Source organism: Phycodurus eques, chromosome 8 (genome assembly GCF_024500275.1).
Source record: "Phycodurus eques isolate BA_2022a chromosome 8, UOR_Pequ_1.1, whole genome shotgun sequence".
In the NCBI taxonomy this organism is placed as follows: Eukaryota; Metazoa; Chordata; class Actinopteri; order Syngnathiformes; family Syngnathidae; genus Phycodurus; species Phycodurus eques.
This window is the reverse complement of record NC_084532.1, coordinates 788,392-860,480: the sequence shown is the minus strand read 5'-3', so window position 1 is coordinate 860,480 and position 72,089 is coordinate 788,392. Positions and strand designations below refer to the sequence as shown.

The 72,089-nt window shown below is 43.7% G+C and overlaps 1 protein-coding gene across 1 annotated transcript; it reads left to right on the top strand.

Annotated features, from left to right (window-relative positions):
- Positions 1-15,452: 15,452 nt before the first annotated feature.
- On the top strand, positions 15,453-35,328 carry prrx1b (paired related homeobox 1b). Its single transcript, XM_061683364.1, has 4 exons — positions 15,453-16,183; positions 20,996-21,171; positions 28,869-29,050; positions 34,450-35,328. The coding sequence occupies exons 1-4, from the start codon at positions 15,937-15,939 to the stop codon at positions 34,580-34,582; spliced, it is 738 nt and encodes a 245-aa protein (XP_061539348.1). The 5' UTR covers positions 15,453-15,936; the 3' UTR covers positions 34,583-35,328.
- Positions 35,329-72,089: the final 36,761 nt, after the last annotated feature.

The following is a 72,089-nucleotide window of genomic DNA, read 5'->3' as shown; positions in this document are numbered from 1 at the left end:
TTTTGTGAATTTTGTTATTTTCATTTTCATTATGCTTATTATAGGCTTATGCCCTTGCAAAATTCTATTAATTAAAGAGCCTTTTTCTGACTATAGAAATATGTCCCTTCCTTTTATTTTAAGAATAATAGGCACAGTGGTAAGCTTTTTAGCAGACATAATAATACTTTACAGACATAGCCTGTGACAATTTTACTCCTATTCTTGAAAGGTTGTTTTGGCTATTACCAACAATAACAACAGGTCCTGACTGTTGTACCAAGACTGTCTAATTTACCTAGGTCAATTCCGAGCGCAAAAGATCATTAGAGAGCAGCTTTAAAGGAGCGTGGTTTGAGTTTCTTCTGCCATCTGCTAAGGTTACTCTGTCGAGGTGAGGCCTAATTTAAGCGGGGCCGACGCTTCTGCTGATTAAGCAAGCTCCCGTCACCTATTGCGGCCTACTGTGTAATACGCGTAGACAACGGGGAGCTTTAACCCTTAAAACGGAGAGCCGGTTAGGACTACCTTAGTGCCTAAGATGCAGGGGAGCCTGGGGTAAACGAGATCTGACACCATTCAAATCACACTTTTTTTTTTTTTTTTTAAACCTTAATACAAACCCCCAACGTATGATGATATTAAGTTAAAGTTATGCTGCTGTTATGTTAATTTAAATACGGCCTTTATGAAAAGTAAAAATAAAACTGAAAACACATGCATGCCTGTTGTTATGCTTTGCTTTTATCTGAACATGTTTCCATTATGTTTATTAAAATTCTATAAACGAAATGACCTGTTTAGTCAGCCACTGGTTGTTGCAGGTGTACATAGTATGCATTGACCGGCAAGGTGCCACCCCACAACAACTTGATAAACTGCATTTTTCCAAGCCGCCCCGCTGTGCAAGACAGCCACAAGGATGCCTGTCTGGGCAAGGGAAAAACTCTTCCTGAATTTTTCATCTTCATAGAGGTTTTTGGAGCTGTGCTTTGTCTGATAAGATAAATGTCTGTTTTGATATTTTAACAACTCTGCAGAAATATTCCCAATGTATGCCTTGAAGTCTGTGTCATTGTGTCAGCTTTACAGATCCAACTGCGAGACTTTGAGAACTGTTCGTCTTGATTTGAGGCCAAACAGTACGGAATGTTGTATTGAACAATAACCAGTTGATTTGCCAAGACTAAAGTTGAAACAATCATTCTATATGCTTGATCTATGAGTCGGAGTACAAAGATGGTGTATATGACTTTTACACCATTTTTACGGCTAAATTGCAGACCAAAATTCAAGTCGATGGGTGTGGTCTTCTCCAGTTTCACCTCCTGGGTATTTAACCTTTGACTCCCGCCTACTCTTGTCTTTCGTTCTCTCTTCCTTCTGGCTAGCATCTCTCCAGCTGCGGGGCGAATCCGCCCCCCTTTTTCTTTGTTCGAACATGCGGTTCGACCAGCGCGAGCCTGGGATGGACACTTGGTTTACCGGCCTCCGTGGGTCACAATCAGAGCAGCTGCTACTAAAAGTACCAGGTATGCTTTGTTTTGACAAATCTTTTTCTGACAAATAAGTAAGGAATCAATCTTGTCTTTGTGGGTTTTTATTACAAGGAAAAGAGAAACATCTTTCCAAAGAGAGGAAAATGTAAAAGTCGTCACAAGTTGTCACCCATTACTGAAGTCCAAGCAAAAAAATCACCTCCGTTATACAAAAGTGAGAGAGACAGATTAAAGGAAATTACACCCCCTCATTCCCACAACATTCTCACACAATTATCTTTGTCCAGCTGCACTCAAACTTATATTTATGGGAATGGATATATGCAGACACTGAGAAAAGCAGCTAGTAGTCACAACATGGCCGGAAACAGCTAGTACTATGCTAAGAGCTATGGAACAATAAAATGTGACGGTTGTATAAAACTAATAGAAGTAATATTTGGTTTATATAAAGCATACATTTTCCAGCAAAGCTCCCCCCTTTTGATTATATCATACAAGTTACTATTAATCACATACAAAAGGAAAATTACTCATTATAACATCCAAAGTACGTAAAGGTTAATACTAAATCATTAAAACAAAAGTGAATCAAACTAAATATTACTAAACACTTCTTCTTATCCTTTCGGCTTGTCCCTTTAGGGGTCGCCACAGCGCGTCATCCTTTTCCATGTAAAAAGGATTCTCCTGCATCCTCCTCTCGAACACCAACTGCCCTCATGTCTTCCCTCACGACATCCATCAACCTTCTCTTTTCTGTGGGGCCAATTATACATCACTCGTGCACTCACTGTAGTTGTCTCGCGACGCTGCACTATTTCCATATCTGTTGTTGACCAATACTGGCCACTCATGCCAGAGTAGCATCTGCCCCATTTGCACACTGATTGAGGAGTATCTGCAACATTTGCCCAGATTATCGCACTACTACTTTAAACCGCATACACTCCTTGAAGTCTCGGCGCCCTTTGCACAATGGTTAGGTTTAGGGTTATGTCTCAAAAGTGTCCTCTGTCAATTGACTGTCTGTTGTCGTACTAGAGCGGCTCCAACTACCGGAGACACTTTTGAGACATAACCCTAAACATACTTGGCAAATAAAGATGATTCTGATTCTGAATAAAGTAATCAATAATAATCAGCCCCGCAAAAAGAGGAAAAAGAAATAGATGTGTGATGTTATTCATTACACTGTTAATAAATTGATTATTTATTTATTGGTGATTATGGGATGCTGCGTGCTTGGTGATTATGGGATGCTGTGTGCTAATGCTGCGTGTGGATGAGGTGGCCTCACCTGCTGTGTCCTGCCTGTCAGGAAGGTCTAAATCCACTGGCAGGTGAGACGCTGAGCTGGAGAAGCTTGGAGGAAAGGAGTTCAGGGATGACGGTGTTGAACGCTGAGCTGAAGAACACGAACAGGATCCTTGCGTCGGTCCCTGCACTGTTGAGGTGTTCTAGGATGAAGTGCAGTCCCATGTTGACTGCATCATCCGCAGACCTGTTCGCTCGGTAGGCAAACTGCAGGGGGTCCAGCAGGGGACCTGTGACGCTCTTGAGGTGGTCCAGTACGAGACGTTCAAAGTAATTAATGACCACAGATGTCAAGGCGACAGGCCTGTAGTATTTAGACCCGAGATTGTAGGTTTCTTGGGGACTGGAATGATGGTGGAGCGTTTGAAACAGGATGGTACTTCGCACAGTTCCAGAGATCTATTGAATTTGAGGCAGGATGGGGACACATGATCTGGGCCTGACTGCCGCTTTGTTAATCTTTTCTTGTTTGAAGATGCGTCTCACATCCTGTTTGCAGATGGTTAACACAGAAGTTGGTGGTGTGATAATGGTCGGTGGTGCGGCTGGGTGGGTGTGGGATGTGAAAGTGTCCTTTTCAAATATGCAGTAGAAGGTATTCAAGTAGGGGCAGGGAGCATTCGTTATGCGTGTGTGTGTGTTGGGGGGGGGGGCATAAATAAAAAGAAAACAAGGGCACCATCCCATGTCAGTGAGTGGAGGGTGCAATAGGATGTGCGTGATTCCATTTCCCCACATACACACACACAAACTATTTCATGGTTTCCTACACTATATACCAAACACAGCAAACTTGGAAGGAATACTCATCTACTAGAAGAGTCAAGGGGTGACTTTGGAATCGCGAAACAGTCCAGCATTGATCCACAAGGTTTTTCATCATTTTGCCCTGCTGTTAGCTAATCATCGACATCCTGCCCCATTTTGATGCTAACTCAACGTCCTTAGTTACCACATTCTCCCGTTTCACTTGAAACGGATCCCGGGGAACGAAGGAACGAAAGATAACGCAAACGTTATCCTCCGACCCCTTAACACATTAAGTTTTTTTTTTGACACCAATATACGCTACAATGTGATATGGTGTTTATTCTAATAAGTTCCATAGGTGCACTATAGGCTTTAATTGCTTGTGCTGGGACAACTAACAATAATATTATATATTATTAAGGTATCAACTCACATGTTCTTACAGGTGTTTAGACACTATTAAAACGTCCCACCGCACCACTCATCAGTAGCACTGCCTTGTTAATTTCCCACATCCTGTCCTGCCCTTTCTATCCTCTCTCATCTTGTCCTATTGGTTAGTTGTTGCATATCCTCACTGGACCCCCCCCCCCCCGATTGGACTTTTGTAACATTACTTGTGGCCAAATATCTAGACTACCTATTGTTCTCTTGTGGGTCACACCCCTTATTCCCCTTGTCCGTTCCGTCCCTCTGTCCATCCCCTAAAACCCTTTTCCATATGGCTGCATTTTCAATTAACATAAGAATAAATAAAGAACACACACCTACACCAATGGGCGGCTTCTCCCATGCAAGGCACTACCAGACCCCCGCTGGGAGCAAATCAGGGTTTAGTGTCTTGCCCAAGGACACTTCGACACGTGAACAGTTGGAGCCAGGATTCGAACCAGCAACCCTTCAGTCACTGGACGAACCCGCTCTTCCAACTGAGCCATAGCCTTAACTCTTGTGGAGCTGTGGCTGTGTTAAGGCGCCTTTCCAAATAGGTCGGAGAGGTTTCGATGTAGGTCGGGGCGTTTCTGGTCCGCTTCGGGCTGCACACGGAGGTTGAATGAATGGCGTGCAAGTTGCTGTCTGGGGTGTGGAAAATAATAAGTGGACGAGTGTATTTTAGCGTGTTACGAGTGAATCGCGGGTTGTGTATATGCAGGATGACATGAGTGTGCGCGGAGAGACGCCAATCACAGCTAGCTGGCTAAATGTTTTCGATGGATTAACTGGATGTGGCTAAAAGTGGTGTATTGGACTTTTGTCAGAAAGGGGGAATTGCGAAAGACAATAGTCAGGGTTACCGAATTACTTTAGTGCAGTGCCGAAGGGATTGTCATTAAAAAGCATGGACGTTTAATATTAGACCCGTGTGATGACGACGACGTTAAAAAGTGGGTAAAGGGCTTTGCGGTGACCTCAGTTAGTAGGAAGAACCTGAGAAATGATTTGTTAATGCATGTTGGATCAGGGATTTTAAATTTATGGCTTAGAGAGCACTTGAAAAGATAGAGGATCGTGAGAAGCACATTAATGCATACAGTGGCTCTTGTCTTGTTTGTGGCTAGAAGAAGAGCTTTGCCGTATGTTGCAAAGTAATGAAAGATGTGTTAACTTCCATGTCAGAGGGAGTCATTTCGTTTTTTACGGACAAATGGTGGTAGACCTTGCAAAAAGGATGCAAATGGCTGTAGTGAACACTTTTTTCTAGAAGAAGCAGGAACATAGGGTGACCTACAAGAGCGGAGGTAGAAGCACACAGGTGGAGGAAAAGTGTGCTGATGCCCATTTTTAAGAACAAGGGTGATGTGCAGAGCTGTGGGAACTATAGAGGAATAAAGTTGATGAGCTACACAATGAAGTTATGGGAAAGAGTAGTGGAGGCTAGACTCAGGACAGAAGTGAGTATTTGCGAGCAACAGTATGGTTTCATGCCTAGAAAGAGTACCACAGATGCATTATTTGCTTTGAGGATGTTGATGGAAAAGTACAGAGAAGGTCAGAAGGAGCTACATTGTGTCTTTGTAGATCTAGAGAAAGCCTATGACAGAGGACCCAGAAAGGAACTGTGGTACTGCATGCGAAAGTATGGAGTGCCAGAGAAGTATGTTAGAATAACATAGGACATGTACGAGGCAGCAGAACAGTGGTGAGGTGTGCTGTTGGTGTGACAGACTAATTTAAGGTGGACGTGGGACTGCATCAGGGATCAGCCCTGAGCACCTTCCTGTTTGCAGTGGTGGTGGATAGGCTGACAGATGAGGTTAGACTGGAATCCCCGTGGACCATGATGTTTGCAGATGACATTGTGATCTGCAGTGAAAGCAGGGAGCAGGTGGAAGAACAGTTAGAAAGATGGAGGCATGCACTGGAAAGCAGATGAAATGAAGATTAGCCGAAGTAAGACAGAATATATGTGCATGAATGAGAGGGGTGGTGGGGGAAGAGTGAGACTCCAGGGAGAAGAGATAGCAAGGGTGGAGGACTTTAAATACTTGGGTTCAACCGTCCAGAGCAATGGTGAGTGTGGTCAGGAAGTGAAGAAACTGGTCCAAGCAGTTTGGAACGGGTGGAGGAAGATGTCAGGTGTGTTACGTGACAGACGAGTCTCTGCTAGGATGAAGGGCAAAGTTAATAAAACAGTGGTGAGGCCAGCCATGATGCACGGATTAGAGACAGTGCCACTGAAGAGACAGATAGCTTGACCTTATTCACAAGAGAAAACCCAGTTTGCCCCATCTCATATTCTGTTGCAGCGGCTGGTCTGTTGCCAGTTTTCGGCTTGGGCATGCTCGGGAAGAGTGACTAAAGCAATACTGTGCAGCCAGGAAGAGGGGCCTGACTGCTAAAATTTGTCATGATTGAATCAGAGAGACTCTTCAGCCTGATGACTGCGTCTATATGACTGATGTTTCTCATGACAGAAAGGGAGCCAATGAAAGGACTTTGCGGTGGAAACTGTGAAAGCTGGAAAGAAAAAAAAGAGGAGCTGAATGATCCCGTCTCAACGTCTACCAATTTGGTTGGAATAATATGCTGAAAGTCTGTTACAGTGGGGGACAAAGTGGACACGACTAGAAGCCATCAAGGATGCTGTTTGGCTGAGGTCGGAGTCGGTCGGTGATCAGTGGCTCGTCGGAACATGGTGGGGACACACTTGAGGTAATTTGGTAATTGGTATTAAGCAGGTCACCTGCCCTTGGACAGAAATAAAGGTTAAATGCTATAAAGTACATATATTTAGGAGTTGTCAGTGTAAGGATGGGGTTCGTAAAGTCACTCGAAAAGATTGTGTGAGAAATTATGGCAAGAAATATCTTTACCACTATGGGAGTATGAGGTCGTGCAGTTCTCAGACGGGCTTCTGCTTCAAAGTTTGTATTAAGGTTCGGTAGGGGTTTGAAGAGAGAGGTCAAAAAGGAGCAGCACCTCCTACTTGAATTCATCTACCATTTGTCAAAGATTCTGCTAGTAGTCTTGTTAGAAAATAGCTCACTAAGCATCCTACTTCGCACATGTAAATATAGATGGTCCAAGAACTGTACCTCTATTGCTGGCTGACTAGGAGAACTAAAATACAGAAGTTGTTGATTTATGTCAAGGTGTGGTATTAGGACCTTTTCGGGGTCAAACCGCTTGACTTTGTTCTGGAGTAATAAAAAGTGGAATATAAAGGGGGGTGGTATGGCAAAGGCCAGGGAGAGATTTACAACAGGATCAATTTATTATTAACAATGGGTAGAGGCCTGGTCTGTAGTGGTAGAGGGTGACTTGATTTTGATGATTTGCCAGATGTAATATTGGGAAATAGGGGATTTAGGCAAACTGTTATTCACGGCATATTAGCAAAAGCTATGAAGGACACATCTAGACTTGTAAAAGTACCTGGGGAAAATGATGCGCAGTGACGTGTGGTTAGTTGGGTGACATTTAATCAAGCCGCTTCTTTTATACTTGGATAGTGATAAAAATGAATAATTATTAGCCAGAGCTATTTTTAAATTGTCAATCTCGCAGGAATATCGCTTTACTGAGGAGGAAGCCCTAGTGTCGCGATTGTAATATTTATTTCAAACCTATCAACTTTCCAATACAAGTTAAGTGGTTGGAGGCGATGAGTTAACAGTTAGCCCAAACAGGAACGAGGGAAGCTGAATATTAATTGCGTTAAAGAAGGCTCACGTGGCTGTACAAGTTTCATAACTCTAAAATTACAGATTTAGATCTGCTAATTAGATAAGAACTAGCAGACATTCCCTCTTGCAATCAACTTCTTAAACACCTAACCTACAATTCCTTTGCAATATGCTGGCAATTCTTTGTCTTTTTGTCTTGAGTTTGTTGTCACATTTCTGTCGGGCCAATTATATATGACTCGTGCACTCGCTGTAGTAGTCTCGCCACGCTGCACTATTTGCATACCTGTTGTTGACCAATACTGGCCACTCATGCCAGAGTAGCATCTGCTCCATTTGCACACTGACTGAGGAGAATCTGCAACATTTGCACAATCAACATTGTCCCAGACTATCGTACTACTCGCTTGAAGTCTCTGCGCCCTTTGCACAATGGTCATTGCACCGGACTATTGTAATATTAGTCATTCGATCTGCTCTAAGTGCTAGAGGACGCTGCATCTTTTTGCACAATTGTCGAGAAAAAAAAAAAAAAGGTAACCGGCATTACCAGATGACGTGCAACCCTTTATTGCTCAGTGACTGTTTTTCTCAATGTCTTTATGTCTCAAAAGTGTTCTCTGTCAATTGACTGTCTGTTGTCGTACTAGAGCGGCTCCAAATAAAACCCGAAGGCGGAGGGAGGGGTAGCCTCCCTCCGCCTTCGGGTTGGGGGACGGGTCCTGACTGTTGTTTGTGCCTATGCACCAAACAGCAGTTCAGAGTATCCACCCTTTTTGGAGTCCTTGGACGGGGTGCCGGAGAGGGCTCCCGCTCGGGACTCCCATCGGTTTGCTGGGGGCCTTCAATGCTCATGGGCAATGACAGTGAGACCTGGGTGTGATGTGAAGGGTGTGATTGGGAAGAACGGCACCCCCCCAGAACCCGAGTGGTGTTCTGTTGTTGAACTTCTGTGCTCATCACGGGTTGTCCATAACGAACACCATGCTCATGTCCACACGTGCAATCGGCACCAGGACACCCGAGGTCGCAGTTCGATGATCGACTTTGTGGTCGTGTCCCCGGACTTGCAGCCGGATGTCTTGGACACTCGGGTGAAGAGAGGGGCAGCGCTGTCACCTGATCACCACCTGGTGGTGAGTGGGCTCCGATGGTGGGGGAAGATGCCAAATGTATTGTGAGGATCTGCTGGGAACGTCTGGCAGAGTCCCCGACTCCCACCTCCGGCAGAACTTCATCCACATCTCGTGGGAGGCGGGGGACATTGAGTCAGAGTGGACCATGTTCCGTGCCTCCATTGACAAGGCGACACCGACCGGAGCTGTGGTAATCGGTGCCTGTTGTGGCAGCAATCCCCGAAGCCGTTGGTGGACACCAGCGGTGAGGGATGCCGTCAAGCTGAAGAACGAGTCCTATCAGGCCTTTTTGGCCTGTGGGACACGTGAGGCAGCTGATTGGTGCTGGCTGGCCAAGCGGAATGCAGCTTTGGTGGTTGCTGAGGCAAAACCTCGGACATGGGAGGAGTTCGGTGAAGTCATGGAAAACGACTTCCGGACGGCTATGCCGAAAGGCGAAGCTCTCAATTTACTGGTCGATCTATGTTCCACAGGGTGTCCGGGCTCTCCTTTAGAGAGAGGGGGAGAAGCTCGGTCATCCAGGAGGGTCTCAGAGTAGAGCCGCTGCTCCTCCGCATTGAGAGGAACCAGATGAGGTGGCTCGGGCATCTGATTCAAAACCTGATGAACATTTCCATATGGATGATTACAGCTGCAGTTACAGACTTTGTTTATTGTCATTTATTATACAGTATATATTTGTCATTTTCTGTTGATTAAAATAACAGCACTCAACACATTCGGTGGCTCAAGAGAGTGCTAGATGATTGTGGGCTTACAATATCTGTTAATGAATGTATTTTCTCAATTGGTCAATATTTAACATTTTCACCATGAACGGAAATTTTATGAGGAATTTGGGTACAAAGTAGCTTGGGGCTCCCTTGGCTTTTTCAAGTCTCCTTTTTTTTTTTTTTTTTTTTTTCCCCCCCCAGGTTTCTGTATACTGCCTTGTGAATTTACAGCACTGCTTCGTTCACATCTGGTTGTCTGACAGAGATGTTGTAAAAGCAGCTTTTTAATTAGTTGGGAGCTTGAAGCGCTGGACGAGAAGTTGCCACACTCTATCCCTGCTCATACCAAGGTCAACGACTGCAATTGACATGATTGGATCGAAGACCTACTTGTGACCTTGCGTGACGAAAAAAAAAAAAAAACCCGAAATAAATTAGTGAAATAGAAAAATCAAAATTCTGTGACTGCTCGGCTAAATGCTTTTCGCTTCACTTTGCTTTTTCATGCGTGTTAGAAGTAGGTTTGTTTCTTTAAAAAAAAGTATTATATCTATCTGGCACCGTCGTTCGAAATGTCGACAAAGACAATGAAACCAGAGAAGTAGGAGAGGCCGCAGAGACCAAAGTCAAGGAACCCGAGTTTGCCTAAAAATAAAAACTAAATACAAATGCTGACAACATATCCAGTGTCCTTTTTATTTTTTATTTTTTATTTTTTTTATTAATTTTTTGTTTTAAATGCTGTTCACGCCAAAAAGATAAACATGGTGAGTGCGGTGGTTCAAAACTATTATGAAGTTTGACTTTTAAATGGGACATTAAATGGATTCGGTGATAATATGAGCACAGCTGCCGCAGAGGTGTGTTGTTCCTAATGATCTGTTGTAAAATGAGAGTCTGGCTGCGGTGTTGTCCCATGTTGTGAGCGGTTTGCTTGGCTGTAATGAATGAGAATTAGTGCTTCTTAAATTAATTTCACGCGGCCGCTTGCTCTATAAATGCCCTCGTTGTTTTTAATCAGACTCACATTTGGTGAGAATGCCACAGACGGTTTACACTTGCGACGAATCGACCAGCAGCAGCTGAAAACCCCGTTTGTTATCTGTTACCTTGATTTGAGAATTATAAGAATTTAAACATCAACGCTTGAGCATTATTTTTCTCTGGTCAGTTGCCACGCATTTTAACAGCGTATATTTGACAACTTACAGTATCTCTTTTTGTTACGGATTTGCAAATGCCATCGGCGAGCAGTGTATTACTTTTTGTCCGAGTTTATACCTCATACTTTGAAAAACCTCCTCAATATTTTTCCGATGATCATTTAGAATCTTTCAGTTTAATTCCCATGGAAATAGAAGTAGTCATTCAATATAGTTTATTTATTTAGTTAGTTAGTTAGTTTGTCCGCTCGTTATGGGCCACATGACAATTGTAGCTCATTTGAAAAAAAGATACAGGTCCATGTGCATATGTTTGCAATTAAATGAAATATGCACAACATTAAATACACACATTTGGACCATGTGCAGATGAATAAAGGTGAAGGGCACAAAGTGATGAATACTGCGGGAGTAAAAGAAAAGCTATGACCTAACTTGGAAATAAGTAAATGGATGTGTTGCTTGCAGAGCGTATTTCCCTACTCTTATTGTCCTAATACAAATAATTAACACACACACACACAAAAAAAAAAAAACGATGAGCAGTTGTGTGTAAAACAAGAGATTTTAGTTGGTTATAGTCTATTAAAACAAACGAACATCAATGGCTAGTATGAACGACCAACATTCCTTCCCCAAGAGGACGAGAATTCCCGGTGTAGTCGCTGCAATCAAGGAGAGATCGGGGGAGTGTGTCAGAAACATGTGGTTCCCTGCACAGGATGTAGAGTCAACAAGAAGGCCATTTACTCCCAATTAGGGAAATAAAATGAGACAGGGGCCAAAGCGCTACTCCAATCAGCACCAGGGGTCACTGGACAGCGGCGGCAGAGAGGCGGCGGCTTGGCTGCTGTTCCGGGACCGTCATCGGCACCGCACTTATATATCAGCTCGGGCGCGAGACTAAAAGTTGCAAAAAGTACGTGGAAATAAATGTTTAAAAACACAGTTCTTCAAGAAAAGGGTTGAACTTAAAAGTGAAATACAACTGAACTGTACTAGCCAGTGATTCTTTTGCATACCACGAGAGGGAGCTCGCATATCACGGACATAGACTGTGCTCAAAATCAGCTGCAGAAGAAAACACAGACCAACAAGAGGCTCACTGCTATTGCCAATAGATCAGTTTTGGTACTAGAGGGCTTTATGGCATACGTATCTTATCAGATATTCTGTAAAGCCATTGATAAATGTATGTGTTCATCCATTTTCCGTACCGTTTATCCTCGCCGGGGACCCTATCCCCGCTATCTTCGGGCCAGAGGCGGGGCACACCCACAACTGGTGGCCAGCCAATCGCAGGGCACTCACGTTCACACCTACGGGCAATTTAGACTCTTCAATGAATCTAGCACGCATGTTTTGGGGATGCGGGAGGAAACCGGAGTGCCCGGAGAAAAGCCACGCAGGCGCGGGGAGAGCTTGCAAACTCCACACACACACACACACGAGGCCGGGATTTGAACCCTGGTCCTCAGAACTGTGAGGCAGATGTGCTAACCAGTCACCCACCATGTCGCCTTATGTGTTCATGTAACTGTAAAGTTCCTCTAATAAGATTAGTCTCATGCAAGGGTACATGCCATGTACCCTTGTCAACGCAGTATACGGTTGCCTATGTCTGTACCTGCTTGATGTTGCTGTATTCAGAATCCGAATCCGAATCATCTTTATTTGCCAAGTGTGTCCAAAAGAAAACCACACAAGGAATTTGAAGGGAGGCTGAATTGGTCATTCAGCTTGATGGATTTGGTGTCTCAACACATTGCCACTGTCTTGATGCATGTCGCCATTGTGTTTGCTTATGGAAGATTCATTTTGCGTTCTATGAAGGTAAAATGGAGGAATGCGTCATCCATTTTGTTTTCGTCGTCTGTTTCTTTTGTGTTTCATTTACTGTCGTACATTTATTCGGTTTTTCTTTTGTCTTACCTTATGTATTCGATTTTGTTGTTGTTGTTGTTCCCTATTTAAGGTTTTCTTGATTTGACCAATACTGCACCCAAAATATTCACCATCACACTCGAACCCTCCTGCTGACTTGACCTCAGGAGGTCACAGCAGGTTTTCATGGGGTGCGTCAGTGAACGGAAGATTCATTTGAAATTCCGACACGCACCGTAGTGAACAATTAGCATTTTTGACATTTACATGGAAACAGCATAAGTCTCGTTTATAAAACTACAAAGACACCTTTGACCCCCATTTTCAAATGCTTTGATTTGGCATCTGCAAATGTGTCATGCCTAATGAAAATAGCCACGTTTTGCCTCGTTCAAGTTTGAAACATTGCTGTGTAAATTCCCCCTTAAACAGTAACCTTAGCTGCTTACATCACTGCTTCTCATGTGAAGATTTGGATCTGAGCTCGGTTTACCACAGTCAAGAAAACGCACTCGTTCCTTCGCATCAAGCAAAACAAAGAACAGGGGCCCCAAAGGAGAATATTTTCAGACACGGGGAGGCCTTTTTTTTTTTTTTCTCCCCCCTCTTTCTTCTTAGACGTTGGCAGCAGAATGGACTTGTAGGCAGGAAAATGGAATCTGGGAGGAAAACTAATGATGAAAAAGTCTACTGCAGCCCCGTGCCTTCATTAAATACACGGAAAGACCGAGACGCGCACATCTGGATTCAATCTGTTTCCCTTTGATGGCATCAAGTGTTCTTTTCCCAGATCAGGGGCAGGAACCTAGGGGATGTCTATATGGCAGCTCAGAGCCCCGAGTCCAATCCTGCCATCTGAGCACATAAACCCCCCCCTACCGGCACCTCACCTCCTATCCGGCGAACTTCCAGTTCAAAACCGACGCTGAGTTTGTGGAGTGTGTTGCTGTGGTTTTCGCATAAACAGAGAGCGCTCACGTTTGTGCGTGTTGCTGGACAGTCTTCACAATGTGGAAAAAAAAATATAGTGACCAGCTTTGAACATAGAAAAGTATTGGTGAGGTCACACGCTCATGGGTCTGGTTTAACAATCACTATTTGAGTTCATCCCAAAGTATTTGATGGGGTTGAGGTCAGGGCTCTGTGGAAGCCGGTTCTTAATAAAGCCGCCTTGATAATAATAATAATAATAATAATAATTGTCTTTGTTTAAGCAGGAAAGGCCATTGAGAACAGTGTCTTATTTACAATGCCAACCTGGGAGCAATTCCGGGTTCCGGTGTCTTGCCCAAGGACACTCCGACCGCATCGGAGCAGAGCGTCGAACCTCCGAACGGTTCCCGCCAAAGGTGTGTTTGGGCACGAATGACTGACTTTTTTTGGGGGGGAATTCTTTGGATACCCTGCGCACACACATTTGGAGAAGGTTCCCCATCCATTTGATTTATGCAGCTCCAACTCAAACTTAGTACTTCTGTGTAGTATGTTAGAATCCGCTATTTGGACCAACGCGGACTAGCGGACTCCACTCAGGGACCGACCATCTCTGAACTGTAAGGCGTACTCAGTACGTGCCAACCGGTTGGCCGCTGCGCCGACTCGAGTTGTTGAGGAAAAAGAACGAAGAGGGTCCGAGCCTCACAATGGGCGGTCCCGGAGTTTTTGGGTGGCCCTAATTCAAATTAAAGACATTTGCATTCAGTTGGGGAATGTCAAAGTAAAAGTATTACTTCCCACTTAACAAAATGTTCATGCATTAGTTGTTAGATTTGTTTTAGAAAGAAGAAGGAGGAAAAAAAAAAAAAAAAAAAAAAAAAAAAAAGCAACAGCAACTACAGTCAATGTGTTGCGTCAAAGAGGGGCATGAATTATTATTATTATTTCTTTTTGTGTTTAATTTTAAGGGGGGAAAAAAACTACACAGTACTAGTAGTAATGGTCCTAATAAAAAAAAAAAAAAAGATTCCATAGTCACAACAGATTAACACCTCTATCTTTTATTGTTACTCTCCTTGCTTTGCACCCCCTCCCCATTTACGAGTCAGCAGCAATGTCTCCAAGGTCCTTTACATTCTTGTGTGTATATTTAAATAGGTAAAGTGATGCACAACACATTTAACAGACTTGGTGTTGCTGATACAGTATAAGATGATTAGAATTGCAAAATAAATGTGGCCCTCGGTCACAACATAGGCGAAGGTTGCAGTCATTACGGGATTGGCGGTTAGTAACACGTGAACTGAAAGTATTTGTTGTTTCACCAGATGAAGACGACGAACAGCAGAGCAGTGCTAATCTCGACCGATCTCGGCGGACATTCCCCGAGTCTGACAAGTTAGAAACAGAGACCGGGACTTTGGGGAGTCGAGTCCGCGGCAAGACCAAGACCTTTCCGAACGCGACCGAGGCAACACCCAGGAATTTCTCAACTGCGTCGTTTCGCATTGAGCGCCGTTATTGTTATGTGAGTCAGACTATGGGTGATTACCCGGCGATGGAGGAGTTATGCCTTTGAGTGACATTCCATTGCACATTTCCACATATTTGAGGTTTCAAGCGTCAGATGCAAGCTTGCATACAGACAATCCGAAGTTACTGTAAAAATAGGGGACTTTACCGTAGCTCGTCTTTGTGATTGTGCCGTGTTCTGAGCATTTACATGTTGCCTTCACCCTCATTAGGCTGTGAGCTTTGCCAGGCCTCGAGGCAATAAGGCCAAGAGTGTTGATGGTACTGATGGTTAGGTTTGTTCCAAAGGGGGAGGTGACTTATTGAAGGGGCCTGTTAAAAGTCAGACACAGGCAATGCCACGTAATTATGGGGCTCCTGTGAGTGCTGAGAGTTACTGGAGTTCCAGAGAGAGAGAGAGAGAGAGAGAGAGAGGGTGGAGGGTGGGGGGGGGGGAAGGGGGGTCCTTCCTTTCCTCGCATTACTGAAGTTGAGCAAACTTTGAGAGGACACACTGCGCTTTGAGCATCTGGTCGTCATCAGGCAGCAGCCCTTCCCATGCTCACGTGCTTCAGCCAAAGTGAAGCGAATGAAGATCCTTTCTCTCTTTCGCCGCTTTTGAAAGTTGCTTTCGGGGTTGCCCGATGAACTAAAATTGCTCTCGTTCCCCAAGCGTCGATCGCCGCTGCATGGATACGCCAAAGGGGTTTGATTGCGGCAGACAAACCAGAAGAAAGCTTTTGCTGACATTTGTTTGAGCCCTCTGTGGCGACTTTGGATATGAACAAATTAACTCTCCTCTCCCAACACAACAGCAGACTTTGTCTTTGACAACTAAGACAGACGCTCTTCAAGCAAGGATCTATTTGTCTTGTTTTTAGCTTCCGGATCTCTCGATTTTACATTTCCCTTTTTACGTCATGACCTCTAGTTATGCGCATGTAATGGATAGGCAAGCCACAATATCAAACCGCCTGGAGAATCCCATCACGTCTAACCTGGACAACTTGCAAGCCAAAAAGAACTTCTCGGTTAGTCACCTGTTGGATCTGGAAGAAGCTGGGGAAATGGTCGGCAACCAGGCAGATGACAGCGTCGGGGAAGCCGGTAGAAGTACGCTGGAGTCCCCGGGACTGACCAGCGGAAGTGACACGAACCAACAGGACAGTAAGTCTGCTTTAGGAGATTAGCTTGTGCAAAGCCTCACAGCCAAAGTCATCTATTGTTCTTATTTCATGACTATAATTGCGCTTGCAGAGCCGCACAAAGTTAGGAAGAACGCGCAGTTCGTCATCTCTGACGGCCTCGCCCTCACTCGCTCATTAATTCTCCGTTCTAGCTTTGATGCCAGTGAAGTATGGTGGACTAAACGTGAGCTAATAAACCTTTACCCCCCCCCCCCACGACCTCACCAGTTCGTCTGCAGCGTATAATGTCAAACTGTTTAGCGCATTTGAATCATGTGCAGCCAATGTACATCAGCAACGTTTTCGGATTCTTTTCGGTGCACGGGGAAAAAAGTTCCTGGATCTCATTTGCGCTTGATTCAAATGTGGTAAACTAACGTATATGATTCTATAATTTTTTTGAGGAGAAGAGGGGGGGGTGAAACGATATCAGTTTACCACGTTTGAATATCGTGCAACCGCCGTACATGATGAAGTACTTTTTTTTTTTTTTTTTTTTTTTTTTTTTTTTTTAGTGTACACTAATGACACAAAGGCGATTTCACACATTCTTATTGTCCGCGTTTTGGTACACTAAAAATATCTCGAATTTGTCTTTTCCCGTCATTGGTGGGCCTATTTAGACTATAGAATAATATCGCCCCATCTATTGAGTGCTCAACGGTCAAGTCGTATTTTCAAATATTCCCTGCGAGGGATGGCCGAGTAACTCCGAAAACCAAAAAACGCTCGCACCAAGGCAGGGGAAATAAACACTCCCTCCTTTCCTCTAAGAGGCCTTTTGAGCGAGTTGACATGACCGTTATAGGCTTTAATGAGTGTTATTGTTATGTTTAAAGGCTCAAAATCAGAGGAGCGCCTGAGAGATAAATGCGAGTGGAAGTGGCCAGGTCACACATCGTTCATTCACGGCTATTTTCGCTCCGTCAAACACTTCTCAGACTATCGGACGCTAATGGTTTGTCATGATTAACGCACGTGTCTTCGCTCGGACAATTACGGAACCATATAACAACACGTCATCGGATCACATTGGGACTTAAAACAGCAGGTGGAATGAATCAGTTGCCCAGTAAACATCCCCCCCCCCCCCCCCCCCACAAAAAAAAAAATGACAAAGCAAAAGCTGTCGAATTCCACTTTTGTTGCATGGGAGTTGAGGAACGATTCATCTGTAGTTTATTTCATGCCGAACATTTCCCTCCCAATTGAAAATATTTCCCAATGTGTTAAAAACATTTTAAAACCGCTTTGGTTAATTTATTGTCTGAACCATTCATTTATTCTTCATCATCATTGTAGTCAATATGCAATCAGCGCAAAACTCTCTATTTATTTTCATTTGAGTTTGTCAAATGATTATTATTATTGCCAGAGGGAGAGCTGCTCATAAGATTTGCGGCAAAGCGTTTCTAAGCTTTCACGCTATTAGCCACGTGACATGCTGTTATCATTCAATTATTAAACACACTTTGCATTTTTTTTATTTTTTTGCATGCCTTAATATCAACACGTTCAATATCTATGTCAGCAGCTAATTTACCAAATCTCTGCGATCTATATGATGATGATGACTATTATGATGATGATTATAGCTTTGCCACGCAGCGTCTGGAATATGTACGGAATTCAGGAATACATTTTGCAAAAATTGCGAAAGCGTTGGTCGGATTGGACTTCTGACCGAGAGCATTTACGTGACAATGCCGACAAAAATCATTTTGGTAATTGACCTCCTCTCACTTACTTGCGTGAGGGGCGGCTGTTTGTTTTTAATGAAGGGTTAGAGGTCAACAAGTTTTTAAACTTCTCAACTTGTCATTGAATCTAATATGACCTGCAGACATGCCAATCACTGCCAACCACTCTGAACATTTCACTTTCTTTCTGTAATGTTCTGAATCCCACAGACGTCGACTTTTTTTTTTTTTTGGGGGGGGGGGGGGGTGATGGATGATTTAGATGCCATGCAAGTAGTGGATGAACGCTCCTCCAAGCGTTTTCAAACTGCTCCTAGAACCCTTACGCGGCGCCCCATATATAGTTTTGCACAAAACGTTGACATACTCGGGCGGGCAAATTACATTTCAGAAAAGCACCGCAATAAAGAAAATGGAATTTTGACATAATATATATCCAATAATGCATATTATTTCGTCATTGTAAAATGATGTTTTCGAAGGAAAAAAAAAAATCATTTCCAGGCTACGAACTTCGATAACGTTTCAAATTGGGCAATGCGACTCGTTGTTTCGCTTTTGGGAAAGTCATTTTTTTCCCGGATTTTGTGGGGAAACAAAGAAATAAAGGTTTACTCAAGTGTTGTCCCTTATTATATTGAACCCCAACTTACACGGAAAAGCAATACAGCAAATTGTTTTGGAACTGTGCTCACTAACGTCTCTGCCATAAATGTCAATCATTTATATTTGAAAGTTTTAGGCCAAACTATGACGTTGTTTTCAACAGTGTATTGTGGATGTGGGCGGCCAAGATGTGCGTGTGTTTTTTTTTTTTTTTTTTTTTTGTAAGCTACGGTACGGGTATACACAGGCACTTTTCAAAAATGTGATTTTCATCATCCGATCATTTGTATTTTAGTTTTAAAAAGTAGACCGCGACTGCAGGTGGAAGTAATCGCTTGTAAAATAAGATGGTGACGCGCAAATAAACAGGCTCGGCGTTGACACGCTTCGGCGTCGGCTCCTTGACAGTCTGACAGCAGATTGTTTGTGCGGCAGAAGGGAAGAATGCGCCGATGTACTTTCTCGACCAATTATTTGTTATTTGTTCACTTTTGAAATTTACATAGAGACCTGCAGCGCATTCGTCTTCATCTGAGAGTAATAACAATCAACACGTGCCAGATGATAAAATCCAAATTGGATTTAGCCATTCTCATAAAAGCAGGAAAATGCCAATGATGAACGATTAACGAAATGATTCATTATGTTACAAATTGGATTGGAGGCTGCGGAGTGGTTAAAATTTGGGCTGCTTTTAAAATCTTCTTGCGTGACGGTTACGATCACATTACACAGGCTGTAGAAATCCCAAAGTAAAAAAAGTACCTTATGGTGCAACATGGTGGTGATATGTATAATCCAAATTGCATATATATATATTTTTTGTTTCCCTGTGCTTATTTATTTAGGTAGATTGATCAGTGCAGTTTAATGGAATAACATTTCAATGAGCGTCTTGCAAGAATTAAGTTGTAAAAATGGAAATAGGTTTTAAAAACAGTCTGCAATATCTTTTTTTGTTTTTTGTTTGTTTTAATCCTAAACCAATTTATTAGCATATAAATTACACAAATGTTGTGTTTGAATTGGTGGAGAACAAAGGAGACTTTGCCACAGTTCGTCGATGTTTTGACGATTCTTGAAGCTTTTATTTTATCGGTTGAAGTTATTGAGTCTGAAAAGTGTCAGGTTTTTCGATACGCCAAGTCAGAGAAGCAGACCGGCATTTCAATCGTCTAATAGGTACGCTTCATGTCGTAGCGATGATGAGAAAAAAATAAAAAATAAAGAGTAGCGTCAATATACACTGTATGAGACGTGTTCATTTGATACGTAATTAATCACATAATTACTCTATCGACACACTTGAGATATTTATTGGTTTTCAGAAGTACTCCATGTCTAATGTGACTGATTTGGATTTTACTTGTAGTTATTAAAAGCAAAGAACAATTTCTTTGGAGGTAGAAACCGCAACCTTTCTTGAGCCAAGGCAACCAATTTTACATGACAAAAATCTCCCGACAAGCATCCGTCCATCCGTTTTCCGTACCGCTTCGCCTCACGAGGGTGCGGCGGGCACGCTGGAGCCGATCCCGGGCCGACGCTGGGCGAGAGGCAGGGGTGCGCCCCGAACTGGTCTCCAGCCGATCGCGGGGCGCATAGAAACAAACAACCATCGGCACTCACGTTCACACCGACGGGGCAATTTGGAGTCTCCGATGAATGCGTGTTTTGGGGATGTGGGAGGAAGCGGGGAGAACACGCAAATTCCACGCAGGCGAGGCCGGATTTGAACCCGGGGTTCTCAGAACTGTGAACTGTAACTGCCTAGTTGGGAATCACTGCGCAGAAAATCAATATTCGACTTGCTACCTAGTGTGGCCTTAATAATTAGAATAAATTCAAATCATCATTAACAGTTTATTCATCAAATCGTTCAAACTTCGCTTACTCTAAATTGAATAGAAGAACATTTGAAAAATAAAAAAATAAAAAAAAAAAAAGGAAGTCCCTGTAAATTGTTATGTCATCGTCATCCTCATCAGAATTGAGGGCATGAACCTCTGTTTGTTGGAACCTCAAAAGCGAAAATACCCGCACATGTAAACAAAAACGCGGCCATAGTTCTTAAATCAGCAAAAAAAAAAAAAAAATAATAATATGCTTGTCGGCCAGCGTTATTAGTTGACTTTTATTCCAGTTTCTAAGTCCGACATTCCCATTCCATGAAACGAACGATGATCATCCCCACCCGTAACCACATTTAATGGGACATACAACCACTTGAGCCATGCGGTACAAATAAATAATAAACGTAGCTTCAATGTTCAGAACCAAATTGGGCGCGTGCTTAGCAGTTAGTACACGCACACTGTATATCCCATTTAAAGTTGTCTTTTCTCCACAGCGCTGTATAGTGGAAACAAAATGTTTTCCGATCACGTTTCTCTTGGCTTTTTTTTTTTTTTTTTTTTGTGTCCATTTGGCACCCGAACAGCGACACACTAACACACGCGTAACTCCTTCGCTTTCTTTTCGCATAGACGAGCAGATGAACACAGAGGAAAAGAAGAAGAGGAAGCAGCGCAGGAATAGAACCACCTTTAACAGCAGCCAGCTCCAGGCGCTCGAGCGAGTGTTCGAAAGGACGCACTACCCTGACGCTTTCGTTCGAGAAGACTTGGCCCGCCGGGTTAACCTTACTGAGGCCAGAGTGCAGGTAAGGAGAGGGACCGCGACCGGTCCAGTTTTACCATCCATAGAAGTGCGATGTATTATTATTATTATTATTATATATAAAGACATTAACAGTTGCATAAAAATCCTGTTCGCTGCGAAATGCGCGTGTTGCCCGCGGATACGAGTGCATAAATGATCCGACCGACTCGTGACATTCTTGGCGTTACGCAATCGCAATTACGGGAAAGACCGTTCCAACACGTTGACCAAATCCGTACATATTCGTTCATCGTTTATTGTTGCTGTGCGCCCTTTGTGTGAACACAAAATGGCTGCCTCATCCTGGCACTTCCACTCCCAGGTCGCTGTATGGCGACAAAATAATGAGGCCCTCTCGTGTGGCGTGACGGGAAAAGACAGCTTGAGTGAAAAAGGACGACAAAAAAGACAAAAAAACACAAATAGATCCATTTGTGTTACTTGTCATTGGAAAGGCATCTTATCCGATAGGATCCAAAAATCATGAAACCTCATTTTGGACACCTAACGGTAAAGACATATGTTGGCATTAAAAGTTTGGAAAGCCTGACCTTAGCATATTTGGTTTCTTCGAAACAATGATGAGCTTTTCAATGACAGCAACTATCAGTCATTCAAATATACATTATCGGAGAAATGTATTTTCAAACGTAAGTCAGTGGGGCGTGTTGTTGCTGTTATTGATCGAAATATAGGAAAAAGATTATTATTATTATTATTTTTTTTAAACAGGCTTTTAGAGAGGGATTTCCTGCAGGAGCTTCTCTGAAACAAAAGTGTAGCCATAAAATTGAAAAGTCATGCGGAAGAGTTCTCTGTGGACTAAAACTACTCAACTACTATTCCATGGCAACAGCTGGGAAACTGTACTTGTTTGGACCACTTACAAAAGCTTTTTGAGGAATCCCCACGGCTCCTAAAATCTCGAGACAAAATAATGACATAATGCCATAAATATTTATCTCACTTCTCAACCGTGAGATTCTAAATCTGTGATACTGAGGACTCTGACTAGGAACTGGAAGGTCTTGCAGGCATAGAAACAAGACAAACAGCAGGGCACCTCGTATCACACTTCATCTGTTAGTTCTTAGTTTATACTAACAGGCTGATTGCCCTAAGAACCCTTGAGTATGTTTGCACTTTGTATGAGTCGGTTCTAAGGAGCTGATAAGAGGTTTTCTGCACAATGCAAACATAAATCTCCAGCGTATTTGCTGACAATCTGCCTGAACGCCCTACGGAAAAGATTGTCGCGACGCTGCGACTTGGCAAAGGAGTGTTAGAAATACTGGATGTGACGAGTAGTGAAGTATTTGAAGGGGTGACAACAAACATAGTAGTAACAGAATCCATTCAAATGTAGCGCATGCATGCCGTTAATTAATATGTGCCGTTGTTGGACCTCCAATTGATTTTGTCGACCGGGAATGAGTCTCGTCACTAGTGTTCATCCCAAGGGCATAAGAGTCGTGGAGTTTACAAACGAATCATTATTATCCCCTGATGCCCGAGCAGCATACTTGGGCTTTCTTTACACCTCGAGCGACGCCGCCGTTAACGGCCGCTTGCTAGCGACACGACCATTGGGACAAAATGAAACTATGACAGAAACCTTGGACTTCTGGTACCAATTTGTCAAGCATCGACAAGAACATCTACTCAGAACGCCGCAATTGTTAGATTCGAGAGGCTCGAGCATTTGGAGGTGTGCTCGCTTTGGACGATTTGGACTTCAAACGTGATGATCTTTCGCATCAACAATATACACAACCTACTGTCGTGGCCTCGTGCTCCGGAGGAGGTGTGTCAAACTCCTCTTTGTTGGTACGTTATCATTTATTATTTGACGATTTGAAATGTTGGTGCAGATTGTAGCAAGAACAATGGAAGTCGTTCTAAATGATTTCTTATTATTTTAGTGTTCTTAGTATTCTATTCTAAGTATTCTTATTATACTTAGTTGTCGTGCCTTCTTGTCCACGTAAATGCCATTAAACATTGGAAAAAAATAATCTTTTTAAAAGTTGCAATTGGGAAAAAAAAAAGGCTGTAGGTTGGCAATTATTTATGATTCATTCTCATCTGATTCAATACTCGAACATATTGAAAAACCCCCGTGTGCTTGTTTCCTACCCTTCAAAACGAGCAAAATTCCTCTTCTTCCAGAAGAAAAAGAGGATATTGTAAGGTTGGAGCTAAAAGGAGCACATCTGTGATTAATGTGGAGCAGATCGTCATGGAGAAATCCTTTGATAATATCGTCTTTGAGCTCATTCCTGAGGTTATGCATCAGCATGCAGTGAGCCCCTGTGAGCACCAGCATCTAATAATGGATATGATTTCACAGTGAGCAACAACATTAGCTGCCCAAGAGTCTTCTCATCATGTGTTTAGAAAGTTAGGAGGGCCTCGTAAGAGATGGCTTACAAATCACACGTTCAAATCTGTTCGTGTGCAGAAGGTGTGTACATACTCCAAAATATCTCTGAGTCCAAGTCGATCATCGAATGAAGAGGATTGTTTTTTTTTTCCCTACCGTTTTGTTTTCGAAACGGTTTGATTTGTATTCAGTAAAGGGGTAGTTAGTTCAACTCCGTACGCACCAAAAACCGGACACGCGGAATGTGTAGTGAGACTCTCGTTGTCGTTGTCATGTGGCATGAAATGGCTCATACGGCGTTTGAGTAAAATTCACAAACTATTTATGATGTATGTGTTGCAGCCATTTATTATAAAAAAAAAAAAATGGTTATTAGTTTATAAAATAATTGAAGTCATCAATCCTTCTGACACGATTGTACATTTTTTTCTGAACGCCGTTTTCCTTGCACACTGGAATAATCAATTATATTGTATGGTTGTGTACCACCAGTGACCGCTGTCTGGCTGAAGTGTGATACTCGCATACCAATTTTTAACATTGGAACCTATTTTTATGTATTTATTTTTTTTCAATGTGACGTGACGCAGAAAAGGTGGCAAGTATGTGCTGATTGCTCTTAAAGTGTGTTGAAACTGCTGGAAAATATCGTGAAACCTTTATTCACAAACGTCTTTTTTTTCTGAGACGACATTTGCAAACTAATGGTGCAAACCAACTGAACCCATGTTTCCCGTGGAAATGATTAGAGTTAGAATTCATCTATTCCAGCTGCAGAACAAAGTTATGGTTACCTTGAATTTATCTAAGTGTAGGTCAAAATAAATATGGTACAACAGAGAAATAAGTGAAAACACACTTTGTGAAGAAATAACGGGCAAATCACTGTGCAATGTCTTAACCATTTCACATGCACTATTAGAACCTCGCTAACACTGTTACCCGTGAGCTATTTTTCGTTTATCCATACCAACAACAATGGATTGCAACACCGTGACTGAAGCTGGAACCCTACCCGGGCACGCTTTCCCCGCTCTCTGCTGCCTCCTTCTTTAGCCAGCTAGCTAGCTGGCCACCTCCAGCGTTAGCTCCTTCTCTCCTCCAAGCAGAGTAGCGTCAATATATACTGTATGAGCTCCACAACAGATTGTAGAATTCGTCAAGCCAAACTGTGTTGGGACATTTACATTTAACATTGACAACATTCTCATGTTTAGCTATTATCGCCTTCTTTATTTCAACACGGCGGCACGGTGAACTGACTGGTTAGCACATCTGCCGCGCAGTTCTGAAGACCCGGGTTCAAATCCGGCCTCACCCGTGATGGAGTTTGCCTGTTCTCCCCGTGCTTGCGTGGGTTTTCTCCGCGTACTCCGGTTTCCTCCCAAATCCCCCAAAACATGCACGGTAGGTTAATTGAATCAGAATCGGAATCATCTTTATTTGCCAAGTATGTCCATAAAACACACAAGGAATTTGTCTCCGGTAATTGGAGCCGCTCGAGTACTGTAGACTACAGAAGACTATAAATTTCCCGTTTGTGTGACTGGGAGTGCGAATGGTTGTTTGTTTCGATGTGCCCTGCGATTGGCTGGCGACCAGTTCAGGGTGTACCCCGCCTCTCGACCGAAGATAGCCGGGATAGGCTCCAGCACGCCCGCGACCCTACTGAGGAGAAGCGGTTTGGAAAATGAATGAATGGATTGATGGATTTATTTCAACACTAATATAGTAGGGCTTCCGAATTATCACTAGCTGAGCCATACTGAGGGCTTATTTAGAGTAAAAAATATAAAATAAAAATAATAAATACAAATAAAAAAAGATACCTGCAATGCGTGACAATGATGATTACGTGGCAAGATAAATAGCACAACCGAACGTTCCATGCCAAGACTGTTTGTGAACCGAAATTAGTGTGTGAACCGAGGCAATATTTATTTCAATTGTTTGTGAATAAAATTGTTTTTTACTACCTCTCTCACTCTCGCACAGTGCAGACGCTTTTTTGCTCGCTCAACTTGCTTCGCTTCTGTTTCAATATTTTCTTGGCTGATAAGCTTGTTTTTCTTCGGAAAAAAATTAGAAGCAGCGACTCCTGGATATTTTTAAACCTGTGGGACGGTACCTTTTTTTTTTTTTTTTTTTTTTTTTTGTAGATACAGTCCGTTGTTGCTATATTCCAATATTTTCGGGTACCCTCTCACCATTATGTGAGCGTGGCCTGCTAATTAGCACAAGCCTGCTATTAGCGACAAGACCAGCACTCAAGATGCCTCCCTTTTCTACTGAGGACTATCACAGGACTGTTGCAGAGGATGTCAATCCTGGAAACAAAAATCCACCATCTTGAAGTGTACGTGGATGTAAATGGACATTCGGGGAACGCAACCACTCTACCGATGTCTCAAAATGGTGAGCAGAAGTGTGCTAACAGGCAGCCACTTATCTCAACAAAGAGGACGGATGTGGACTGTGGAAACGGTAATGGACCATCCAGCAGGTCTCCCTGGAATTTATTGGGAGCAAAGCCCAAAGATATGGGACAACATCTAAAAGGGAGGACACAACACCAGCAGAATACAGAGGAATCCGGCTGGCCTGCGTTGCGGGCTGTTTCAACCCAGAGTGAGCGGCCGTGGACGGTCGCCACAGCGAAGGGCAAGAAAAAAGGACATGAGTAAATGCAAGACATTGACATCAGACTTACAAATATATTTCAGCCATTCATGCTCATCCCCCACCGCCCCTGAATAGTATGAAACAACTGAATCATACAAGAAACAAATCGCACCCCAAACATTAATAGTTGGTGATGGAGCTGTCAAGGATGTGAAACTTTTTGCAGTGAGAAGTAACACCAAGTACTGTGTTTTACCAATGACATAGTGTCAGATATCTCTAAAAAAAAAAAAAAAAAAAATATCCTGGAGATCACGAATCAGCACCCAACTGTGAAATATGTCATTACACACACAGGGGCCCTGGATGTTCTCAAGCAGCAATCAGAGGTACTGAAGCGAGATTTCATTGATGATCCTAACAAAAGTGCAATGTTTGGATGCTTGAGGTTTTTATGAGTGAACCTCTCACACTTGGACAATTTGGAGATTAATGCTTCTCTAGGCTCAGTCAATTAAATAAGTGGCTCAAAGAAGTGTGCACGGCACTATCCCTGAGTTTCATTTACAATTTCGGAACAAGAGATAAGGCAACACAAGGCGCAGACGGATTCATCAGGGTCATCCAAACAATCGGAGGAGCAAATGACAAATGAGATGAGCCAGCACATTGAATCTCCCACACCGCTCTCTGCCCCATTGGAGCAAAGCCCAACGCAAAACGCACCCTCAACTAGCCTAAATTCTCTGCTAGGTGTGACGGATAGGTTGAAGGTGATTGTCAATATTGGAATCCAACGCGCACCATGCCAAGATCTTCCTCCCATCCCCCCTTGCCTGAAACCACCGTCCAGTAAGATGCGAAGGGCCCCTCCTCCGCCCACGAAGAACCTTATCTGCGAATCTGACTGATATCTGCAGAATCTTTTCCTGAAAAGGCCAGATCCCTGTGGAGATCAGGCATTTTTGATCCCTTTAATTACAAGGGACAGAAAGTTGGGCAAAGAAATATTGCACAAAAAAAGTAGAACTACAACATTAGTGAGCATAAGATGTGAATCTATCAAACCATTGTCTACAGTTATCTCTGCGAGACTAGCTCGTTTCATTAATGGCATCATTACAACCTGTAAAATTGAAAAAAAAAATTGAAATGTGGTTCACAGAAAGTAGCTGTAATACCATTTTAAATGTGGCAACACCAGCAAATTTTTATTTTATGAACAAGTGTCGAATAGGGGAAAAAGGAGATGGTATTGCTGTTATTTTTAAGTCATCCATCCATCCATCCATTTTCTGAGCCGCCTATCCTCACAAGGGTCGCGGGAGTGCGGGAGCCAATCCCAGCGATCATCGGGCAGGAGGCGGGGTACAACCCTGAACCGGTTGCCAGTCAATCGCAGGGCACATGTAAACAAACAACCATTCGCACTCACATTCACACCTACGGGCAATTTAGACTCCTCAATTAACCCTAACCACGCATGTTTTTGGGATGTGGGAGGAAACCGGAGTGCCCGGAGAAAAACCACGCAGGCACGGGGAGAGCATGCAAAGTCCACACAGGCGGGTCAGGGATTGAACCCCGGACCTCAGAACTGTGTGGCAGACGCTCTAACCAGTCGTCCACCGTGCCGCCATTATTAAGTCATTATTTCAGTGTCAAGAAATTATGCTGGGATTGTTTTAATCATTTATAGGCCTCCAAGATACAATAGAAAACGTATGGAGGATTTTTCAGAACTGCTGTCAGTTATTTGTACTGACTCCAACTATTTTGTGATAGACTTTAACATTGATGTTGATGAACCTTTGGATAATTTCTGTCATGGTAATAGAGAGAGCTCCAGAACTCCTAACAGCAGATCAATGCAATGAATTCGCTTGTTATTTTAGTGAGAAAAAAACAATCCATCAGGTTAAATATTAGCACAAATCAGCAAAATGATAAAATCATACTACATCTGAAGCCACTTAGGAAAAACTCTATTACCATGTCAGAATTTGATACAGTTGATGAGAAAACAGTTCAGCAGCTGAAACCATGTTTATAAACAGCTTATAAACGCTTGTTGTAAATGTTTATAAGCTGTTTTTTTCCTTTTGTTTTTAAATGCTTCTAATCATGTAAAGCACAATGAGTTACCGGGTGGATGAAATGCGCTATATAAATAAATTTGCTTTGCTTTAACTGGGGAGTTTGTCAACTGAGGTTCCACTGTACAAAGAGTAAAGGATACAGGTAGAAGAAGAAATAGAAGAGGCTCGGCTAACGGTTTGCTTATGCAGTTACTGCATTACGGTTGCAAACTCTTATCGAGGTCATTTTTACTGTAGTAAATAACCAGGGAAGAATGTCAACAAACACTCAACATTGCAACTCAAACTACTTCACTGGATTTTGTTCCTTTTCACATCATTACCGTAGTCTGTGGCTCAGCCGAACTTGGTGTTGACCACACACTTAAAGTTTCGTAAATATTCAACATCGAACATTTATGACCATTTTCCAACCAAATCGGGGAGGAAAAAAAATGATGTATCCACACTAAAGGATAATTGCTCTTTTGCTCAAAAATGCTCAAATTACACGTGATTGTCGGTATTTGTGTATTTTCCATGTCTCAATGTAAATGTAGATGTTCTCTTTGTGTGGTGGATTTTTAAAATACAGTAACATTTTTATCATTGCAGGTTTGGTTTCAAAATAGGCGAGCTAAATTCCGTCGGAATGAGCGTGCTATGCTGGCCAGCAAGAACGCTTCGCTCCTGAAATCCTACTCAGGAGAGGTTACGGCAGTGGAGCAGCCAATTGTCCCACGCCCAGCACCACGCCCAAATGATTATCTTTCCTGGGGTAGCACTGCTCCGTACAGGTTGGTCTCCGATTGATTACTTCCCCCCCCCCCCCTCAACAAAGACGGTTTCATCAATTATCAATAGATTGGGACGACTGTAGTTGTTTTTTTTTTTCTGTATCAAAATCAAAATCATGTAAACGTGCAATCAGTTGAAACATGAAGAAACAATGTTGGTAGCTGAATATACTCCGTTAAGTTCATGTATTAAGCAGAAAAAGTTGAATTTTTTTTTTTTTTTTTTACTCCTTCTAAACTGAGGGCAAAGCTAAAACAACTAACTTTCTATATATATATTCAATATTATGTGATACACAGATTCACATAAGATTGAATATATAATAATATGCTTCATAGGATTTATTTACTTCACAATGTTTTGTTGAGTAACAGCTGTACATAGCAGTCTTATATATTGATTTTCTATATTGCATCTACAGTACAATACAGGTATATCGGTCATTTCCTTTTTTTTCTATGCCTACCAACATTGTGACAACATCCTTCAACTCACCGTCTCCCATCACTCCCACTGAGTCCAAAGGGGCCAGATCATGTGACCCTTCTGATGAGGCGATAATGTGAAAATAAACTGTATTAAATCCACTGTTGACCTCTAAGACCACTCTGCTACACCATGATACACCAGATAATAAATGTTGAATGAGTGCAAAGACTACACAGATTATGTTACATTGGTCATGATTTAGCCCGCGGCCCTAGTGAGGATAAAGCGGTACAGAAAATGGATGCACGGTCATGATTTACAGTGATCGTGAAAGTTGGAATCAAATGTCAAACCCTGTGCTATGACGCCAACACATCAAGCTTTTGGCTGGAAGCAGGGCAGCAAGATTAATGTATTCCATTTACTATTGTTAACCGAGTATTTGTGAGTGCCACAGAAAATGTTGCTCTCAGAGAATATGCCTTGACTTTACTCAAGTTTTTGTCTCGTGCTGTCCTAAATAAAAAGTGCTTGCTCATGAATTTGTGTTTGATGTTGCCGGTTGTTTTTTTTTTTTTTTTTTTTTTGGAAATTGTGACACGCACAAGTGATCCTGGCATGAACTGACACAAAAATGCCACATATTGAATAGTTTTGACTGTGAGAGATATATTCAAACGAAAAACGAAACATAGAAAGTCAAACTACAGCCAGATATGGGTCTTTTTCATATAATTGGATCTATAACGACTTATAATAATAATAATTATTATTATTATTATTATTATTATTATTTTCCTTTCGGCTCGCCCCAATAGGGGTCGCCACAGCGCGTCATCCTTTTCCATGTAAGGCTATCTCCTGCATCCTCCTCTCGAACACCAACTGCCCTCATGTCTTCCCTCACGACATCCATCAACCTTCTCTTTGGTCTTCCTCTAGCTCTCTTGCCTGGCAGCTCCATCCTCATCATCCTTCTTCCAATATACTCACTATTTCTCCTCTGGACGTGTCCAAACCATCGAAGTCTGCTCTCTCTAACTTTGTCTCCAAAACATCGAACCTTGGCTGTCCCTCTGATGAGCTCATTTCTAATTTTATCCAACCTGGTCACTCCGAGAGCGAACCTCAACATCTTCATTTCCGCCACCTCCAGCTCTGCTCCCTGTTGTCTCTTCAGTGCCACTGTCTCTAGTCCGTACATCACGGCTGGCCTCACCATCTTATAAACTTTGACCTCCATCCTAGCAGAGACTCTTCTGTCACATAACACACCTGACACCTTCCTCCACCCGTTCCAACCTACTTGGACCCGTTTCTTCGCTTCCTTACCACACTCACGATTGCCCTGGACTGATGACCACAAGTATTTCAAGTCCTCCACCCTTGCTATCTCTTCTCCCTGTAGCCTCACTCTTCCCCCATCACCCCTCTCATTCATGCACATATATTCTGTTTTACTTCGGCTAATCTTCAATCCTCTCCTTGCCAGTGCATGCCTCCATCTTTCTAACTCTCCACCTATCCATCACTACTGCAAACAGGAAGGGGTCTCAGGGCTGATCCCTGATGCAGTCCCACCTCCACCTTAAATTCGTCTGTCACACCTACAGCACACCTCACCGCTGTTCTGCCGCCCTCGTACATGTCCTGTATTATTCTAACATACTTCTCTGCCACTCCAGACTTCCGCATGCAGTACCACAGTTCCTCTCTGGGTACTCTGTCATAGGCTTTCTCTCGATCTACAAAGACACAATGTAGCTCCTTCTGACCTTCTATGTACCATCAACATCCTCAAGGCAAATAATGCATCTGTAGTACACTTTCTAGGCATGAAACCACACTGTTGCTCGCAAATACTCACTTCTGTCCTGAGTCTAGCCTCCACTACTCTTTCCCATAACTTCATTGTGTGGCTCATCAACTTTATTCCTCTATAGTTTCCACAGCTCTTCACATCACCCTTGTTCGTAAAAATGGGCACCAGCACACTTTTCCTCCATTCCTCAGGCATCTTCTCACCCGCTAGAATTCTGTTGAACAAGCTTGTCAAAAACTCCACAGCCACCTCTCCGAGATGCTTCCATACCTCCACAGGAATGTCATCAGGACCAACTGCCTTTCCATTTGTCATCCTCTTTAATGCCTTTCTAACTTCCCCCTTACTAATCATTGCCACTTCCTGGTCCACCACACTTGCCTCTTCTACTCTCCCTCCTCTCTCATTTTCCTAATGCATCAACTCCTCAAAGTGCTCTTTCCATCTGTACAGCACACTACTGGCACCAGTCAACACATTTCCATCTCTATCCTTAATCACCCTAACTTGCTGCACATCCTTCCCATCTCTATCCCTCTGTCTGGCCAACCTGTATAGATCCTTTTCTCCTTCTTTAGTGTCCAACCTGCCATACATGTCATCATATGCCTCTTGTTTGGCCTTTGCCACCTCTACCTTTGCCCTGTGTCGCATCTCAATGTATTCCTTTCGCCTCTCCTCCTCTGTGTCCCACTTCTTCTTAGCTCTGGCTTTGTCTTCTTAATCTTCCTCCCCACTACCAGAGTCATTTTACATACCACCATCCTATCCTGTCTAGCCACACTCTCCCATACCACTACCTTAGAGTCGGTAACCTCCTTCAGATTACATTGTCTGCGCAAAATGTATATTTACATGTATTGCTGTATTGCTCTTCAAACTCTGCGGACACAAGTGCGTAAATGATCCTATCTGCTCATTCAACCCATTATGCTCCTGTCTTCATACAAGAGTAATAATGGTAAAGACATGCAATCGTTCAGACAGTTTCATTTAGAAACAATTTTGACCTTTTCTCCGGGTTCTCCGGTTTCCTCCCACATCCCAAAAACATGCATGGTAGGTTAATTGAAGACTCTGAATTACAACCCCAATTCCAATGAACTTGGGACGTTGTGTTAAACATAAATAAAAACAGAATACAATGATTTGCAAATCATGTTCAACCTATATTGAATTGAATACACTACAAAGACAAGATATTTAATGTTCAAACTGATCAACTTTATTGTTTTTAGCAAATAATTTGCAACACGTTCCAACAAAGCTGGGACAGGTGGCAAAAAAGACTGAGAAAGTTGAGGAATGCGCATCAAACACCTGTTTGGAACATCCCACAGGTGAACAGGCTCATTGGGAACGGGTGGGTGCCATGATTGGGTATAAAAGGAGCTTCCCTGAATTTCTCAGTCATTCACAAGCAAAGATGGGTTGAGGTTCACCTCTTTTTGAACAAGTGCGCGAGAAAATAGTCGAACAGTTTAAGGACAATATTCCTCAACGTACAATTGCAAGGAATTTAGGGATTTCATCATCTACGGTCCATAATATCATCAAAAGGTTCAGAGAATCTGGAGAAATCACTGCATGTAAGCGGCAAGGCCGAAGTCCAACATTGAATGCCTGTGACCTTCGATCCCTCAAGCGGCACTGCATCAAAAAACGACATCAATGTCTAAAGGATATCACCGCATGGGCTCAGGAACACTTCAGAAAATCAATGTCAGTAAATAAAGTTCGGCGCAACATCCGTAAGTGCAATTTGAAACTCTACTATGCAAAGCAAAAGCCATTTATCTACAACACGCAGAAACGCCGCCGTCTTATCTGGGCCCGAGCTCATCCAAGATGGACTGATGAAAAGTGGAAAAGTGTTCTGTTTGTTTTTGGAAATTGTGGACGTCGTGTCCTCCGGGCCAAAGAGGAAAAGAACCATCCGGACGGTTATGGACGCAAAATTCAAAAGCCAGCATCTGTGATGGTGTGGGGCTGTGTTAGTGCCAATGGCATGGGTAACTTACACATCTGTGAAGGCACCATTGATGCCGAATGGTACATACAGGTTTTGGAGAAAGATATGCTGCCATCCAAGCAACGTCTTTTTCATGGACGCCCCTACTTATTTCAGCAAGAAAATGCCAAACCAAATTCTGCACGTGTTACAACAGCATGGCTTCGTAGTAAAAGAGTGTGGGTACGAGACTGGCCTGCCTGCAGTCCAGACCTGTCTCCCATTGAAAATGTGTGGCGCATTATGAAGCGTAAAATACGATAGACCCCGGACTGTTGAACAGCTGAAGCTGTACATCAAGCAAGAATGGGAAGGGATTCCACCTACAAAGCTTCAACAATTAGTGTCCTCAGTTCCCAAACGGTTATTGAATGTTGCTCAAAGAAAAGGTGATGTAACACAGTGGTAAACATGACCCTGTCTCGGCTTTTTTGGAACGTGTTGCAGCCATAAAATTCAATGTTCATGATTATTTGCTCAAAAACAATCAAGTTTATCAGTTTGAACATTAAATATATTTTCTTTGTAGTGTATTCAATTAAATATAGGTTGAAAATGATTTGCAAATCATTGTATTCTGTTTTTATTTATGTTTAACACAACGTCCCAACTTCATTGGAATTGGGGTTGTCCCTGTAGGTGTGAATGTGAGTGCGAATGATTGTTTGTTTGTAGGTGCCCTGCGATTGGCTGGCTACCAGTTGTGGGCGCACCCCGCCTCTCGGCCAGAGTCAGCTGGGTAGGCTCCAGCACACCCGCAACCCTAGTGAGGATAAGCGGTTCGGAAAATGAATGAATAAATGAAATTCTGTGGGTCATGTTAATGATGAAATTATGTGAAAATGGCTCATAGTAAAATATTGCTCTGCATGAAGTCAAAATGCCACCACAAAAGAAGCCTTTCCTGATCCTTGTAATTTCGGCAAAGAAACATGTTTTTACTACATTGCCCTCAAACTGTCTGTAGGGATTAGGATCTAAGGGTTTTTTTTTTTATTTTTTTTGTCTTTAAGTCATGTGAAGTAAAAATATTGGTTCAGGATTTTTCTGATACAGTTTGTGTTACTTTTCTGAAATTTGTAGCTGGTGGTAACATTTGGCTAAACCTTTTGTTCCATCTCCCTTTTTTCTCTCAGTGCCATGGCCACCTACCCACCAACTTGCTCCAACACTAACACATCCCAGGGAATGAACATGGCTAACAGCATTGCCAACCTGCGGCTTAAAGCTAAGGAGTACAGCTTGAACCAAGTGCCCACAGTCAACTGAAAGGTGACGTACAGCCATATAGATTAGAGGACCCTCAAAACCACTCGACCCCCACAGAGAAAACATCATCTTTGGAATGAGCTACAGCCGACATAACCTGGATCATGAGTTTGTTTGTTTTTTTTTGTTTGTTTTCATTTTCTTTTAGAAATTAGGTGTGATCACATTTTGCCTTGAGATGCAAAATGTAGGACACCAAGTGATACAAAAATGTTTCACTCCAAGACTTTGTCTTGAAAACCATTTTTTTTTTATACGGAAACATCAAGACCAGATGTTGTAATCAAATATCTGTGTAGTTTTGTTATTGTGACTGATACAGAGGCTTCCCCCCACCCCCCTCCCCCTATTTGTTTTGTTCTGTTATCAGAGACGCACAAAAATGAGACTCAAACAATACGTGGAATACCCTTTGTCCACTTTGGCTGCGGTGGACAAACTCGCACACCCAAGTCAATATTATTTTTTTTTCTTTACTTCTTTAAATCGATCAAGACTCCATGTTCAACATGGGGTTTGTGACATCCATGGTTCTGGCTAGATTTGTTTTTATTATATCATTGTTCTATCCATATTATACCAATGACAACCAAATGTTTTCAACTAATTTTGATTTTCATGTAAGTAGTCAAGATACAGGAGAGGCTATTGTATTTCCCAGTAGATCCTCTTGATTTTGTGTCATATCGTTTATTTGTAACAGAAAAACAACATGTATATTAATTAATAAAATGCATTTCAAGCAATACATTACACAGTCTACAATTCCGTAAGTCCAATTGTAGGTGAGATGCAATGAGTGAAGGTGTTATTGGTTTTCAATCATTCTTCACCCAAAGATTCAAATAAGCCTAACAAAATATACGACTGCACGCATACAGTTCAATAAATTGGAACAAATAGGAACTATAGGAACAAAATAGAGGAAGTAAGTATGATTATAGGTGGTATGGTTTCGAGAGCAACGCGATCTTGGAGCCCTTGCAAGACCCATTAGAGTTAGATTTGCAACTTCAATTGTTCCTCAGAGAAAAACCTCAAGCTGCGCTTTGGGTTTTATTTCTAGATTATTACAATAGGAAGACATTTTCCTCTTAAAAATGGCATATTTATGAGCTTCTTTCTTTAACTGCCGCACTGCACGTGCCGTTTCATCTCTCCGGCCTCGAATAATCTCGTTGCGCAACACACACGGCAACACTTGTACGTGTACGGGATATACCGAGTGTAAAATTGGGCTTGCAAAAATCTCTGTCGAAATTGGGGTGGGGGGGGGGGTGTTGCCCAACATATGTTCATCTTACCGTGTACTGTATTAATTGCGCAGACGTTTTTCCTTTGTTTGATCAGGTGAGGCGATTGAGAACAGTTTCTCATTTGCGATGCCGAACCGGAGGCAATTTAGGCTTCAGTGTCTTGATCAAGGACACTTCGACAGCAGTCACTCGGAGACGGGATTCGAACCGCGGACCTTTGGGTCAGTGGACGACCAACTGAGCTACGGCTGCCCACGTTTTATATTTATGATACAGAAAAACTGAGAAGAATCATGTCCATTTCTTAAATATACATCTACTATAGTAAAACATATTTCTTTCTGCAGCTCAGCCAAATTCATTAATAAATCTATTTGACTCTTTTACTTGATTGAGGCATCAAGATGTCGATAATCGACTGTGATATTTTGGCACGGTATCTTTTTACACTTGACTGTGTCCGCCTCCTTCGTCGAGTGTAAAAAGAAAAGTAAAATGTATGTGTGGTTTAAAAAAAAAAAAAAAAAAAAAATGTTTTTCAAATTTGGAATGAAACAAATGTAAGAACTTTTTGACATATCTCAAAACACACAACTGTCTTTCATAGTTAGCATTTTGCTCATTCACTTCCATGAATTATTTTGATTATAGCCTAAGTTGAGTGATTTTTTTTTTAAGGCCTTCCCATGTTGCTTTGAACTGATCAGCGTATTGTCATAATAAAATGGTGGTCGACTGATGTGGCTTGAGCATTTATCCCATCTTGCATGCCACATTAAAAAAAGGATATTCCTGTTTTCTTTTGAGTTGTTTTCTTTTCTTCTCTTAGTTGTTTTCCCGATCACTGATCCCTGACTGTGGTATGTCCAGTGTCAGACCTTGTCCCCCCTCTCCCCTGCCAGGCGCCGGGTCTCACCTTTCACGGCCAGAGCCTGGGCTGACCTGAAGTGATTCCAGATGTGGAAATCTTTTTAACCTAAACCCCATCAAGCGCTCCCCCCTAACCCCCGCACTCTTCACCCTCTCACATCTTCTCCTCCCCCTCTTTACCCCAGGCCCTGGACAGCCACTCCATCAGGTATGACAGCATTCCCTGAGTCTCTCTACGCCTGAGCACATGACATACAATGTAGCGAGCCCACTCTCGGCACCGATTCTGCCCCCACCCACCCACTCCGGTCTTCAACAGCACATCTGGAGCTCATTACAGAGGAGACAGTAAGAGTGAGGGAGGGGTGGAGAGTCTGCATGCAGAATGTGTATGTGCAACAGAGCGGGAAGGAACATTTCTTAACCCTTCTTTATGAAACAGTTACCCTTTTCGATTTTCTTTTCTTTCTACTTAACTTCACCTGCCCCCCCCCCCCTTCGCTTGACATTATTTGCAGTGATCTTTGTCTCGCTTGTCCATGCCACGTGATCCCAAACGCTTGATTCGCGAGTGCGTTTGGGAATCGGGTTCAGCGCGCACAAGAAATCGAACATGGTGGAGCAGGAGGACTGAAATACGGCACAGCTGCTAACAGTGTGCGGTTTGGGTGAACAACCAAAAGAATTCTTTGAGATGTGGAGTTTCCACGCAAAGCCAAGCTCGACTGAGCGGTCGGATGATTTGTGCGAAAATGCATACATGTTAGACACTTTTGGAACGCCGTTTAAATATAAACCCCTGGTAGACTTAAAACGGAATAGAACAAATCTCAATGTATTCATCAATAGTTTATTTTGCTCATAAAGTGAGAACGTTGAAAACTGGCCTCCTTTTGCCAATGTTAACTTTTCCTGAGAACACAAAGAATTTCAACAGTAGGTGAAAAATAAGGGTCCCCCCCCCCCCCCACCACCACCTTTCTTCTCTCTCATTCTCTCCTTTGCACAGCAACTCAGTAAAACAATTGTTGTTTTGAGCTCGTTGTTAATGCTCCAGAAAATCACCAAATCCATTCATTATCCATTTACCCATGTTTTATAGGGATCGTTCAAATAAATGCTCTTTTGTGTCAAGATGCTGATGCGGGATGTTCATCCAATTTACATGCTCTATTTTCCCATGCGCCAGTGACAGCGATTGTTTTTGACTCGTTCTGGAAGTAACATAATTACGGCATTATCAAATGCATCTGGCTTTAACTTCAATGGGGGCTGTGAGCATGCTAGTCCTTGGTAAATTAGCATTTCAATTCTCAGCACCGCGAAGGTCCAGTTAGAGCAGCAACCCAAACAACAATTATGGTGACGAACACGATCTGAGCGCTGAGGAATTGTCTCTCTATAATTACGGTATCGGGTTTATATTCCTTCTTGGCTTATGACCTATTTGAAGTATTTGGTGTTTTTTGTGTTGTGTTTCTGCAACTTGTGCCTTTTGCTGACCTGGGAGAGCGGTAAGAGCAAAGACGTGAAGACTTACCGCAGGCAGTATCATATTTTTACACAAAGAGGGACACTTTCTACTAAAGCTGCCTATTAAAATGCCTGTGAAGCCCCTTTGAGACTCTTTTTGTGATTAAGGGCTGAACAAATAAACTCGACTTGACTTTCATGAATGAGCCAATGTATTAGAGGCAATGGGTACCATCAACCAAAATCATGCGAGTCGCACAATTTATGTGTTGCCCTTCAAACCCTGCAGATACAAGTGCATAAATGGTCCGAACTACTCATTCGACCCATGACCCTTGTTTTTATACATCGGTAATAACGCAATAGTTCCGACGCTTTGACCAATTCATACATATTCATCCATGTCTCCGCAACACGACCAATTAATTTTCCCGTCTGCTACCGAGTGAATGCAAAATGGCTGCTTCCATCGTGGCTCTTCAGCTCACAGATCCCTCTGGTGTATGGCAACAGCATAATGGATTTGTGTGGATTTGAACCCCGGACCCCAGAACTGTGAGACAGATGTGCTAACCAGTCGCCCACCGTGCGGGCCTTTTTATAGATGACAACGGCCAATAATTCAAACACGCATACCAGCAAAACGGATTTTCAAAACGCAATTAAGTGGACTCAATGTCTTTACCGCGATTGATGAAATGGCTCTATAGGAAAATGACACTGACATATAAATTGCGCCACATTTTCACTGCAACTCGTGCAACCGTGAAGTTGTAGTTTTCTGTCAATTGAAATAACCGGCATGGACTTGCCACGGTGTTATCCAATATCAGCTATCTTAACCCCCCCCCCCCCTCCCCCCTGCTGGATGTCACGTGTCTACATAGCCGAGCAGACGGCTTAACCCGAACCAACCCTAACCCGTAGATAGATGGTTAACTTTGAATTTCAATACATTTGGATGTAATCTTCAAGAATTCTTTGTTTTCATTTAATCATTGATTTCATTCTCATACGGAAATGTTTTTAACGATTCTACTGTTGTTGAATTAGTTTTTTTTTTTTTTTTTCTCTTGCTGTAAAAATGATTGATACTTTTTTTATTGTATTCCATCTTGAGTTTTTTTGGGGTTTTTTTTCTCCCCCTCATAATATGTGAAATTTACTCCTTAAACGTCGGGGTGTTGTTTTCCCCCATAATATCACAGCTTTGTCATATTCCTTTCATGTTAAATGATTACTTTATTTGCTTTTGACGTTTTTCAGGTCAAATTTTGACTTTATTTTCCATCCAGTCCATCTTTTCTCTTGTAATAGTACAACTTTAGGTATACAACCTCTGTCTCATTTTTGACCAATATTTCGGTCTACTGCGCACCAAAATTGTGACGTCGATACTGTACTTGCATAAAATACCTCGATACTGGTGCTGAAACGATACCACGGCAAAACATCAGTAAAAGCAGCGGAATGAAAACTGACAAAACAACTTTGAACACTTTTATATTTAGTTTGATTCATTCCAAATACGAGGATAAGCTTGGAAAAGAACGTAATAAAGGACTTCGCCCATTCTTGGTCATGTTCTAAAAAAAAAAAAAAAAAAAAAAAAACATTAGATTGATGCCTGCCTGCGGGACGTCATGAACGTACTGCCATGTGATTTGCGATTCGCCAGCGTTGTCACTCACTTCGGCGAATGAATGACCAATGAGCACCTGACGCTTGGCACCGCCGTGCAGGCGGGGGGAGGGACTTAAGTGAAGAGAGTGATTCGTACAGTGAACTGGTTTACTGAAGAACGGAAGACTTGATTTGTTCATGGAACTTGTCGTTCGCGATCCGTTAGCCACGAGGGATTTGTTCGTTGAACTTCTTGGTTTGTGATCCGCTAAGGAGCGATGTTCCCGTACGAAGAGTGATTCGTTTGCGCAGGGAACGACGTACTACGCAGTGAACGTACTCATGAGTGATTTTAACCGCAAGTCCTCACGTCCTCGCGGGGCTAGCTTTCACTAGCAGCCACAAGCTAACGGCTCATTTTTGAGTCAGTCAAGCACACATATTTAAAATAAATGTAAATTAACAATAGATGTATATACGTACGCATTCATATCATTCCCTCTGTGTCTCTAATGTGAGTATTCAAGCTTTTTATTTCATAATAATACATTAAACTTATGTCGCGCTTCTCAAGACACTCAAAGACGCTTTCCACGAATCAGAAGGCAATAAGAGTAAGGTGAGTGAGGAGGAAGCCCGGCTGGCGGGGGGCTGGCGTCGGCCACGCCAACGGGAGCCTAGCTTGGACGTCAGGGGACGCGGAAGGACGGTCGCTAGCTGAGCTCGCTGCACGCACGCACGCACGCACGCACGTTCACGACTCACAACCGAAGCCGGGTGTTCGCGAGCTTGCTGAGAGAGAGGTAGGTAGGTGATCATTTAGCCAAGGTTTTGATTTGGTTTATTTATTTTAAATAATCGCCCCGCCTTTCCTGGTTTACAATACATTCGCTGAACGTGTTGAGTGACCGTGAAAGAACTGAACGATTCGGTATACGAATCGTTGGAACGAATCTTTTTCAGGAACTGATTCGCATGATTCAGTTCTCTCAAAAAGGACGGCCACGCCCATCACTAAAGTCAAGCGAACGGTCCCACCCACACCATCCGACTAGATTGATGTATTTCTGCAATGGATGCGCATATGTGATATGTGATAGGTCCGCGTGGCACACGGCGCACCGATATAGCATGAGGAAGGATGTCATGTGATTGCGACAATGACAGCGCTCGAAACCTGACCAATCGGAGGGACACCTGCGCGCGCGCACACTTTCGAGGCATGTCTAACGTGCCGGAAGAAGTCTGCTTTTTCTGTCCCGGCCTCTCAGACGATTGGAGTGCTTTCTCGTTTTTTGATATTATTATTATTATTATTATACATTTTTTTTGATACTATAAAAAACTTGTACTGCGCTAATTTTGACATGGGGGCATTCTGACGATACTTGGTGCAACACGATTGGTGGTACTTGGAGAGCCAATTATTTATTGGGGTGGTACGGTAAAGGGTTGAGAACCACTGGATTAAACAATACATAATAAAAAAAGAAATTCCAGCTGTTTGTATTAGCTCACAGATGTTTCATTGTGCTGCTGACCGCTCAGTCGTCTGCCATAACGTTTTCTCTAATGGGTGACATATTGGCCATCATTTTGGGAGAAATATGACACTGCACGCTTGGATCAAACTGGCCAAATGTGGGCACATGTCGGTCTGGCCGTGCAAAGAAGGGCGCGTGTGCGTGCGCGACACGCACGCATGCATGCATGCGTGTGTGTGTGTGTGTGTGTGTGTGTGTGTGTGTGTGTGTGTGTGGGAACGAGAGAATAAAAAGGATAGAATTTATGCCAGTCCTTTTTGATCAGTCCCGAAACGAGGTTTATGGGGAATGTTTCGTTTTCGTCTATGAAGGCATTTGAATTTTTCTGTAATCGTTTTGGTTATACTGGGAGTTGCGTGTGTGTGCAGCTCAGTACAGATGGGGCCTGATCTGAAATGAATATCATTGTCACATCTCGTGCCAGTGCAAATTCCCTGTCCAAAACGAACAGTTTTGAGCCAACCCATGGTGCCATGGAAAATCTGCCTTCAGTTTTCCCCTACTGGTGGCCCTGCACTCCCTCCAATGTTTACTTTCTTTCACATACACTAAAGTTTGGGCTTTTTTTTTCCCTCACAATCATGCCTCTTGGCCCTCCGCAAGGACCCTAAAGTGATTTTTTTTTTTAATTTAAATTCCCTCAATTATCCCTTTCGTGCATGTAGCAGTTGTCCATTGGACTCCCATAAAGTCAACATGGTTGTACAGTATCGTCTTTATTTTACAGTGATACTTAAACTAATACCAGTGGGTTGAGTGTATGTGAGTGAAAATATTTTGGAGACCTATTTCCTTTTAACTATGGTTGTCCAACGCAGATAATTATGGGCTTCTTCTCAGACGATGTACAATGTATGTTAATAATAATAATAATTTATGTCGCACAAAAACTGTCATTCATGAGCCCAAAATGCTCTCACATCAAACAAAGGAGAGTTAAAAAGTCACTCACACAGTAAAGAGACTTTACGATGAACTCTATCTATCTATACTGTGAATATTTATGTGTACACACACACAGCGGCTGAAATAGGTATTTAACGCGTCACCATTTTTCTCACTAAATATATTTCCAAAAGTACCTTTGAGATGAAAATGTCACCAGATGTTGGGAACAACCCAAGTAATCCATACATACAAAGAAAGTAGAACTAATGAGCTCAGAAACTAAGTTATGTGTAATAATGTGAAATGACACAGGCAAAAAGCATTGAAGACGCCAACCGGTATTTATTTAATACTTTGACAAAAGACTTTGTTTTCCAATGGCAGGTTCAAGACGCCTCCTGTATGGAGAAACTAGTCGCATGCATTGCTCTGGTGTGATTTGGTGCGACCCTCACGAGCAACCCTTTATTGCTCAGTGACTGTTTTTGTCAATGTCTTTGTGTGTCCAAAGTGTTCTCTGTCAATTGACTGTCTGTTGTCGTACGAGAGAGGCTCCAAATACCGGAGACAAATTCCTTGTGTGTTTTTTTGGACATACTTGGCAAATAAAGATGATTCTGATTCTGATTCCTTCACACAGGCAGTCTTCAAAGGTTCTTGAAGGTTCCATGGGCTTCTTTTATAGACCTTGACTTTCAGTTCTTTCCATAGATTTTCGATTGGACTCAAGTCAGGTGATTGGCTGGGCCATTGTAGCACCTTTTTTTTTTTTCTTCTTTGAAACCAATTGAGACTTTCCTTGGCAGTACGTTTTGGATCATTATCCTGCTGAAATGTCCACCCTCGTTTCATTTTCATTATCCTTGTAGATGGCAGTAGATTTTGGTCAAGAATGTCTCGTTACAATTTTCCTATTCATCCTTCCTTCAATACGGTGACGTTTACCAGTACCATTTGCTGAAAAGCAGCACACCGTCATGTTCCCAACGCCGACCTTCATTATTGGTATGGGGTTTTTAGGGAGCTGTGCAGTGCCATTTCTCCTCCAAATGTGGTGTGCATTATGGCATCCAAACAGTTCAAGTTTGCTCTCATCAGACCAGAGTATATTCTCCCAGTATTTAACTGGCTTGTCCAAATGTTGTTCAGCAAATGGTAAAGGAGCTTTGACATGCTTTTTTTTTCCGGCAATGGGGTTTTGTGTGGTGAGCATGCATACGGGCCATGGCGGCGGAGTGCATTACTCACTGTTTTCCGCGTGACAACAGTAACTGCTAATTCCAGGTCTTTTTGAAGCTCTCCACAGGCGGTCCTTGGCTCTTGGACAACTATTCTTTGCACTCCTCTGTCACAAATCTTGCGACGAGCACCTGATCAAGGCAAATTTATGGTGGTATAATTGGCTTTCCATGTATGTATTATGAACTCAGCCGTGCTCGCTGGAACATTCAGAAGCTTAGATATGCACCTGTAACCAATGCCATTTTTATTGTTTTGCAACAATTACTTTGCGATGGTCTTGAGACACCTCTTTGGTCTTTCTGTACCCATAATGAGATGTGCCTTGACTCACACCTTGGCAAGGAGACCTTTTTGTAGGCCATCAATTAGGACTGAACCAGCTGATATTCATCTGCACTGACAAGGGCCTGGATTGCTGATTGATAGATTTTAGGTGTTGTCTTGGCTTTCCAAGCCTTTTCACACCTCCAAATCTTCATGTGTTCAATACTTTTTCCCTGTGTCAAGTCACATTATTACACACAATTTAATTTCTGATCTTATTTGTTTTACTTTCTTTGTATATATGGATTACTTGGGTTGTTCCCAACATCTGGTGAAATTTTCATGTCAGCATCACCTTTGGAAATATATTTGGTGAGAAAATGGTGACATGTTAAATACTTATTTCGTATATATATATATATATATTTACCGTAATTTCTCGCGTATAATGCACATTTTTCCCCAAAACAATTGTCAAAATTCAATAGTTTGCATTATACATAGGTATAGGGGGAAATGGAGGTTATGAAAAAGCTGTATACTTTCATTCCAAACGCCACCGCCACCTAGTGGTTATAAAAAAGGTGTAGCCTACACTTTCATTCCAATATGAAAGGGGTACGTATGACTGCATATATGTACATTTGTACTCATAAGTTTACATACCCTGGCAGAATTTGAGAAATATTGTTGTTGTTTTTTTTAATATTAGTGATGACTGAACAGCAACCATCATTAATTTCTTTATGGTTATGTTTTCTTTCATGAAAATGATTTTCTGAAATGCTTGACCGTTTAATTTGAATCTCATTAAAATTAAATTAAATGTATTTCGCCTGGTCCTTCATGTGTTCTTTAAAGAATTTTACCCATCTTACAAATTCTGCCTGGGTAATCAAACATAGGAGCACAACCGAGTGTTTTGTAATTTACTAAATGAAAGTAGAGCTGTGAATTTCAAAATAATTTTTGGGGGATATGGGAGGAAACCGGAGTGCCCGGAGAAAACCCGCGCGGGCACACACGGATCACAATGTCATCTGAAGACAGCATGGTCCGTGGATCGCAACACAGTAAGTGGAAGCAAAAATTGTAATGCCTAATGTGAGTGCGTCCACCCGGCCATATTTACGTACTCCATCTCCAGCCAAACACCACATTCATGGCTGTATGCAGCAAGGAGGTCCAGGCGTAATGTTTCCCTGTGATGTTACCATTATAGTGTGATGTGGTCATAGCAACCCACACACACACAAAAAGAGGGGAAAAAAAACACGTTTTCAGCCTGCAGTAATGTGCACTAGCCACTGTTTAACTGTTTTCAGTCACACACGCTGACTCTGAAATATTTACAGAAAAAAATTGAGAGATAGCAGCCTCACAGAGTACAGTTTTATGTACATTGTGACACAAACATAGTGTTAAAATGCTTAGAACCTTTGATCTGAAGGCAGTAGTGAAAAGTAATGAGTTATCAAGTACCTCTTTACTGTACTTAAGTTTTTAAGTTCTTGAGATTTTTCTGGTATCTGTACTTCAGTATTTATTTTTCTGATTACTTCACATTTACTCCCTACATTTGAACACAGATATTTATACTTTCTACAACTTGCTTTATCGTACTTTTTCAACCCCTGCAGAGGATGACACGATGTGAGAAAGAGATGTAAAGAGAGAGCTAAAGTCAACCACATTTCAGCTCTTGATTGCTTGAGGGATCGAGAACTTGGAGACTAATTAGAATCAGAATCATCTTTTTTTTTGCCAAGTATGCCAAAAATTTGTCCACAGTAGTTGGAGCCACTGTAAGTACGACAACAGACAGTCAATTGACAGAGAATACTTTTGAGGAATATTGAAAAAAAATAAAACAGTCACTGAGCAATAAAAGGTTGCTAGTAATCTGGTAATACCAGTACATTTCTTTTCACTGAGACTTCAAGAAGTGTATGCAAGTTAAAGTGACTCATAGTGCAATAATCTGGGACAATGTTGATTGTGCAAATGTTACAGATGCAACTCAGGCACATATATTCTGGTATTCTAAGTTTACTGTTTAAGAAGTTAATGGCAAGAGGGAAGAAGTTGTTCGAATGTCTGCTAGTTTTAGTTTGCATTGATCGGTAGCGCCGACCTGAGGGAAGGAGCCGGAAGAGCTGGTGACCAGGATGTGGAGGGTCCAGGAGGATTTTGCATGCTCTTGTCTTAGTTCTGGCAGCATGCAAGTCCTCAAGGGTGTGTAGGGGGGTACCGAAATCTTTTCAGCAGTTTTGATTGTCCGTTGCGGTCGGAGTTTGTCCTTTTTTGTACCAGCATCAAACCAGACTGTGATGGAAGAACACAGGACTGACTCAATGACCGCTGTGTAGAACTGCCTCAACAGCTCCTGTGGCAGGCCGTGTTTCCTCAGAAGCCACAGGAAGTACATCATCTGCCGGGCCTTTTTAAGGATCGAGCTGCTGTTGATCTCTCACTTCAAGTCCTGAGACTGTAATTCCCAGGAACTTGAAAGTCTCGACGGTTGACACAAGGCAGTTGGACAGCGTGAGGGGCAGCTGTGGCGAAGGATAGCACCTGAAGTCCATGATCATCTCTACAGTCTTGAGCGTGTTCAGCTCCAGGTTGTGTCGGCCACACAACAGCTCCAGCCGCTCCACTTCCTGTCGATACGCAGATTTGTCACCATCTTTGATGAGGCCGATGACTGTGGTGTCGTCTGCAAACTTCAGGAGTTTGACAGCCGGGTGTGTCAGTAATTTGTGTAGAGAGAGAAGAGCAGCGGAGAGGGGACATAACCTTGGGGCGCCCCGTGCTGGTGGTGGGTGTCGATGAGGTGGCTTCCCCCAGCCTCACCTGCTGTGTCCTGCCCGTCAGGAAGCTCTGGCAGATGGCAGGCGAGACGCTGAGCTGGAGAAGCTTGGAGGAGAGGAGTTCGGGGATGATGGTGTTGAACGCAGAGCTGAAGTCCACGAACAGGATGCTCACGTAGGTCCCCGCACCGTCGAGGTGTTCTAGGATGAAGTGCAGTCCCATGTTGACTGCATCATCCACATACTTGTTTGCTCGGTAGGCAAACTGCAGGGGGTCCAGCAGGGGACCTGTGACGCTTGTGAGGTGGTCCAGCACGAGGCGTTCAAAGTACTTCATGACCACAGATGTCAAGGTGTGGCAGGCCTGTAGTCATTCAGACCTGAGATTGCAGGTTTCTTGGGGACTGAGATGATGGTGGAGCGTTTGAAACAGGAAACTTTGCACAGTTCCAGAGATCTGTGTGAAGACTGGATTGAGCTGGTCCGCGCAGACTTTGAGGCAGGATGGGGACACATGGTCTGGGCCTGCTGCTTTGTTAATATTTTGTTGTTTGAAGATGCGTTTCACATCCTGTTTGCAGATGGTTAACACAGAAGTTGGTGGTGTAATGGTGGTCGGTGGTGTGGCTGGGTGGGTGCGGGGTGTGAAAGTGTCCTTTTCAAATCTGCAGTAGAAGGTATTCAAGTCGTTGGGTAGTGTGCTATTGTTCCCAGCTTGGGGGGGATCGTCGCTTGTAATTTGGCAGCGATTGGAATGCATGCAGATTCCCTTGGACCTCTCTTTTTGTAACCTCAATTACCCTGATCTTGCGGCCCTCTTACCCTCAAAGAATGACTTTCATGTGAACGTCTTTTTCTTGACTTGAATGAGCAAGAAAATACTTGATTCTACGTAATGTTTAAAAATAAAATAAAAATACAATTAGAAAAAAAACCACCATTTGCCACACACCCACACACACAAATGCACACATGCGCACACATTAAATGTTGTGAGAATGGGGGGGGGGATTCCACCCAAACAACTGTTTTCTGCGGGCAGTTTGCTGCTCTCTTCAATGCATCTGAACGACTGTTGTTTTTCCATCCCAAAAAAGTGATACCATTCGTGGTGTCAGCGTGTCTCTAACTTGGAGGGATAAATAGTTGGGTTTCCACACCAACACCCAGGTTAGGGTTGTCCTATCTAGGCTATGGCAAAAGCAATGCACCTATAAAGCCCTTCATCTACACCTTCACAGCCGCCCAATCACAGTTGCCCAAAGTGCTTTTACAGAGGCTCACATTCAGTCATTCACACACTGTTGGGCGGCTGCTGCCATGCAAAGCACTGCTCGGCCCACTGGGAGCCATTTAGGGTTCAGTGTCTTGCCCAAGGACACTTCGACAGCAGAGTGTCAGAGCCAATATTTAAATCACCGACCCGCTCTACCAACTGATCCACCGTTGCCCCAATTCCCATGTGCATGAACTTAAGAAGCCTGCTTGGATGAGAGGCAAAACATCTAAGAACCAGAACAGCCCAGTTGCATCAATTCAATGCCCCGAGACTGTTAAATTGGTGTTAAGAAAGTTCCCAGAATCTTTCAGTTTAACTGCCTGCATGTAGAAATGTACTTAGACTAGACTTAATTTATCATTCGGCATTGTTAATTAAAACAGTGTAAAGAAAATTCGATTCACAAATCTCTGTGTGGACTCATACCCAGTGTTACTTGGTGATGGCATGCAGCAGCTTGCCACATACACCTTTTGGGAGAGGGTGGAGCAACTACACACTCTCAAACATATACTTGTGCTCCCCCCGACTTTCATGAAATTCCGGTGAATAGTCCATTGACAGATTAGTGACTTTTCTACACGCAATGGCAGGAAGATATTTTGTACAGACATGCACACCTCAAACGGCTGGTCTGGATCATTCAGAAACAGATTGCAGTTTTAAGCTGAACCAGCCAGTCTGTACCTTCTCTCCCCAGCGGTGTTTGCCTCGTCTCAAGCCTCTCCTTTCTGCCACATTATTATTATTATTATTTGTATATTATTATACTAGCATTAGAGACAGAGGGGATGTGTACATAAATACTGTACATTTATTATTCATTTGCATTTATTTTAAATATGTGTTTGTTTTCATGTGCTTGACTGACTCAATATTACCCGTTAGCTTGGAGAAACTGATGCTAGTGAACGCCATCCCCATGAGGACAAACGGTTAATATCAATAGTTTCTTGCGTGAACGAATCACTCATCTTACTAGTACAGCGGTGAACTTCCGCCTGAGTCACTCGTAGCAGGACAGTTCACTGCATACGTACTAGTACGTCTCTCCTTGGCGGATCGCGAACGAAGAAGTTCAACGAACCAGTCACTCATGGCTGACAGTACATTTAGTTCACGTTCAGGACCTTGGTCCTCAGAACTGTTAGGCAGATGTGCTAAACATCGTCCACTCTTCCGCCGAGATAATATATGTTGATGAAGAGTATGTGGAAATGTCAAGTTGTTAAATGAGTTTTGTTGCACCGAAATGCAAACAAGAAAACGACACTCAACAAACAAGTTTTGATACAAAAGGGTCATGATCTGTGCCCTGCAGTTCCTCTTTTGGACCCTGGGTGGCACTTTGTGCCCCACCCTCCCCGCAATTACCACCTCCTCGCCTGCACACCTGTTCCCAATCAGCACTCATCACTCCCTGTATTTAAGCCTGCCTGACCCAGGGATCCTGCGCCAGAGTATTCGCACTCGTTTGTGGTACACAGGCCGACTCTTGTATTCCAAACGCTTGTGCGGAAGTTATTATCCGATGACCCGCACCTGTACTCGCCCACTTGTGTTCTCTACCGCTTCCAGTGCTCCTCCCGTGCCTCCCGCTTCGTTGCCCGCTCCAATCACGGCGTCAAGCTCGTTCACCTCCTCACGTTCCCGCTTCTTGCATATTCCGTTCCTACGGACCACTATCACAGCTTGGATACACAAAATCTGAGCCACTTCTAAATAAACCGTTCTCATCTACTCCCCCCGCCTCAGTCTGCCTTTGGGTCCAGTCCAAATAGATATGATTACGTATCGTGACATAAACGTATAATTTAATTGCAAATCTGTATTACAGTGACAATACTAAACAATATCAATTGTATTTGTCAGAGAGAATAATATGTATGTGTAAATTATACGTTATTCAACATTTTTGAATTAATCTTTTCCCGCTTCAGCTTGCCTTGCACTGGATCATCTAACTCGCATGTCGGTCTCCTGTCCTCTCATAACTTTATATGTAGTCTGTTAAGATTATGGAGGCACCATCCGACCCACGACTTACTCAACATTAGCCGTTAGCTTGAATAAATGGCTGCCAGTGAACGCTATCCCCGTGAGGACGTCAGGACAAATGGTTAAAATCACTCATGAGTCTGTTTACTGCGTAGTACGTTGTTCCTTGCGCGAACGAATCACTTATCGTTACTCGTTTGCAGAGAACTTCCACATGAATCACTTATGACAGAACAGTTCACTGTATACGTACGTACTAGTACGTCACTCCTTAGCGGATCACGAACGAAGAAGTTCAACGAACGATTCATTCGTGGCTAACATTACATTCAGTTCACTTTCAATTCATCAGTACATTCAATTGACTTCAGTACATTCAGTTCAATAACACGTTCAGTTCAGTAGTAAAGTCAGCTTGTCCCTCGGCGGCCTGCGCGGTGCGGCCTGATGCTTTCTGCTCACTGATCCTTCACCGAAGTTGAGTAACAACGCTTGCGAATCGCAAATCATATGGCATAAACTGATTCAACTCCAGTACCTTCACTCAAAAGATTTATTCTTTTGAACGAAACGTTCGCGAACGAAACAACACTACAGCCTGATTGCCGGAGGTCCTAATACTGTGGCAAACCACGTTTATATTTTGGGGGCTTACCTTTTTGTGGCACTGTTTTGGGGAAGTTTCCGGGCGATTTTCAAGTTTAAAATTTGCTTTAACTTTAAAACCTTGGACCTCAGTGACCTTGGAGAACTTACATGTGCAAAGAGGGATAAATATTTGTTCAGACTACTCTTAGTAGCATGCAAGAAGACCCTCGACCTAGAAAATGGTCGAAAATAGATACACCTACCATAAATGATCGGATTGATGTTGTGTACTTTTAACCTGTGTGGTAAAATTGATAATTTTGAAGAAACCTATAACTGTTAGACCTTATTTTTGTATCATTATTTGCAACCTGTTCGAGAAAACAAAACTGATAACGACATAGGAACACACAAATGTAAAGGTGAACTCAACATAAAATAATATAATTAAATAATGTTAAATAATGGGGCCTCTCCGACTACCCATTTTTGTTGGTGTTTGTTTGTAATGCCTGTTTGAATATAATAAAAAGTAAATTACAGAAGAAATGCCTTTAAGTGTGGAGCCTTCTTTGCGTATGAAGGAGCGAGCCGGGAGGAGCAAATGGCTACAACTGCCGAGCTCCTGCGGATTGTCCACTCCTCATGGAGAAATAAGATGCACAAAGCATCTTTGGCACTGTTCGCTATTTACTACTACTCGCTGTCTATATTTTTATGTCTATATTTTTACTAGATTGGCTTTTCATAAAATCCAGGGCATACTGTAAGTATTTTCAGTGTGATTCATTAGGTAGCCTATAACAGAAGATTGAAAGTGGAACTGAGCAGATATCCGTGTTTTGTTTCTAAATACATTAAATGTGTTTGAAGCGCTGGAAACATGTCAAGACTGATAATAATACAGTGCTGAATTGGTGAGATATAGCTGAAACATCTTTTTCACAGTTTGAATTTTCCGGATTTTGTGGGCGGGGCTAAAACAAAGCCCACATCACAGAAAGTATACGTCACAGGGCTGGGGCGTATACTATCTAGTGTGAATTCCCTCCCCCACTAGTTTGGCTATGCTGGTCAGTTGTGAGTTACCTGTGCTTAGCTTCTGTAGCAAGGCCCATTTACCACCAGTGTGCAGTTAGCAAGCTTACGATGGCTACACCTCAAAAATGCATCTTTGCTGGATGCCTCAATTTTACGGAACAGCTCGGTGGCGTTAAGCTCCCAGCAATTAAGAGATAAAAAAGCGATGGATTGACTTTTTGAAGACACACACAGATGGCGATCTGAACATCTACAACCCCATCCGACTCTGCAGTGCGCATTTTACGACGGAGAGTTTTGTAAACTTTCACCAAAGACAACATGGCTTTGTGGGTAACTTTTCTTTTTTTTTTTTTTGTCCTGTTCGACTGTTAGGAAAATCTGTATCCCTTTTATGACAGTTTTACTGTGTCACAGTGGAGTTTTTAAGCTTCTATTATAATTGAGGTTTATTGAGAATCAGGCTTGATCAGTCGAACAGAACAAAGTTTCTAGAAGGGAGAGCGTAACAAAGACAAAAGACAAAGCACTAATTGTAAACAGGATGAGAGAAGTAAATCATTACATTATCTACAACAATGAAACATTAAATATGAGTGTTGCATGGGGCTGTAGTGCTCCACCCTGTGAGGGAAAAGGACAGGACAAGCTTGAACAGGAGAAGAAGCATGCAGGACCAGGGTCGGGAACCCGGCTGTACAACTGAAGTGGGGTGGCATTAATTATGTGAATTATAAAAGTCTAAAGGACGAGAGTATAAGTGAGGGGGGACACAAGCGATTTGCATATTCATGAGTTATTTGTCGCAGTAAGTGCATGACCCCACACCAAGTGAGAGAGTCCTAGGGGTGTGCGTCTGCGGATACATGCAAGTGAATTGATACCGTTTTACATGCACAAAGACTGACAGAAGTGTCCTGTAATTGCTGTGGACGCAACGCGGCGGTTGAGGACCCCACCCAATCAATCGAGGGGCGGGATCAGGCCCAGGGGTCCACCAGAGAGCAGCCCGCCGGACGGAACACGTCTCGCACCGAGGGTCCCGGGGCGGTCCGCCGGCCCCACCGAGGCACCCCAACAAACCCCCACCCAGTGGGGGCCGCAGGCACTACTGCCTAACAGCCAAACCCCTGCCACCCACGACCCACCGCCCCCCAGACATAGGTGTACGAGGTGCATTAATACATGGGGAGTGTGTGTGATGCATTTAAAATCCAGGGGGGCAGGCAGGGCGGAGGGGCAGGGCGCAAACCCGATCCGACACTAGTCCACCAGGAAATGTCTTTAGTGAGAAAATATATATACACTGAATGGTGTGAGTGTGTGCTAAGTGAGTGATTAAGAGGCTCCTGCAGGTCGGGCCCATTAGGCCGGACAACCACCGATGAAGAGGGCCATCCCACCCAGACCCGCAGCATCAAAACTATCCATCTGTATTGAAGTCGTGCATTCTGTCCTCTGTTCCGTTCATGACAGCATGCGTCTTTTCACCATGCAAACCGATCTAAAATGTGTGTAAATAAAAAAAGAAAAAGAAATAAATATAATAATAATAAAACAACAAGCTCCACAACAAAGAATATAGAATTCCATTGTTTATTTTCACACTTATGAAAATAGTCTTGCTATTGTCAAATGGCACCCTACTCAGGCAAAGGAATCAAGTGTCTAGATTTAGCATGTTGAGGAAAGGTGACCAGCTATCTACGTATGCGTGTAATTGTTTTTTTTTTTTGTTTTTTTTTGTTCTGATGGTATTTTTTCTAACGCAATATATTCTATGATAAGATTTAACCACTGATTGATGTTAATAGCTTTATTGTTTTTCCAGTTTAATATAACTGTTTTCTTCGTGGTAGCTAATGCGACAAGTAATGATTGTGAATATTTATTATGGAGGTCAATTATACCTAAATCGACAAGTATCCACAATCTTGGGGAAAGTGGAATCCTACAGTTTAAAATATACGAGAGTTTTTGTATAACCAAAGACCAAAAGTATTGAATTGGTGTACATTCCCATATAGCATGAAAATAGGTGTTTGGGCTACTTTTGGTGCATTGCATGCATATATTAGATGGAGAGAAGCCCATTTTATGCATAGTGTACTGACTAAAGTGTGTTCTATGGAGCACTTTATATTGTATAAGCTGTAGATTTCTATTTTTTGTCTGTGGCCGTAAGGTGGCCTGTCGTGGCGGCAATCCCCAAACTCGTTGGTGGACCCCAACGGTGAGGATTCCGTCAAACTGAAGGAGTCCTATCGGGCTTTTTTGGCCTGTGGGACTATTGAGGCAGCTGATGGGTACCGGCCGGCCCAGTGGAATGCAGCTTTGGTGGTTGCTGAAGCAAAAACTCGGGCATGGGAGGAGTTTGGTGAGGCCATGGAGAAAGACTTCCGGACGGCTTCGAGGAAATTCTGGTCCACCATCCGGCGTCTCAGGAGGGGGAAGCAGTGCACCATCAACACTGTGTATAGTGGGGATGGGGCGCTGCTGACGTTGTGAGCCGGTGGGGGACGTTGTGAGCCGGTGGGGAGAATACTTCGAAGACCTCCTCAATTCCACCGACACGCCTTCCCATGAGGGAGCAGAGTCTGGGTTCTCTGAGGCAGGCTCTCCTATCTCTGGGTTGAGGTCACCGAGGTGGTTAAAAAGCTCCTCGGTGACAAGGCCCCGGGGGTGGATGAGATTCGCCCGGAGTTCCTAAAGGCTCTGGATGTTGTAGGGCCTGTCCTGTTTGGCACGCCTCTGCAACAGGACCGGAGGGTGTGTTCCAACTACAGAGGGCTCACACTCCTCAGCCTCCCTGGTAAGGTCTATCCAGGGGTGCTGGAGAGGAGGGTCCGTCGGGAAGTTGAATCTCAGCTTCAGGAGGAGCACTGTGGTTTTCGTCCTGGCCATGGAGCATTGGACCAGCTCTACACCCTTGGCAGGGTCCTCGAGGGTGCATGGGAGTTCGCCCAACCAGTCTAGATGTGTTTTGTGGACTTTTTAGAAGGCGTTCGACCGTGTCCCTCGGGAGGTCCTGTGGGGGGTGCTTCGGTATGGGGTACCGAACCCCCTGATACGGGCTGTTCGGTCCCTGTACGACCAGTGTCAGAGTTTGGTCCGCATATCCGGCTGTAAGTCGGACTCATTTCCGGTGAGGGTTGGACTCCGTCAAGGCTGCCGTTTGTCACCGATTCTGTTCATAAATTTTATGGAGGAGAGTGGATGAGTTCAAGAATCTTGGGGTTTTGTTCACGAGTGAGGGAAGAATGGAACGGGAGATCGACAGGCGGATCGGTGCAGTGTCTGCAGTGATGCGGATTTTGTATCGGTCCGTTGTGGTAAAGAAGGATTTCAATTTACCGGTCGATCTACATTCCTACCCTCACCTATGGTCACGAGCTGTGGGTCGTGACCGAAAGAACAAGATCCCGGATGCAAGCGGTCGAAATGAGTTTCCTCCGCAGGGTGTCCGGGCTCTCCCTTAGAGATAGAGTGAGAAGCTCGGTCATCCGGGAGGATCTCAGAGTAGAGCCGCTGCTCCGTCACATCGAGAGGAGCCAGATGAGGTGGCTGGGGCATCTGATTCGGATGCCTTCCGGACTCCTCCCTGGTGAGGTGTTCCGGGCACGTCCCACCGGGAGGATACCCCGGGGACGACCCAGGACACGCTGGAGAGACTATGCCTGGGAACGCCTCGGGATCCCCCCGGAAGAGCTGGATGAATTGGCTGGGGAGAGGGAACTCTGGGCGTCCCTGCTAAAGCTACTGCCCCCGCAACCCGACCTCGGATAAGCGGTAGAAAATGGATGGATGGATAGATGAATGGATGAAGGAAGATTGTGCCTCTTACTTAAACTTCTTGGAAGAATTCTTCACGTGCCATGAATATATTATTGTTAAATAGTTGTTGTAGGTGGTCACTTCCACATTCTTTCCATGTGCTAAAATAGAGGAGATAATTCTGAAATCAGGTTTGTGCCAGATTGGGGAGAACATACTGGGAGCTAATTGAGATTCTCCAATTTCTAGACTTTTCCACCAGGCCGTTAAGGTGGATGTGATTATATTGGGTTCTTGAAACAGGATGGTGTTCTTGTTGACATAAATGGGAGCTTTGAGAGTTTCATGTTATTGGAGTCTGTCTGTTCCAATTCTAGCCAGGAAACATGCTCCTCATTGTGGTGCACCCACTGGATGAGGTATTGTCATTGGTTAGCTAAATAATAGTGTTTAAAGTTGCGAGCATTTAGCCCCCCTTCTGTTTACTTTTCTGAAAGTGGATAAACTGATTCAATTTTTCTTATTTTTATAATAAAAATGTATGATGGCTGAGTCTAAGGTTGGGAACCGTTTTCATGTGGGTTTAAATGGAATAATTAATAACAAATAGTTGATTTGAGGTAAGGTTGTCATTTTTATTGTAGCTATTCTCCCCAAGATATAGGTACATTATTTCAGTGTTTCAAATCAGCTGAGAATTTTTTTTCCCAGAAGTGGTCTGTAATTAAGACTGGATAACTCTGAGTTTTGGCGAAATATTAATACCTAAATGCTTAATGTTTCCTATAGGATTGGGGTAATCTGGGATTTGATCTGCAGGGTTCCACGAGTTTATGGTCATTGGTAGTATTGTCGATTTTGTCCAATTGATAGAGTAATCTGATATTTTTGAAAATGTCTTAATGAGATTAAAGGCCGCTTGAAGAGATGACATGTTTTTGTAGATAAAGAAGAATATCATCTGCATATAAATAAATGTATTTTGTGTTCTGCCACTGGCGAGCAGATAACTACGATATTGGCACTATGACATATAGCGGTTGCAAGTGGTTAAGTAAATACTGCAAATAGCATTGGTGAAGGTGGACATCCTTGCCTGCTTCCTCTTTGTAAAATAAAACCTTTTGATGTGATCCCCTTCGTGGAGACTGTCCCTTTTGTATAATGCTGATATCCAGTGTATAAATGAGTCTCCAAAGCCAAATTTGCGAAGTGCTGGAAATAGGAAAGACCAGTTAACTTTATCGAAAGCTTTCGTGACATGATGATTGCTTTTAGATTTCTGCGCTGTGACATACTTATTAAATTTAATAAGACATCAAATATTATTTGTGAAAGTTTGACCTTTAATGAAACCTGTTTGGTCATAGTGGATTATCAATGGGAGTACCTTCTCAGGTCTCACCGCAAGGGCTTTTGAAATAATCTTGATATCAACAGTGATAAGGGCCGATAATTAGTCGGGAGAGTTTGCCTGGTTTTGTCGAAGTTTGATTTTAGCTGTGTTCATATGGCTACTAATTTGACCTTTATCTTTTATTAGTATTAGTATGTATGCTTTGTTGTTGTTGTTTCTTACAGTTTGCAGCAAATTTTATGGTATTATGTTGATAACATGTTATTTAAAGTGGGTGATAAGAATGAAATTGTTATGGAGTCTTTACTACTACTCCTATCTGGTTTAGTAGTGTTGTGATTGCAGTGTGCATCGGCGAGAATGTAAGGTCTAGACTGGATGGGTCTTTAAGCCTCTTTATTCAATCCAACGTGGTATGTGGGTGGGTGAGTCTGTATGCGTGTGTTTGTGTGTGGTTGCGTGTGTGTGTGTGTGTGCGTGTGCGCGTGTGCGTTTCTCTCTTATGGACGCACACTCTAAGAATAACTCACAAACAAGGGAACATGCCCACTTCACTGAACTGACAGAACACAGAGATAACTTTAGCCCACTCACAAAATGGCCGCACCCCTTAGTGGTCGGCCTGGGAAACCTCAAATAGTGTATCTCAGAGGCCTGTCTTCATGACACAGCCGCCCCCAAACTTCCTCAAGCAAGTTTGAAGACTAGATTTGCTGTCCATCTTGATCCGGTACAGCAGGGAGTCAAATGAGGCGACTCACAGGCCTCACATTGCTGCGGCCCTTCACTCTCAGTTGAGCGGATCAAACCATCAGTTCCTGGAAAACCTTTACTGACCTTCCCAACCGGCCAGGGTGCTCTCTGTAGTAGGGAGTCCACAATCAACACAAATTGTGTCCACTTGAATGTGGGAGGTGTCCTTCTGCCACTTGGACCTCGTTTGCATAGTGGCACCAAAACTGTGTCCAGAAGGGGTCACTCAATACTTGACAGGTTCTTCAAGGTTGACGTCTGATGAGCTCTGAATCGTGGTAGATGACCTAAGGAAGTTAGGGATCCAGCTGCCCCATCAGCAACATGTTTGCGGTGACGAGGTCTGGATCGGCCAGGTCTGATGAAACGTACCCCAACGGTTTCGAGTTGAGGATTCCTTCTATCTCGAGTAGCACGGTTTGGAGTACTTCAGAGCTTACAACTTGGGGTGGATGTTAAAGCGTCCTTAATAGAGCTGATCTCCGGTTCCCAGGATCCACCGAAGTGAGAAGCATTGAGAGGATTGAAGTGAAACCTAAGTTGGTGCTCTGCTAACTGGGCCTTTAGAGATGGATGCAGGGTGTTGAAGGCTTCCTGTAGTTCTCGATCCCCGCCTCGGAAATTAGTGCCCTGGTCACAAAGTATCTCAGCTGGTTTCCCACAACGGGAGATAAACCTTCTTAGCGCCATGAGGAAGGAGCCAGCGCTGATGCTGGACAACACCTCGATATGGACAGCTTGAGTTGTCAAGCATTTAAAGAGCAGGCCCCAGCGCTTTTCATTACGATGACCTACTTTCACTAGCATGGGGCTGAAGCAGTCCATGCCAGTAGAGAAAAAGGGTGGCTCCTGTAACCTGAGGCATGACATAGGAAGCTTGGACATTTTTGAATTGACCGGTTGAGCTCTCACCTTTGGCACGCTGGACAAGAACGCTGCTCTCATTTGATCGCTTCACAGGCTCGCAGATTCCAAAATTTCCTTCCTAACTCCCGACAGTCTCTCAGTCCCTGGATGCTTCAGCTCACTATCCGTCTGTTTGATGAGTAATCTGATGACAGGATGTTTACGTTCCAAGACAAGTGGATACTTGACATTAGCTTCCAAGTTATGGCAAAGCCAGTCTCCCACCTACTCTGATGAGCTGGAGTGACTGATCAAGTTCAGGGGCCAGTGTGTAAAGAAGGCTTGAAGTAGGTATTGGTTTCCCAGTTGAAGGACTCTGGAATTCATCAGGAAAACTGTCTCTTTGAGCAGATCTTAGAATGCGGAGCTCAGCCTCCTTGAAGTCATCTCAGAATCAGAATCATCTTTATTTGCCAAGTATGTCCAAAACACACAAGGAATTTGTCTCCGGTAGTTGGAGCCGCTCTAGTACAACAGACAGTCAATTTACAGAACACTTTGGAGACATAAAGACATTGACAAAAAACAATTGTGCAAAAAGATGCAGAGTCCTCTAGCACTTAGAGCAGTTCGAATGACTAATATTGCAATAGTCCGGTGCAATGACCATTGTGCAAAGGGCGCCAAGACTTCAAGGAGTGTATGCGGTTTAAAGTGACGAGTAGTGCGATCATCTGGGACAATGTTGGTTGTGCAAATGTTACAGATACTCCTCAATCAGTGTGCAAATGGAGCAGATGCTACTCTGGCATGAGTGGCCAGTATATGCAAATAGTGCAGCATGGCGAGACAACTACAGTGAGTGCACGAGTAATACATAATTGGCCCCACAGAAATGTGACAACGAACTCAAGTCGTTCGTTGTCACATTGTAGACCCGCTGCTGAGGGTCTTCCTTCCAACACACTGGCCGCCCCGTGAAGTTGCTCTGCAGTTTCCTTAACAAGGTCTCTGAAGTTATTGAACAGTTCTGCATCAGGCACAAGGTCAGTGCTCATGGAGGTAGCCAGACAGGTTATGGGTCTGCGCTGTTCATCTGTAATGTCCTTGCATGGGGGAAGTGGATGCTCTGGTCAGTGTTGAGAGGTGAGCAACAGGAAGGGAGGTCCACAGTCCAACGAGACTGGCTTGTGAGCTCTTGTGGTCTTTTACCTCTGGTGAGGTTGTCTGCAGACGTCACGTAACGCCAGGCTTGGTTGTCTGTTAGCTCTTGGATCTCTGCAAACCTTGTGCCTACAATTACCTTAAAGTGGCATGAATCAGACTTCATACAGGTCAGCACGGTCATGGAATCTGTCCACGTTACAACTCTGGACAGTGGCAGGGTCAGCTCTCTGTTGAGTAAGACGTACGTTGAATTACAACGGAAGTAAACACAGGCGTTTACTTTCCAACGTATTCCATTCCCAAATTAATTACGCTTTTATCCAAAACCAATACACGCTACACCTGTATTCTTTGTGATCTCTGCTTGATAGCCTGTGGCCTTCTCTGGGTCTCGACTAAGGCGTTTTTCTGTTCTTCGGCGGCTGGAGAGGACAGCTTCTGGTGGCACAGAGACTGTGGGGATGTTATTGACACGGAGGAGTGGAGCTGCATATCTCTGAATGCCTTCCACATTCACTGTTGTTGTCTTTGCTTCCAGAAGATCCATAGCTTTTTGCTCTCTCAGAGATGTGTGACTAGCTTCTCACTTCTGTATGGCAGAACGTCATAGCTTCTCCACATGGCTGTAGAGCTCTGCTGTAGGGAAGGCAGTTGAGAGAAGGAGACATTGCTGGGGCTGACTGTTCTGATGACTAGAGGGGACAGGGGATTGTAGTGTCCAACCCAGCCTGGTTTTGACGGCAGCAGGGCCTACGGGCGCACCCAAACACACAGGTTGGATGGGAGTAACCAGGTGGGTCCAGTCAGAGCCAATCAGTATCATGGGCTGGGCATTTGTGAATGGCTGCAGGGGTAGCTTTCTCAAATATCTGTACTTCTGATGAATATCCAGCCAGTGCTAGGTCTTCCGTGGTAAAGGCCCTCTTAATTGTGAATGTCTTGGATTGTTGGCTTCTTGGGGAGACTTTAACTCTTACTGATGTCCCGTGTAACGTCCTCAGTCCTTGTCTCACAGTTCGCAATGAGAGACTCTCAGGGGTTCCCTTTAGGTGTAGCCTTTGAGTGGCTTCCTGAAGCAGGATTGTTCGTTTGTATTGCAAATGTCTCAAGGGTGTGCTCAGCATTTAGCAGCAGGACTTTACTAATCTTCAGAAGGACCCTGTTGCACCCTGCTCGCCGGTCTAGATAGGGAATATCTGCAGAGGATTTATTCTCTGGCTCAGAGTTTGTTCGGTTCACTGGTCTGGATGCAGCCACGCGTAGATTTACTTCATCCAGAGCCTCAAAATGCTTTCACTTGCATGTCGTACTCTGTACTTTAGGACGACATTGGGCCGCTTGGTGCCGCTGAACACAACGCCAGCAGCCATTGTTGGATTTCATCCAGCTGGTTTTCTATTCCTTTGTCAGATGTTTGACCACTGATCAAGAAAATGTAGGGTATTGCTGCAGTAAGGGCAGTATGCTTTAGGCTTGTCAAGTGCATTGGGAGATAAATGGGTTTCGACTGGGGACTCTCTGGATGCACCATCTTTTGTTGCGCTAAGCAGCACTGTTGTAGTCCTTTTAGATGCTCCTTAGTCTCTCTTGGTATTGTTTCTGTCTCTCTGGTTGTTCTCCTCTTGATCCACTCAATCTCCACCCTCTTGAATGACCAACTCATATGCCATCCACTGTGCAATGTCTCTCAGTGATGGCACGCCCCTGTTTCGTGGGTAGAGGTACCGGAAGAAGTCAGTCCGTATGTCTTGGGGCAGCTTCTTTGTGAGTCTCGCCACATGAGAGCCACAATGTAGCTCTATACGACCATCCTCTCCTAGCTGTTCCAGCATGCCAACCAATGCTTGAACTCGGAGTGCAAACTTCCTGAAGCCTGTTGTGTCACTGGAACTAATACAAGGTTTGTCCATCAGCTCTGCTATTCTTTGTAATGACAAGTGGTGGGGCTGACCATAGTGTTTGATGGGTGAGGCCTTAGAGTCAGAGTATGGCTGGAGAGAGTTACTGTATGAAACAGCAATCAGAAGAGTTTCTTCAAATCTAAGGTGATCACAAAACATGTACAAAGACTTGCATGGATTTCCGACTGAAACATGGCGTACGCTCAAATCCAGAAAACGTCGTACGCAAAAAAATGTCCACATGTATGCATCTGTGCGTACGCATGAATCCAAGCACATTTCCTTCGTACATCCCAATCAACGTAGAATTGAATGCACGTTAGAGTAGCCGACCCCTCCCTGTCCACGCCCACATTTAAATATGCTAATCATATTTAAATGAACCCTGTGTGCGGCTGTGAATGCTATGGGGTCGGAACAGCGCACACACACGGAACTAAAAAAGAAGTGGTCAGACATGAAGGTGGATGTGAAGCGGAGGACAGATGCCCACCGCCAAAGTGTGGCCAAAAAAAGGCGGAAGAACCGGCGCGGAGGACCTCACCCCGTTTGAGGAGAGAGTCGCTGCAAGCACCGGACTATTGCAATATTAGTCATTCGAACTGCTCTAAGTGCTAGAGGACTCTGCATCTTTTTGCACAATTGTTTTTTGTCAATGTCTTTATGTCTCCAAAGTGTTCTGTAAATTGACTGTCTGTTGTACGAGAGCGGCTCCAACTACCGGAGACAAATTCCTTGTGTGTTTTGGACATACTTGGCAAATAAAGATGATTCTGATTCTGATTCTGATCATGGGTGACACTGCTCTCTCAGGGGTGCTGGGAGCACATGTGGCAAGGTTAACACCATGTATTTTTACAACTCATAACAAATGTGTTCATACAGTAACCTACACTCAGCCCTGTGAGATAAAGGTTCATGCGTAAATGTATGGAATACATCTTTTGAATTCAAATAGAACCACATCAGCATATCAAAGAGGATATCAAAAACTTTGAGTCGTTTTTGAGTGCTCAATTTATTATTTTAATACACAGAAGAGGACATGCACACTGAATAAAAAATTGTTTATTTTTTAGGAGAAGATTTCGATTTATGTCATTTCAACACATTTTAATCATGTGCAACCGATGTACAAATTTAGTCAATTCAAAGGACTCTTTTTAATTAGTGCAGTCGCAGCCACGCGTTACATGTTCGGGGATTCGGCCACCGTCCCTGGCGTCTCCTCCGGCATCCCCAGGGTCTCCGACGCAATTACGCTCCAACACCCGCCTGCTGCTGCACCCGTGCAGACTGATAAAAAGAGTCCTTTGAATTTACTTCATTTTAACATGTACATTGGTTGCACGTGATTAAAATGTGTTAAAATGACAGAGGGTTAAAAGAGGGTTAAAATGATTAACCTGATTAATGATTAATAAATATGTCATTTTAACACATTTTAATCATGTGCAACCAATGTACATGCTCAAATGAAGTAAATTCAAAGGAGTCTTTATTTATTTATTTATTTATTTATTTATTTTTTTAGTGCATGTGCTAGAGTCACAAGAAGCGATTGTGCGGGCAATAGGTGGCATAAATGATCGCCTCGATCAATTAATAGGTGTCCTCACAAATATCAGTGGTTCATTAAATACACTGGTTAACAAATGAATTCTGAGTCCCTGCCTCAATTACATTGTTGAAATCATGAATTGTTCATCAGTGCTAATTGTTCCTGTGTTTCTGATGTGCAGATTTAGGAGAACAGTTTCCCAGTGTTGCCAAAGCACCAAAAGCTGCAGAAACGTGCGTACGCCAGCCAGGCGCCGCACATTTCCGCCGTCATTTCACTCTTGATGCATCTGAACTTTGCCGTGAAAAAGAACGGACGCCAAATTATTTGTGCGTATGCACCTTTTGTACACGAGGCCCCACATTCTTAAATCGCTCTGTTGCGTCAGCTGGAAGAACGTTGGCCAAAGTCAGTCTTAACTACGCGAATTGCCTGCGATCAGCCCCTGGTGAACTCTGGGATTGATGGCTTCGGGCCTCTATAGGTTTTCTCCCTAGTGTTTAGAGGCTGAGTAGGAGTAGACACCTCTGGAGACAGGATGTTGTTCTCCAAAGTGGTGCCAAGCATCTGGGATGTTGGGGCAGGCTGCAGCACATGACTTTGAGTGTCTGCATTAGTGGCCACTGCAGCTGTGGCCTGTTGAATCTGAAACTCCTGTCGACACCGGCTAAGCTCTTGTCTCTGGTGGTTGCGGGGTTGGAGCAAACTATACATATGTAGGATCGGAATGATCTCTGGGGAGCCAGATTGGAGGTGGGGGTAGTGGCCAATCCTCTTGCTCTTCTGTTCCTCCTTGCGATGCAGGCAGGGTACCCTGTGGTGGAGAAATGTGGGTGGGAGGATGTGTATAGGGCCACGTGTCATTGGCTGAGGTGCTAAGGCTTTCTGGCTGTCGGCTGGTAGAGGCCAGTGTAGTAGTGCCGCAATCCATCTGGCTCCTCATATCCGTAAACATCATCTGCAGACACCGGTTATCCTCCTGCAGCTGCTGAACCATGTTTATCAACTCGTAGGGAGCACTGCAGAATGCCGGGTTCCGATACAGCCGGTATCACTTATCTGTCCTGAGTGTTGAGAGAGGGGCGTCATCTCGGCGTATCCCTCTCTGGTCCTGTACTGCGCTTGTGGGGCAGGTGGCAGTGTGTATCCCTCATAATCACTCATCCATCCTGGTGGTCGTACTACCCTCTGTGGACTGGCACCAGCTCTCTGCAGATCATCGTCCATCTTCACTCCGTAATCAGCGGCTCCTGGGTTTCGGGACCAAATTTTGAGGTGGAGACTTTACTACTAACATCTGGTTCAGTAGTGTTGCCGGCGGGAATGCAAGGTCTCGACTGGATGGATCTTTAAGCTTCTTTATTCGATCAAACATGGTACGTGGGTGGGCGAGTGTGTGTGCGTGGTTCTGTCTTAGGGACGCACATTCTAAGAATAATTCACGAACGAGGGAACATGCCATCTTCACCTCTACACAGGGCAAAACTGACAAAACACAGAGATAACGTTCCCCACTCACAAAACGGGTGCGCCCCTTACTGGTCGGCCTGGGAATTGCCACCAAACCTCAAATAGTGTATTTCAGAGGACTGTCTTCATAACAGATATATTTAAGTGCAGCAAAGCCAGTGTACATAAAATGGTAGCAAACACATAAGAAACAAACATTAGTGCTGAGGGAATAATGTGGTGTATAGTGAATTTTTCGAACTGCATCTGAAATGATCAACCTGAATGTGAAAATATATCATTTGAATTTTCATTGAGTCTAAAAAAAATTCTGCCACGCATTTTTCAGGTTTTTGGGACTTCAGTTCCAAACTAATAAATTCAATTTCAAATGACACTCTTCAGATTCAGTTTTTAAACGCAATATTTGAAATCAAACAATAGAAATTCAAATTATGTTTTACAAATTGCAGTTTTTCACTGCAATTATTCAAATGCAGAAATTCCAATTCCAATGTAAACGATTCCAATTCAATTCCTGGTGGCGCATATTTCAGCCCGTACTTGCCAACCACCAACCACGCTCGGTTGCCGTTCTCACAGTTATTCTCCGTCAACGGTTCCAAGATTTTACGCCTCCTTGGCAATTCCTTGGGGAATTGGTCATTCATTGCAAAAGATGTCCCTTTGAGCTCACGGCCATTTGTTGTCACTAAAATTTGAGCGATGATGGTTTGCTGGACGGGGAGCTCCTCATCGATAAACATGGTGAAAGTTAATCTTGTCAACTGTATCTTGTAGTATCTAGAGCGCGGATGTCATAAACTGTTTAATCTGCGCCTCTGGGTTTTCCCCGTGTGTTTTCTGCAATGGCCGAGAAAATCAGATTGTCGCGCATGCTTCTTGATTGAATGTGCAGCATGGTTTTCTTTCATAATTCTATATTACAGTCTGGAGTCTGGAGACAAATTCCTCGTGTGCTTTTGACATACTTGGCAAAGAAAGATGATTCTGATTCTGAGAGTTGTCATTTCCACTGTTGTTGACATCATGTTTGATCAGAGTGCGGCTAATCTAATCTAATCTTAGTTCCTTAAACCAGCTGCTGTGTAAACTCCAAACTGTTTCTGAGCTCGGTGATCTCTTGACGCAGCAAGTCGATTGTAATTGACTAGTTCTTGTCAATTGGATGGAGGACACTGGCCTGTGTCTCTGGTGAACCGAGTAAATCTTCAGTCGAGGTCGATGAATCTTTCTTCTTTCTTTTTAGAGGGTTGCTTGGCACGGGAGCTTTGACTCTCCATGACAGACGAGTTGGTGTTGACATGACTGCCAGTGGAATTCTCAAATGGCGCCCCGCGAGTTGCCCCTTTTAGCGAAGTTGGTGGGGGGGGGGGGAAAGACGAGAAACCTCCTGTGGAAAAAAAAAATGAAAAAAAGACTTTTCTTTTCGAAAGAGAAAGTTTGTCGTGTCGTATGGTCTAAGCAAGTAGGCGCCACCGTGTTTTCATCTCTGGCAATCACGCAGCTTCTCGTGGTGTCACAGCATGGACAGCTTCTCTGTACTCCGCATTTTTGACTCCTCTGATAGTACGTCAGAAGTGGCTAAGTTCAACACCGCAGTCCATATCCGTACCTTACACACAGCAAAGCAACCAGAGGAAAAAAGGACTGGAAAAGTTGGCTTTGCTGGCCAGCGTGAAAGGGACGAGTTGTTCTCAGCATCAAACTGACACTCCTTAAAAGAAAAAAGAAAAAAATCCCGACAACAGCCTGGAGGTTTGTCAACACTCTCTGGTAGGCTTTTTCAGGGAGTCCAGATAGTCCATATAGACGACAAGACTGCAGCGTTTCTTGTTTATGTTTTTAAGAGGTTGCTCATGACTCATCTTTTTAGCTTGGCCTTGAACTAAGTTATTTTTTTTTTGGGAACTGATTTTGTTTTTATGCTTTTCATCACATGTTTTTACGAGGCGGAAGACTCACGCCTTAAATGTGTCTTTTAACCGATTCTTTATCATCAGGAATCAAACTGACCCTCTCATTGTTCCAGTAATGTGTCGAGTGGTGATAATTATTGTTGATTACCATTATAGCTAATTAAGTTCTTTTTTTAGCTTCCTGATTTGTTTCGTTGCACACGTATCAGGAGGTCTCCAAACCATGCAGATATACCGGTGGGAAATGTTTGTTTCAGATGCTCCCAATACACACTGAAAGTCCTTGAAAAAAATCTGGCGAGTAGTCATCCATTATGTTCAGAGCCGCAAGACCCTGCCCCAAAAGAAAATGGGTCCTGAGCCTTCCGGGAGTAATACTCTCCTAAGAGGGACTTTTTTTCAGCCACATTTTGACAACAAGTTGCCCAAATGCAAGTCCAAACACACAGTGGTCTTCCTAAAGTGCCCACTTCCATCAAGTTTCAATGGTAAAAAAAAAAAAAAAATGCATCTTTATCCTTTCTACATAAAACAAATGACCTTTCTACATAAAACAAAAAACAAACAAATGTGTCATTCCAACTGGACAAACTGAAAATGTCAGTTTTGATCTACCCTTTTCCTACTGTTATTATTACTTTTATTTATTGATTTTTTTCTTTTACCTTGTCCCAAAGGTTTGGGGACTGTGCGTGTGTGTGTGTGTGTGTGCGCGTGTGCGTGTGTGTGTCAGTACAGAAAATCAGTACAAACATTTCTAAACAGTCTGAGAATTATAGAGTGGAGTTCAAATAGTGCTCCTTCTGTATTCCAACATCTGGGTTTCAGACTCTATACCAAATCAAATGCGTAGATTTGAAATATGGAGGAGGGGCAACCGTCACACTCTTGTCAGATAAGTGTCCACATTCTGACAGAACAGATTAAAGTTAATTGACCTTTCGTTGCCACTGTAGATTTACGTCAAGTTTCTTTTGACAGTGGTAGCGTATGTTGGTTCTATCAATGTAATAGAGCTGTCTGAATTATTGGATCCAGGTTGTAGCTCTGTGTGTGCATTTGTACTCTCAATCCATTTGCATTTGTTTAGGGAATATATCCTGCTTTCAGCTTGCTGGGGAAAAAAAATGACCAGGCCAGTATTTATAAATGTCAAACATCCCCCCCCCCCCCCCCCCCCAAAAAAAAAAAATCCTGGGGTTTTCGTTTTGAAAAAAAAAAAAAAAAAAAAAAAAAACCTCACCCAATTGAAATAACTCTTTCTCAAATGGCCTTTATTAGTCCACCAGCAAAATTAAAAGCACATGGCGGCATATAAACGTGAATTCTAGCTGACCATAGAGACACTTAGGTTGATAGAAGAAAGAGGAGGATTGCAAATAATTTTAGCCATTAAAGCCTCAAGACAAATTAGGGTAGCTAATCTGTTATTTTGGTCTCAGTGTTCACTTCTAGAAAGGCATGTGTTATGAAAGGTCCATCAGACTTGAATTATGAGTTTACCGAGTGGCGGTATTGGGCAGGATTCACCATGACAGAGCTCCGGATTTGAGCAGGTTCTGTTTTTCTTCATTTGTATGTTATTACAGTACCAATCAGAAGTTAGGACATACATTCAATTCCAAAAAATGACACCGTTTCATGCAATATTTATGCACTGTTAAGTATACACATTATGTATTTATAGTCTGTGTATTTAAGTAGCCAATATACAATATAACTCACTATATACACAGAATATTAATACTTTACAACATTTTTTGTTCATCATTTAAAAGGAGCAGCTTTCTCTAAACATACTGCATGTTCTTACTTTTGTTCTTGGGCGGCATTATTTATATATCGACACTATGTCACTTACAGTATGATACAAATTTGCACTTCAAAATATTTCCCAGAATGTGTAGTTGATTAGAGTGCTCTAGATCATGAATGCAAAAAATACATGTATTAGAGGCACCTAAAATATTCAAATACTCAAAAGTCCATTTATTGAAGTCTGGCAGGCCACATCTGATAATACTGTAATGTTCGAAACAAAATGTTTTTTTTTTTAATTCAAACAACTGGAGGTGGGGCTCGAAGGTGAGCGCCTGGTGGCTGGGCCTGCACCCATGGGAGGGTGCCGGGTACAACTCGAAAGCGTAAAATGGGTCCCCTTCCCATGGGCTCACCGCCTGTGGGAGGGGCCATAGGGGTCGGGTGTAGTGTGAGCTGGGCGGTGGCCGAAGGCGGGGACCTTGGCGAGCCGATCCCGAGCTACAGAAACTGTCTCTAGGGACGTGGAATGTCACCTCTCTGGCAGGAATGGGCCCGAGCTGGTGTGTGAGGTCGAGAAGTTCCGACGAGATATAGTCGGGCTCACCTCCACACATTGACAGTTAGACCTGGAAGTGCGTGATTGGGAGGAACGCCCGCCCCGATCAGAACCCATAAAGTGTTCTGTTATTGGACTTCTGTGCTCATCACGGATTGTCCATAACGAACACCATGTTCAAGCACAAGGGTGTCCACGTGCACTTTGCACCAAGACATCCTAGGTCGCAGTTCGATGATCGACTTTGTGGTCGTTTCATCGGAACTGATCACCTGATCACCACCTGGTCAACTGATCACCACCTTGTGTTGAGTTGGCTCCGATGTTGGAGAAGATGCCGGTCCGACATGCCCAAACGTATTGTGAGAGTCTGCTGGGAACGTCTGGCGGAATCCCCTGTCAGAAGGAGTTTCCACCTCCGACAGAGCTTTGCTCATGTTCCGGGGGAGGCGGGGGACATCGAGTCCGAGTGGACCATGTTCCGCGCCTCCATTGCTGAGGCGGCCGACCAGAGTTGTGGCCGTAAGGTGGTCGCCTGTCGTGGCGGCAATCCCCGAACTCGTTGGTGGACCCCAACGGTGAGGGATGCCGTCAAACTGAAGAAGGAGCCCAATCGGGCTTTTTTGGCCTGTGGGACTCCTGAGGCAGCTGATGGGTACCGGCTGGCCAAGCGGAATGCAGCTTTGGTGGTCGCTGAAGCAAAAACTCGGGCATGGGAGGAGTTCGGTGAGGCCATGGAGAAAGACTTCCGGACGGTTTAGAGGAAATTCTGGTCCACCATCTGTCGTCGCAGGAGGGGGAAGCAGTGCACCATCAATACTGTGTATAGTGGTGATGGGGCGCTGCTGACCTCGACTCGGGACGTTGTGAGTCGGTGCGGAGAATACCAAAGACCTCCTCAATTCCACCGACACGCCTTCCCATGAGGAAGCAGAGTCTGGGTTCTCTGAGGCGGGTTCTCCTATCTCTGGGGTTGAGGTCACCGAGGTGGTTAAAAAGCTCCTCGGTGGCGAGGCCGGAGTTCGTAAAGGCTCTAGATGTTGTGGGGCTGTCCTAGTTGACACGCCTCTGCAACATCGCGTGGACATCGGGGACAGTGCCTCTGGATTGACAGACTGGTGTGGTGGCCCCCCTTTTTAAGAAGGGTGTGTTCCAATTACAGGGGGATCACACTCCTCAGCCTCCCTGGTAAGGTCTATTCGGGGGTGCTAGAGAGGAGTGTCCATCGGGAAGTCGAATCTCAGATTCAGGAGGAACAGTGTGGTTTTCGTCCTGGCCGTGGAACAGTGGACCAGCTCTACACCCTCGGCAGGGTCCTCGAGGGTGCGTGGGAGTTCGCCCAACCAGTCTAAGTCGGACTCGTTTCCGGTGAGGGTTGGACTCCGTGAAGGCTGTCCTTTGTCACCGATTCTGTTCATAACTTTTATAACTTAGTGGTGTCAGTATTGCATCTCTGATTTTTGCAGATGATGTGGTTCTGTTGGCTTCACCAAACCGTGATCTCCAACTCTCACTGGAGCGGTTCGCAACCGAGTGTGAAGCGGCAAGGATGAGAATCAGCACCTCCAAATGTGAGACCATGGTGCTCAGTCGGAAAAGGGTGGCTTGCCCTCTCCAGGTCAGGCAGGATCTCATCTGCTCCAAGTGGAGGAGTTCTAATATCTTGGGGTCTTGTTCACGAGTGAGGGGAGAATGGAACGGGAGATCGACAGGCAGATCGGTGCGGCGTCTACAGTGATGTGGACTTTGTATCGGTCCGTTGTGGTGAAGAAGGAGCTAAGCCGAAAGGCGAAGCTCTCAATTTACCAGTCGATCTACGTTCCTACCCTCGCTTATGGTCACGAGCTGTGGGTCGTGACCGAAAGAACAAGATCCCGGATACACGCGGGCGAAATGAGTTTCCTCCGCAGGGTGTCCGGGCTCTCCCTCAGAGATAGGGTGAGAAGCTTGGTCATCCGGGAGGATCTCAGAGTAGAGCCGCTGCTCCTCCACATCGAGAGGAGCCAGATGAGGTGGCTGGGGCATCTGATTCGGATGCCTCCCAGACGCCTCCCAGGTGAGGTGTTCCGGGCACGTCCCACCGGGAGGAGACCCCGGGGACGACCCAGGACACGCTGGGTCTCTCGGCTGGCCTGGGAACGCCTCGGCATCTCCGCGAAAGAGCTTGATGAAGTGGCTGGGAAGAAGTCTGGGCGTGCCTGCTAAAGCTAGTGCCCCCGCGACCCGACCTCGGATAAGTGGTAGAAAATGGGTGGACGGAAATTCAAACAAACAACAAAAATACAAACTAAAATAAGGCGAGCCTGGGGATTGAACCCCGGTCCCCAAACTGTGAGGCAGACGCTCTAACCAGTCGCCAAAAGTCATTGAATGTTAATAAGTCATCATTTTAGTAACATGCTGAAAGTAAACTTGATAAAATCATGTAACTCAAAAGAAAAACATGAGCATGTTCCTGTTTCTGCTTGGTTTTCTGCTTTTGTACTCTCAGTGAGGCACCAGTGAAACAGTGTACCAGTGACACCATCTGGAGAGAAGGAAGGAATAACCTACCTGCACACACCATAAGTTGTCAGAGCTTGAAATAAGAATAATTTTCATGGGCCATGGATCTTAATTAGGTTATACCTGTTCCCCTCATACACAGCCACTGTACATTTATGTTAATATCTTGCTAGCAGTGCCTGGATAGTAAATCTGTGATTTTTTTTTCCCCCTCTTTCTGCTGGACTGGTTAGAATTGTTCACTGATGGTGTAGTGGTCCACTCGCCTGACTTTGGCGCGGGCAGCGTGGGTTCAGTTCCCACTCAGTGACGGTGTGAATGTGAGTGTGAGCGCGAATGGTTGTCCGTGTCTACGTGTGCCCAGCGACTGACTGACGACCAGTTCGGTGTGTAAATCCGCCTTTCGCCCGAAGTCAGCTGGGATAGGCTCCAGCGCCCCGCGACCCTAACCAGGAACAGCAGTGTTGAAAATGGATGGATGGATGCTTAGAATTGCATTCATATCTGTTTCTGCTTTTCTATCATAAATAGTCATTCGGGGAAAAAAACTGATCATATGTTTTAACAAGGTTTCATTGGTGTCTTTTTCCTGTGATGTGTTTCTTGCCAGCTGACTGGTTGTTTTACCGTATTACTGATGGGCTGACTGATGGTTTCCATTTGTTCTTGCTATGTACTCTTCATATGCAGGCTGGTAAAGAGACCAGATTTTGTGAATTCGAACCAACTCCTGCACACACTATGTATGGTTTCACATTTTCTCTGTTCTTTTCACTTCCTATTCCTGTCACAGATCCATCCTCTAGACTTTCTTTTTCACTTCCTCCCTCTATTCCTTTTTTCTCTCACATACTTTTCATTTTTTCTCTTTCTTTCTTTCTTTCTTTTTCACGCTGAGATAATAACTGTTGTGAAACAGTGACATGTGCAGAGCAGACATCTGAACAAGTCTCCGTTTTGCCCCACCTCACAAACCCCTCAAAAAACTTCACCGACTTCCAGATAAAATTACTATTTGAAATAATAAATAAACACATAAATATAAGATACATTACTTCTAA

Bases quoted from the DNA above. Each gene is read 5' to 3' on its own strand.
- prrx1b (XM_061683364.1), top strand. From the start codon at position 15,937: ATGACCTCTAGTTATGCGCATGTAATGGATAGGCAAGCCACAATATCA. The intron at 21,172-28,868 runs GTAAGGAGAGGG...TTATCATTGCAG, and splicing joins TTACTGAGGCCAGAGTGCAG to GTTTGGTTTCAAAATAGGCG. The intron at 29,051-34,449 runs GTTGGTCTCCGA...TTTTTCTCTCAG, and splicing joins GGTAGCACTGCTCCGTACAG to TGCCATGGCCACCTACCCAC.